The sequence below is a fragment of the Lampris incognitus genome, chromosome 2, assembly GCF_029633865.1.
Source record: "Lampris incognitus isolate fLamInc1 chromosome 2, fLamInc1.hap2, whole genome shotgun sequence".
NCBI lineage: Eukaryota > Metazoa > Chordata > Actinopteri > Lampriformes > Lampridae > Lampris > Lampris incognitus.
Window position 1 is genome coordinate 103,545,897 of NC_079212.1, and position 72,089 is coordinate 103,617,985.

Sequence of the window (72,089 nt, forward strand, 5' to 3'; positions counted from 1 at the left end):
GTAGTCAGAGAGACTGTGCTGTAACAAAAGGGTCTCAGGTTTGACTCCATCAGCTGCAGTTTGTCCTGTCAAAGTGTTCCTTGAGCAAGACACTGAGCCCTTCATGCCCCCCCTCATTTCAAGTTGCTCGTTTCACGTTGCTAAAAAGCCAACACGTTGATGTCTTGCTCATAGCCAAATAAATACTGACTGATGAACTGTAGTATGCAGTCAGTCAGTAAAGTGTGTTGGCGTTGTCTGTAATTTCAGCCTCACAATGTTGGTAATATGCAAAGAAATCGCAGCGTGAGTGGATGTTGTACTTTGTCTAATACATTTCCTTCCTCCTGAAGGGAAATAAGCTGGGCTGAGTTTTAAAGAAGATTAACTCCAGAATCAAGCCCCAGTAGAGACTGAGATATTGTTCAGTGTACCTTTGTGCTGAGCACTAGTTTAGCATGTTAGGTTGCATGCTAGTCTTTCAGCACGCTGTGTTTGTTCTTTGTTGCTTTTGATGCTATAAGCTACCAGGTATTATTGTAGCACACTAAAAGCTGAACACAGCGGTAAAACTGCTGCTAATAATCCAGTCATGTTTCTATGCCTGTGAAGCATTTAAAAGTCCCTATCATTGTCTTGTTTGTTGAGTCAAATGGGAGTCAAGCAATTATGAGAAAGAACGCCCTGAGTCAAAGTAAGAATCAGATTCAGATGCTGTTTTGCTTGCAAAGTGAGTTTTCATATGGCAGTAATTTGACTTGATGAGTTTTTTTACATAGCCGGTCAGACATAAAACAACATCTTAAAGGTACATTTAGTTTATATGATACACATAGGCTGCTAGAAACAGACAGTTAATATTCACTGTACGCCATAAAAGGATCTGAATTTTGTGAATATAAAATATTGGAAAATCAAAAACAAATTTATAAGAGACAGCATTACAAGTTTCTATTGTGAAAAGAAATACTATATGTATATATCCAAGAGATAGTGGGACACGTTTACAGAGAAATATCAGACAGTCCCATTCTTTACAATTTTGAGATGAGAAATACAACTACAGACCAACAAAAATACCAGAAAAAAAATCAAGATTTTCATCTGTCAAGTTGAGATCTCAGCATCCCATAGAGGCCAGGTTTGGACATCATCTGGGGCATGGGGGGGGGGGGGTTCTACTCACCAGCAGTATTAAATACACAACAGTTTTTAGTTGGGAATCGGAGGACACATGGTTTTACATGCCTATCCATCTACTAATGTGACGTCTGTCGGTTGTGACCCAAACAGCAGTCAGACAGCATGACAGCAGTGTTTGTAGGTTGTCGTTGTTATAGCTAGCACCCCACTTCTTTGTAAGACCGACTAGTGGGACACAGAGACAGATGGTGAACAGGTGAAAAGCCTCTGTCGGGAAACCTGATGAGGACTGTGATGTGACGACTGAAATGCTGGAGTTTACCAAGTCTGGCTGATCGTCTCATTCTGTCGAGCTCATCAGGTGTGGTGGTCTCTGCTATCATAGCTTTTATTAGGGTCACTAGGAAAACCCTGCGATTGCACTCTGTTGGGGGGCGGACATGGTGGAAACTCAGCAAGTTTTTTTTTTGTTTTTTGTTTTTTTAAGTTTAAAGTTTTTTTCCTTACTTGGTACATGTTCATCAAGCCGGACAGAATTGCAGTGTTCAGCTAAAACCACAGAATCAGAATCAAAGTCTTTTGATATTTGATTTTGAGTCACTTCAGGATGTTAACAAGAAAAAAAAACACGCACATTTTCAAAATGAAAGCTTTTCTGACATTTTTGAGTTCTCCCTTCTAGTGCGCGGTTTTGAAATTTGTTACAAACTGGAGGGCAGGGCCAAATCTTTTCAGACATACTTGCCACACAAAGGCCCATGTAAACTTTCAATTTTGATGAATATATTGCCTTTTTGTATACCAAGGACCCTTACCTACTCACATGACTCTAGCAGTACTTCAAAAGATAGAATAGAATAGAATGAATAATTTATTTCAGTGTGGCAGCATGGTGGTGCAGTGGTTAGCGCTGTTGCCTCACAGTAAGAAGGTCCTGGGTTCGAGCCCTGGGGTAGTCCAACCATGGGAGTCATCTCGGGTCGTCCTCTGTGTGGAGTTTGCATGTTCTCCCTGTGTCTGCGTGGGTTTCCTCCGGGGGCTCCGGTTTCCTCCCAAAGACATGTAGGTCAGGTGAATCAGCCATACTAAATTGTCCCTAGATATGAATGTGTGTGTGTATGTTGGCCCTGTGTGACAGTCTGGTGGCCTGTCCAGGGTGTCTCCCCGCCTGCTGCCCAATGACTGCTGGGATAGGCTCCAGCATCCCTGAGAGCAGGATAAGTGGTTCGGAAAATGGATGGATTAATTTCAGTCATACATTTGTGTTCATGTGTGACAGACAGAAAAAAAACCCATCATATATATTTACATCAGTCCATTTCACACAACACAATTCAATCAATCAATCAATCAATGACCGAAAAAGGAATAGGCTGAAGCCCAAGGCTTACTGTTGCCTATCCTATACAGTTCTTAAGTTAACCTATAATGTCAGAGTTAAAAAAGGAAGAAGAAAAGAAGAATTTATACTAAGTTGTAAGCCTTAATTATTTTACATTTTATATATTTTCTGAAACTCAACAGTGAGCTATACAATTTCAACTCATCATTAAGACCATTCCATAGCTTGAATCCCAAAACTGAAACACATCTGTATTTTACATTGGTTCTCACTTAACATGTTTCACAGATACACAACCCTCTTCAATTATAGTTCCCTTCTCTTAATTTTAAAAGTTGTTGGATACAAATAGGAAGGCTTTTATTTCTAGCTCGAAAAAGTATTTCCAATGTTTGTAAATACACAATATCTAAACATTTTAAAGTGCAGGACCGTATAAATAATGGATTAGTAGATTCCCAGTAACAAGCTTTATTTATTATTCTAATAGCTCTTTTCTGATATTTAATTATAGGGTCTATATTTGTTTTATAAACATTTCCTCAAACCTCAACACAGTATGACAGATATGGCATTATCAATGAAATACACAATATACACAAACACTTCCTATTCAGCAGATCCCTTGTTTTGAGAAGAATAGCAATAGATGTAGATAAGTTCCCTTTAATATATTCTATATGTGGCTTCCAGCAGAGCTTATGATCTATAATCAATCCCAAGAATGTTGTTTCAAATACTCTTTCAATTTCAACTCCCTTTCACTTCATTTTTATTTCACAATGAACCCTAAAACCACCAAACACCATACATTTTGTTTTATTTTCATTTAGTGATAACTCATTGATATCAAACCATTTTTTTAACATTCTCAATTCCCTTTCTACTGTTTTCAACAATTCTTTCATGTCCTCCCCAGAACAAAATAAATTTGTTTCATCAGCAAACGTAACACATTTCAACACATTAGATACCATAGAAATATCATTTAAATAAAGTATAAACAACTTAGAATAGAATAGAATAGATTAGAGACTGGGCTTGTTTCCATTGTAGTGAACTCACAGGCTTAATTATGGGGTCATTTCTGGACAGGGCCACACAGAATTCTCCTCCATCTCTCTCTCCATCCCACCCTCCGTCCCTCCCTCTCGTGTCAACAATCTTCATTATGAGGAGCATTCCTGTGCGCAGTCCCTGGGGGTAATAACCCTGTGTCTGGCAACTCATTACACCCTCAGTAGAGGGAGAAAGCACAGCTAATGTGACAGCTGCTATTGTTAGCAGAGCTACATGGGACCTCTCAGTCCAACATGGCTTCTGTTCTCCCAGTGCTCTACCTGCTGTTCACTTAACTATTTGGAAACTTAAACAGAAAGTGAGAGTTAACAGATTATAATGCTTCAGTGAAATTAAACACAAAACAAAAGGGGTGAAAAGTAGACAAAAGAAAAACTGAGGTATTAATGAATGATTTCTTCCTTTATTTTAGCCAATAAAAACCATAAAAACGACTGTCTCACAGCTGGCAAATGTATGTATATAATACACACGATTTAAGTGCATGAGAAATTATAAAGAAAAGCCACTGGGACCAAAACTATATGGGGTCTTTTGGACAGTTGGTTGGTCTTTGTTTTATCTATAGCGTACCCGCTGTTCACTTTTCTCGGTATGTCTGGAGTCTGGAATCTCACTGGGAACTAACAAGGGATGGCCATCTGCAAACATTTTTGTGATGGAATGAAAACTAAAGAGAATGAATGAGAGTGACATGCACAATATGAAAGACAAATGAATTGATTCTCCTTATTCTGGAGATTTATAGCCTTAGAGCCAGTGAATGTGAGATATATTCACCATCAAGGAAACATAATATCATTCCACTACCTGGTACCAATTATATACCATATATTTTTCGTTTTTTTTTTTTTTGGCCTTTCCCCCCCTTTTTCTCCCAATTGTACTTGGCCAATTACCCTATTTCCAAGCTGTCTCGGTTGCTGCTCCACCCCTTCTGCTGATCTGGGGAGAGCTGCAGACTACCACATGTCTCTTCCAATACATGTGGCGTTGCCGGCTGCTTCTTTTCACCTGACAGTGAGGAGTTTCACCAGGGGGACATAATTTGTGGGAGGATCACGCTATTCCCCAGTTCCCCCTCCCCCCTGAACAGGTGCCCCAACCAACCAGAGGAGGTGCTAGTGCAGCGACCAGTACACATACCCACATCTGGGTTCCCACCTGCAGACATGGCCAATTGTGTCTGTAGGGTTGCCCAACCAAGGCGGAGGTAACAAGGGGATTCGAACTGGCGATCCCCATGTTGGTAGGCAATGGAATAGACTGCTACGCGACCTGGATGCCCTTATACTATATATTCTTCTTTCGGCTATTACCCTGTTTCTCGTGGGTTGCCACAGCAGATTTTATAGTTTCAATCGGTACCCTGTGAGGGCACAGAACCAATGGTGGCAGTTGCTAACCCCTGCCTCGACCGATCTGGTATGGTCTTGTCAATCCGAATAATGATTTGGCAAAATTGTACATCAGATGTCCTTCCTGCCATAGCCACTAACCCTATGGACGGGGGCACAGATAAAGCACTAGACACCATCCCAGTATTCATGGGCTTGCACCCATGCCTGTCGCCAAAATTATATACTATAAACCGATCAGCCAAAACCACCTGCCTAGTATTGTGTAGGTACCCCTTGTGCCACCAAAAAAGCTCTGACCTGTCGAGGCATGGACTCCACAAGACATCTGAAGGTGTCCTCTGGTATCTGGCACCAAGACGTTAGCAGCAGATCCTTTAAGTCATGTAAACTGCAAGGTGGGGCCTCCATGGATCGGACTTGTTTTTCCAGCACATCCCACAGATGCTCGATCGGATTGAGATCTGGGGAATTTGGAGTCCAAGGCAACACCTTGAACTGTTTGTCATATTCCTCAAACCATTCCTGAACATGTTTTTACAGTGTGGCAATGCACATTATCCTGCTGAAAGAGGCCACTGACATCAGGGAATACCGTTGCCATGAAGGGATGCTACCTGGTCTGCAACAATATTAAGGTAGGTGGCACATTTCAAAGTAACATCCACATGAATGCCAGGACCCAAGTTTTCCCAGCAGAACATTGCCCAGAGCATCACACTCCCTCCGCCAGCTTGCCTTCTTCCCATGGTGCATCCTGGTGCCATCTCTTCCCAAGGTGAATGATGCACAAGCACTAGCCTTCCACATGATGTAAAAGAAAAAATGATTCATCAGACCAGGCCACCTTCTTCCATTGCTCCATGGTCCAGTTCTGATGCTCACATGCTCATTGTAAGCACTTTCGGTAGTGGACAGGGGTCATCATGGGAACTCTGACTGGTCTGCAGCTATGCAGCTCCATACGCAGTAAGCTGCAATGCCCTGTGTTGTGACACCGGTTTATCATACCCAGCATTAACTTTTTCAGCAATTTGAGCTACAGTAGCTCTTCTGTGGGATTGGACCAGACTGGCTAGCCTTCACTCTCCACACACATCAATGAGACTTGGGTACCCATGACCCTGTCACCGGTTCACCAATTGTCTTTCCTTGGACCACTTTGGTAGATACTGACCACTGCATACTGAGAACACCCCAGAAGTCTTGCCTTTGTGGAAATGCTGTGACCCAGCCGTCCAGCCATCACAATTTGGCCCTTGTCAAAGTCATTCAGATACTTACACTTGCCAATTTTTCCTGCTTCCAACATATCAACTTCAAGAAATGACTGTTCACTTGCTGCCTAATATATCCCAGCCCTTAACAGGTGCCATTGTAACAAGATCATCAATGTTATTCATTTACCTGTCAGTGGTTTTAATGTTTTGGCTGGTCACTGTATGTAAATTAGATATATACAAATTAATGATGTTGAATTTCAATTGCCGTTCTATTTGCTGTCTTCTATGTAATTTGCTCGGCTACCAGAAAGATTTCAATGGATTTTTTTCAAGAGTGGAACGAAACAAGGGAAAGGCAAAACCTGGACCAAATCACAGGCATCGTGTCCTGGGGTTTATCCTACTGGCTACTGTTTGAAACAGTGACAAACAGTCACAGAGATAGTTCGTTTTGGCTCTGGACTATTTCAACATCTGCTTAACTGTGTGTGTGTGTGTGTGTGTGTGTGTGTGTGCGTGTGTGTGTGTGTGTGTGTGTGTGTGCGTGCGTGCGTGCGTGCGTGCGTGCGAGAGAGAGCGAGAGAGAGAGATATAACAGAGGGTTTACAGAAATGACAAAGAAAGGGAAAATGTTCTACCACATTTCTCTAAAAGGAGAAAAATGTTGTCAGAGACAGAAAATAGTGCACATATAAGCAAATGTTTAAAGAAGGACTAAGAATTTCCCCAAATAGAGCAAGCTCTTCCCTTGTCTCCCATATGTGTCCCATCGCATTGGAAACTATCTCTGGCATGTCATTATTTATGTCTTGCTCTATTGTCTCCCTTTTAAAGATGGATGGTGTGTCTGAGGACGATAGCAATCTGTAGCCCAGCCGGAGGTGCTGCATGTCACAGTGAAGAGAGCTCAGTGAGAATGCATTAGCTGCATTATTTGCTGGCGTGTGTGAGAGCTCATGAAGGTTATACCCGTGTGCACATCCATGTTTCCTGTGGCACATCGCACGCTGTTGGCTTTAAATTACTGCTTTAACTGCTTTGACTTTTCAGCTTAAATGCAAAGTCACTTTTCAGAGCATGTATAGTACAGCTCCTCAGCTAGCTCTTTATTTAGTGACAACTACCAAATGGACACTCATGCAATAAAAAAACAAAACAAAACAAAAAACCTTAAAATGTCCTAAATCTTGTCTTAGAAGATGTGTACTTTTAGGCCTGAAATTGAACTTAGAGGTCTTAAGCACAGTAAAATAGATTATTGTAATTATGTTTGAGTCAAAAATATCTGTTTTTATGGGGTGAGATCAGTGTGAACCTGCATGTGTTCTGATGGGTTTACACCTGTTTTCATTGTCATGTTTATTTGCCTTGCAAACTTTGGCTAACCTTTACTCAAAGTTGATGAAGCTAGCAGACCCCATGTAGTGTCTGAACGTTTTCTGAGGGGCTTTATACTGTAACGTGCATGGATAAGTAGACACGCTGGCCGTTGACTGGTGGGTCTGACTCTTTAGTCGAGCGGTTAGCGATGTTTCCTGCGGTGCAGGCGATACGGGTTCCCTTCCCGGCCGCGGCAGTTTCCGTGGTTGCGTGCCCCCCTCGAATTCGCTACAATAATGTAAATGTTTTTATGGACGTGCTCAAAACGTCATCTGACTATGTAAACATGGCGGGCAGTCTTGTATCTGTGGTTTCTATCAAAACGTAAGGTTAAATGGAAACCATGCTTTATGTGAAATTTTGTTTGGTTTTTACAATTAGAATATTTGTTGTAACCCTTCGATGCCTTTGGTCAACCTGAAGTGTGAATCGCATGGAAATCCAAATGAAAGTGATGGATTTTTTTAAAATTATTTGTGTTATTGCGCGAAATCTTAAAATTAGTTGTATATTGTACTTATTTTCTTCCTCTTTCCACACAGCTCTTGCTGTAAACGTATTTCCTGCTTTTCTGTGACTGGCAACATTCTTATCCAATCAGGAGGCAGGAGCCAGGGTTACAGGGCTGGCGGTTGACCGAGACGACCGGAGAACCAGGAAGAGAGGCCCATCTAGACCAGAGTGTCACCATCCTCCACGCGAAGGTGGCTCAAAAGTCCTATGGCAATGAGAAACGGTATGACGATGATGATGACAACTCTCTTGGACAACAGCTCTCAAGTGCTTGCTCAAGACCAGGGACTAGTCGCTGGACACTTTTCTCAGGGTCACACAGTTCATCACAGAATGTCCCTAAGTTAGTCAGGTTGGTCTATAATTGGTCGGACAGCCAATTTGAATCTTGGTGTCTTATTGCCATGGAGACACACAATCCTTTGCCCAAGTGTAAATAAATGCTAGATGCTTTCCAACACGTTTGTTTTTGTAATGGCTGTCAAATCAGTTGAGTTAGTAAACATTTATGTAATTGATGCTCAAAAGTCGGGGGCGTTAAGTTTCACTTTGGAGTCTATGGAACACCGACTGCGTCTCATACAGACACGAACGTGTAGATCGATGCTTTGTCAACAGAGTCAAGAAATGACGACATGGGATGAAAATGTGTTGACCTATCTAAACTTTTTTTTTCTTAGAAATTTTAAACGAGATTTTAGCTGTGTCCGTTCTAAGTTTGAGGTTTAAGGGACTGGAAATATCTCACCCACAGATTCTTCTGTCCTCCTCCCTGTGTTTACATCAGCGGTCGAGGATGGAGGGTCAAGCAAGACCATCTCAAATGTAAGCATCTAAAAACAGACGTGTATTACAGCAGAAACAAATGCATTCTTTTCATTCGAGGTAAATCGAAAGCTCTCCGCCCTGACCTTCTAACCTCGTCTGCCTCCTTCCCGTCAGTCGGTCCTCGCAGCATCCATTATTCACATTTTCCCCTCCCTCTTGCTGTCTTCCTCTCTTCAGCAGCTGGTTATGGACAGTCGGTGTACCGTGTGTGTGGCTACATGTGTTTGGACTGCTCCAGTCAGTCCCAGGCAGACACGTTCAAATTGGTCTTTGACGATCAGCCAAACTATAAGGTAACAGCACAATGTGTGTGTGAGAGAGAGAGAGAGCAAGAGAGAGAGAGGGGGGGGGATTGTGTATGTTCAAGTCAACATCCCTCTACAACAAAGAGCTTTACGTGTCCAGTTTATACACGGGGCTGTCAGTAAAGCAGACACCAGAGGCTCAGGAAATAAGTTTAACATTGTTTTAAGTGATCTGGTAGCAGTTATGCTTTAGCATACAAGATTCACATAGCCATAAGAGGACCCTCAATAACTTTATTCTTTGATAAACAGCTTGAAACTGACTGTCAGTAAACAGAGAGGAGACCCCATTTTTTGCACCAATATACTCAATATATAACAATAAAAACCTCCTGGACAGAGCAGACACCAAAATGTACATGTACATGTAACAATTATGAGACAATCTCTACAGCCTTCCTCTGACTCATGCTGGCTTCTCATCAGATTTATAGTCCAGATGCCTGGCTGTTCACATCACTTCCTGTTAAAGCTCAGCTGATCCTACGTCAGGCAAAGCCATGCTGAAATGAGCTCTTCAGGGTGTTGTGTCTGCTCTACAGACCGAGACACAACTTACAGCTGTTTAGGACAGAGGGGTGTTGACTCGACAAACAACCATGTCTGACAGGCAAGCCACGCTGCTGCAAACACACTGTGTGCATCCGCCAGCCTGCTGTTTGCTGGTTGTCCATCGTGCCCGATGATGACCATCTTCTTCTATTTGTGGGTCCTTTGAGGACCCAGATAGCAGAAGATACCTGCGCAGAGATGGTTTTTAAAGTGGCATGGAGGGTGCGCTTCTCCCAACGCCACATGACTTGATTGTAGAGGAGATGGTTCCGATGGCAAGGGGGGTCCCTAGACGACCGGCACCTCCACACAACTGCAGGGGGCTGCCGGAAATCCAGTTTTTCGGAAACCGCCTCGAAGCGTGCCGCCACAGCTTGCTTTTCTGTTGGGGTAAGCTCCCTTAGCCTTATGTCTTCCAGACTCACCCACAAGGCAGCGGGGCAGTGGTTGATAGGTGCCAGGGCGTGTCCACCAGGGTGGGCCTGCACACCATATCTCTGGGGCCCACTGCTGCTCCGAGATCCCCTGCCAAGTTAGCCTGGGGCCGCAAGACCCCAGTTACCATGTGTGGCCACAGGGAGGCCTGGCAGGAGTCTTGGTGAAGGAGAGGCTATGTACTGGCAAGGGAAGGGTTACACGCTAGGATGCTTCCCTATTCGCCACAAAGGCTAGCCAGCGGCAGCAAGCTAAGGGCAGGAAGGACACAAGCGGGTTGGAAAAACACATGCACCTTCCCTCCAACTACACACTGCTGCACTAGACGCATCACAACACCCTGTGTGTATGTACACACAGCCTGCTGTTTATTTACCCACCGACACACAACACAATCTACAGGGGTAGTCAAGTAAACGCCCCCATCTTACATTCCTCTCAGCAGACAGCTAATAAAAATACAATCAAGTCTTGAACCATAAGAGTATTGTAGAATAAAGAAATAGAAAAATCAGCTGGGCAAAACTTTGTTTTTGTAATGATTTAAGGGAGAATGGCGGATAAGAACCCAGATGCACGACTCAAAGAGAGGCAAGTTTAGGCCAGAAAACTGTTTGCTTTGGTCAAAAGGCAGGCAGAGGTCAGAATACCAGGAAATCAGTTCAACAGGCGACCAAGACAGACAAGGGGCAAGCAGACGGGAAAACAGGTTCATACACAGTTCAGGTTACCGGGGAGTCTGTTAGAAACAGGTGACCAGAACCAACAGGGGGCAGACAGAAGAAACAGAGCCCAGAGATCAGACAACAGAGTCACACACAGGGAGGTCAAGCTGAGGGATCACAAAGATAATGCTGGATAGATAGGCAGCAAAACACACAGTTTTGCAGGAGACTAGTGATAAGCAGTGTGGACTGCTTGGTGGGAATGAGCTGCAGGTGAGGAGCTGGGAAACCAGGGGAGGGGAGGGTTGAGATAGCCAGGCTGCAAGGGGAGACAGGATCTGAAATGACAGAGAGATTAGTGATCTGGCAACAACCGGTGGTTCAGTAAAAAAAAAGGTTATGACTGAGGTCATGAAGTAGAATCAGGGATGGGCAATATGGTCCAAAAAGGGAAGGTGTGGGTGCAGATCTTTGTTCCAACCAAGCAGTTACACACCCGAGTCTACAAATCAAGATCCTTGGCAAAGACTATTGGTTGACTAATAGAATCAGGTGTATAACTACTTGGTTGGAACAAAGACCTGCACCCACACTGGCCCTTTCTGGATAATGTTGCCCATCCCTGATGGACTGGTAGATGAACTGGTAGACGACGGGTGCAACAGTGAAGCAAATGTACCATTAAAAGTTAGATTTGTTTGGGCGTCCGGGTGGCGTAGCGGTCGATTCTGTTGCATGCCAACACGGACCTCGCCGGTTCAAATCCCCGTGTTACTTCCCGCTTGGTCAGGCGCCCCTACAGACACAACTGGCCATGTCTGCGGGTGGGGAGCCAGATGTGGGTATGTGTCCTGGTCACTGCACTAGCGCCTCCTCTGGTCGGTCGAGGTGTCTGTTCGGGGGGAGGGGGAACTGGGGGGAATAGCGTGATCCTCCCATGTACTACGTCCCCCTGGTGAAACTCCTCACTGTCAGGTGAAAAGAAGTGGCTGGTGACTCCACATGTATCGGAAGTGGCATGTGATAGTCTGCAACCTTCCCCGGCTCGGCAGAGGGGGTGGAGCAGAGATCGGATGGCTCGGAAGAGTGGGGTAATTGGCCGGATACAATTGGGGAGAAAAAGGGGGAAAAATTCCAAAAAGAAAAAAAGTTAGACTTGTTCTTCATAGCATGCCGAAGGTTTTTTTTTTTTACCTCTTTCACTCTCTAATCTTTTGTTGTAAAGCCCTGAAAGATCTGAGTAGTTTTTTTTTTTTTCCAAAACATAGCTGTCTCTCATTCTCTATCTGCATGTCTTTTTCTCCCTGATTCGGTCTCTTCCACAGTTTGCTTGCGCCAAGTCGCTGTACATCTCTGACCAGGACAAGAGGAAACACTTCCGCCTGTTGCTCCGCCTCTTCCTGGGCAACGGCCAGGACATTGGCTCTTTCCAGAGCAAAATGATAAAAGTCATCTCCAAACCATCCCAGAAAAGGCAGTCTATGAAGAACGCCGACCGTGAGTAATTTAAAAAGAGTCGATGTGTGTCAGATTTTGAGTTGCAGCAAACCAACACAGAATATCCTTAGTTGACACACCTTTACACACTCATCATCATCATCATCATCATCATCAGTTCCGTCACCTATGGAGGTCGTAGGAGCACAACTGATGCCTCAACAACAGGTTGAGTCATCATTGTGTTTCAGTAGGGGGAGTACCTGGTGGTCCCTAGCTCCTCTCCAGGTATGGATGGCCGTTGGTTCACAGAGGAACTCATCCGCCCTTTGACAGGTTTTGTTTTTAGTCCTGCTGGGTGTCCACACGCCCTCCTCACAACAACCCAAGGGTTGAGGTGAGGGTGCCAGTTTAGTCGCCGACGGCCCAACGGTTGCAGTTTAACGTCATACCCAGGACGATTTTACACACTGGATGCTTTCTAAAAGGGTTATCTAGTATTTTGGAGAATAATTCCTTAACTGATACAGCATGTTGTTCTTCAAAATATATGGTATCAAAAACTTTTTTTTTTGTTTACACCTGAGATCACATCTCTCCCCAATGTGTAGCGCTGTAACCTCATAAGAGGAGCAGAATGGAAAGTCGGTGTTGAGACAAGCTGAGACCAGGAAGCTGAGAGGCATTGGGTCAAAGTGTATGCCTAAATTTTTTGGAATATGATATTTTGGGGAAGGTACTTTACACAGAAATGTAAGATATTTTGACCTGGCATGGTATGCTCCAAGGTTTCAGTGACAGTTGGATGCTATGTGTCATGACTTCCTATGATTTAGGTGAGCATGGAGCAGAGGGCCAGCCTCGGCCAGTCACCTGAACCCACTACAAATAAACACACACACACACACACACATACACACGCACGGAGAAAATGGAGAGATGAAGGATCAGTCTCCCGTGGTAACCTAAAACGATAAATGTCCTCTGACTTGCTGTGTCAGCTGTCAGCTCTCAATAATGTCTCTTTCTAGTGTGTCTGTGGTTATTTGTATTTGTGTCTGTGTATATGTGCAGGAATGTGAGGGTGGTTATCATTGTGGGTGTACATGTCTGTAGGTGCATGCATGGCTGAAATACTTTGTGTGTATTTATGCAAGTATGGGCGCACATGGAAATGTGTGACTGCAAATAGTGTGTGTGTGTGTGTGTGTGTGTGTGTGTGTGTGTGTGTGTGTGTGTGTGTGTGTGTGTGAGTGTGTGTGTGCTTAAGAGAGAGCATGAGAATGCGGGAGAGAGAAATTAAGAGTCATGTTATGTATGATTTAAGGTCTAGTCGATAGGAATTAATCTGTACATGTGACATATTAGTGGAGTAAATATATTGTGATTCCAATTGTATTATTTGGGTATCTTGACAGCCTGCAGAGGCATTGTGTGTGTGTGGGTGTGGGTGTGTGTGGGTGGGTGCGTGCGCATGATGTGCTTATTTTCAATGTGCAACCTATCTTTACAGTGGCTTTTTTCCCAGTGCCTCCCAGATCACATTTGAGTAAATGCTTTAAGATTAGTTCTCTGAAGATGGAAAGGGTGTCTCCAGGTGATAAATAGTTTCAGATTACCTCACCATATTGATTCATAGCCTTAAAAACCCTGAAACACCCATACCACTACACACATTACACACATTAGTACACAGCCTTCAGCATCTCAGGGCGAATCTCATCCACACCCGGCGCCTTGCCACCGAGGAGCTTCTTAACTACCTCACAGACCTCTGCCAGGGATATGGGCGGGGCTTCCCCCAAGTCCTCAGACTCTACCTCCTCCACTGAGGACCTATTAGCCGGGTTCAGGAGCTCCTCCTCAAAGTGTTCTTTCCAACGCCTGACAAGATCCCCAATCTGGGTCAACAGTTCCCCTCCCCGGCTGAACACACTGAGTCAAGCCCTGCTTCCCATTCATGAGTTGCCGGATGGTTTGCCAGAACTTCCTTAAGGCCAACTGAAAGTCTTCCTCCATCACCTCGCCGAATTCCTCCCACACCCGAGTTTTTGCTTCCGTGACCACTGAAGCCGTAGCCCTTCTGGCCTCCCGGTACCTGTCTGCTGCTTCAGGAGACCCCTAGACCAACCAAGCCCAAAAGGCCTCCTTCTTAAGCCTGACGGTTCCCCTCACCGCCGGTATCCACCAGCGGGTCCTTAGGTTGCCACCTCGACAGGCACCAATGTCCTTATGACCACAGCTCCTACCTGCTGCATCTGCAATAGAGGCTTTGAACATGGCCCACTCAGACTCCATGTCCCCAGCCTCCCTCGGGATACACGAGAACTTCATCTGGAGGTGGGAGTTGAAGACCTCATGGACAGGGGCCTCCACCAGATGTTCCCAGTTCACGCTCACTACACGTTTGGGTTTGCTAGGTATGTCTGGCAGCCTTCCCATCATTTGATCCAACTCACCACCAGGTGGTGATCAATTGACAGCTCTGCTCCTCTCTTCACCCAAGTGTCCAAAGCATACGACCACAGATCTGATGATACGATCACAAAGTCTATCATTGATATTTCGCCTAAGGTGTTCTGGTACCAAGTACACTTATGAACTACCTTATGTTCAAACATGGTGTTTGTTATGTTCAATCCATGACTCGCACAGAAGTCCAATAACAAGGGACTGCTCTGGTTCTGATCAGGGAGGCCGTTCCTCCCAATCACTCCTCTCCAGGTTTCTCCATCATTGCCCACATGAGCGTTGAAGTCCCCCAGCAGAACTATAGAGTCCCCAGGCTATCCAGGGCACCACCCAGAGACTCCAAGAAAGTTGGATACGCCAAACTGCTATTCGGTGCATAAGCACACATGACACTCAGAGCCTTTCCCCCAGCAACTCGCAGTCGTATAGAGGCGACCCTCTCATTCCACGGGGAGAACTCAAACATGGCAGTGCTCAGCCGGGGACTTGTGAGTATCCCCACAACCGCCCGGCACCTGTCACCTTGGCCAACTCTGGAAAAGTAAAGAGTCCAGCCCCTCGCCAGGAATTTGGTACCAGAGCACATGCTATGTGTGGAGGTGAGCCCAACTATATCTAGTTGGTACCGCTCTACCTCCCGCACCAGCTCAGGCTCCTTCCCTGCCAGAGAGGTGACATTCCATGTCCCGAGGACCAATCTGCGATCCTGGAAGTTGGCACACCCGGTCCCCGCCATTGCCTGCCGCTCGGCCTGCATTGCACCCTACCCCAATGCTCATCCATGCATGTGGTGGTCCCATGGTGTGGTGGCTCCATGTTGTTTTTTTAGGCTGGGCTCGACCGGACCACATGGGTCAAGGCCTGGCCACCAGACGCTCGCGGGGGGCTCCCTTCCCAGGCCTGGCTCCAGGAAAGGGCCCCAGTTTCCCTTTTCTGGGTGAGGTGCTGTAGCTCTGCTGGTATACTTTCATAGGCTTTCTTGGGAATCGCTCTTAGTCTGGCCCCTCCTCTGGGACCAAGTTGCCTTGGGAGACCCTACTGGGAGCTATTGCCCCTGGCAACACAGTTCCCAGGATCACCAGAAATCAGTCCAGTCACGCAGACTTATTCAGATAGGCCTAACAATTCTCTTCTATTTTTACATTCATTTATAGTAATCTGTTAAATTCGTTTCATATATTACTCTAAATGACACAAAATTGAGTTAAAAAAGAGACTAATTTAACTCAGTGAAAAACCGGGAATAGAGGGTGACCTATAATTGGAGTGTGATTTGGGATTGGTTGCCATCAATGCGTTTTGTTTTTTTGTTTTGTTTTGTTTTTTGTGCTTTACTGCCTGTTTTCAGAGTCCATCTCATCAGTGTCTACAGTTGCTTTGTTCACTTTACTCTCCGCTTGTGTCTTTGTTTGTGTCTTTTTTGTCTGATTTCAGTGTGCATCTCCTCGGGGTCCAGAGTGGCTCTGTTTAACCGCCTTCGCTCCCAGACAGTCAGCACTCGCTACCTGTCTGTGGAGAAGGGAGCCTTCATAGCCAGCGCTAGACAATGGACAGCGTTCTCTATCACCCTGGGTAAGAGCATTTTGTATGTGTCCAAGTGTAGTTTCTCTTTGTGTTCATGTGTGATGCTTGTATCTAACTGAAAGAAAAAAAACCTGTCCTAAGCATCAGTACATGTCTGATTTGATTTTTTTTTCACCCATTTTTTTCATCCTGACATCTCTATTGTTTGTGACTGACAAGTAAATGTGAAGGGGTAAATACTTAATTTGATACATTTTCTCACGACACTTCAACAGGACATGAAACTTGTAGGAATCAGATCTGTCTCTTGTCAGAACAGTGTTGCTCCATTCATTTACTTCCGTTTCCCACTCATAACAAGTTATTGTCATTAGATAATGTCATATTAAGTCATTTATTTTGAGAACGCATCCGATCAAATTTCTTCTGTGTAGACCTTAACGGCAAATAACAAGATTTTTTTCCCCCCTTTTTCTCCCCAATTGTGCTTGGTCAATTTCCCCACCCAGGGGGATGTAGCGTGGGGGGATCCCGCTATTCCCCCCAGTTTCCCCTCCCCCCGAACAGGCGCCCCGACCGACCAGAGGAGACGCTAGTGCAGTGACCAGGACACATACCCACATTCGGCTTCCCACCCACAGACACGGCCAATTGTGTCTGCAGGGACACCGACCAAGCCAGACATAACACAGAGATTCGAACCAGCGATCCCCATGTTGGTAGGCAACGGAATAGACCACTATGCTACCCGGATGCCCTAATAGCAGGATTTTAAAACTTCTTGCAACACCGCTGGCCTTGCAAGCCAGACCAATTGAGTGGTCTTTTGTACGGTTCAGTCTGGCATCCTTTTCGATTGCAAAAGGTACGCCCATTCAGAATGTGAACAGATTAACCATAACTTAATCTACTCATCTAATGGGCAGCATTTTGAGATGAGATGGAAAACTGAAAATCACAATGGCAGCAAGGGTGAATATTTGTTACCTGACAAATGTCGGTTTTGTCTGAGAAGTGGTGTCGTTGAACGACTCACATGATGAAGACATGCATGTGAAAGCACCTGTCAGTTGCGGTCATGGAAGTGGTTTCACTTTTTAAGAGGCACAACTCTATGTCTTCATTGTTGTTTAAAATACCGCTGCATTCCAGCCCAACAATGAAGCCCCCTTGGATCAGATTCCAAATCCCTGACTGGTGTGTCCACTTCCTTCAATGCTCTTTTTTTTCCCTTTTTTTTTTAATTGCTCTCAGTTAGTGGGAAGCCAGACTCACTCTTAATAAAGATGACTGTAATAAGCTTGTAAGACTGGTCCAGCTTGACAGGCTACAGTCCAAGATTATGTTTTCCCCCCAAATGCGTTAATATGTGTAAAAATGGATGCCAGGCACAATAAACCCCATCCCTTGCCCTCTTAAACTTTGACAACTACTTGTCGAAGCAATCCGCCATCAAAACAGTCCATGTCTCACTAGAGTAATGGATAGAAATACTACATCTGGGAAATAGAAAGCAAAATTTGTTGTGTCAATATGAAGTAAATAAAACCATTTTTTGAATAAGTTATGGTCAACAAATGATTTTAACCTTGAACCAATAACCTCCAAAATTTAATTCATGCCGTTGGCTGCAGCAGGTTTTCCTTAAAGTTCTTGACGGACAAAATAACAAGCAATACCAAAAGCAATACCATGATGTTCCTTCAGGCTGGGTAATTTGGGATTTCCCCCATTTTGCTGCAAATCTCATAGACATTGATATGACAAAAGCGGTCCAAACACAGGGTCAACACATTTCCGCGACCTCTGCATATGATAAGAGCATTTTTGCTCAAAGACCCTTCATCAATTGACGACCAGCGGCTGTCCAAATCATTAAACCTATGTTTTTCCAGTACCTAGTCTGCTTCTCCCACCACCGCCCACCCTGTATTAATACAGTTACTGTCTGAGCGGTAATCCGTTGCTTTTCCCACAGACATGTATGCATATTTAGAATCAGTGGGGAAGCCTGGCTAAAATCTATGTGGGTATTTATTTTACACCATGGCCAATGAACAGAGACCTCCCACTGTCAGAGCCCAAACCTCAGTCATCAGCCACACATCCATCCAGCTGCAGGTTCTCTCTGCTTTACCACATGCACGTACATACATTAAACACACGCACACATCAAACATACACATCAAACACGCACACACACACACACCTCTTCTATCTCTATTGATCTGTGGGTGGAAAGCCGTGGTGGGCTGAAGAAGTACGGTGCCTTGAAGCAGGACTGTGGTTAAACCTTTTTCTGTGGTAAAGAGAGTTTACCAACACTAATTAATCCTGGCTCACACTTACTTATGGACCACGACTGGACTTGGTGTGGATGAGTTCAGTAACGGCAGTACGTATATGTGTGTATGTGTTTGTCTCTGACAGAGGGTTTGAGTGGGTGTGTTGCTTGTCGGAGTGTTATACTTAATTCTATCTGTGTGTTTGTGTGTATGTATGTATCTAGTGGAGGAACCACGACCTGACCAAGGGGACTTTGTTCTGAGCGAAGGCTTCATCTGCTATGGCTGTGTGGTCCAGTTAGTCTGCACCTATTCTGCAGTGGCTCTTCCACCCATGGTAATGCACGCACACAGTAACACACCCAAAAAGCTAACAAATGCTCACACACTCATCAACATAAACACACACACACAAACTATTATCTATATATGCAGTTACACCCAGACAAGCTATTATCCACCGAACAGGAAAAATCAAGATGTGTATGTGCTTTATATATATGACAACATGGATATGAGCATACCATTTGTGCAGTACCTCATTTGTTTATGATATATATATAGAAAGATCCAGAATTTATATTTTCCTTGCATTATCTATTCCGCTTCTGGTGTGGGAAGATGGCAGCGCAAATTCACATTTGCCGCGGCCTCACGCAGCACTGGTGTGGGAAGATGGCGGCGCGAACTTACGTTTTGCAGCAGCCTCACCCAGTACCATCCATGCAGTGTCTTTGTCCATGTCTGCATCTAAATTTGTGTCTTCGTTTGATGGCTGGGAGAGCTTGGTCTGCTGTGTTCTATGGGCCCAGAGACCACGGCCCTGCCTGGGGCTGCGCCCGAAGAGGAAACACCAAGGGCGGTCTGACAGGATGCGGAAGCGGGGCAGGCTAGTCTATGCAGACCAGCAGTTCTGATAACACCGAGGGCGGTGTGGCGGCAGCCTCGCCTAGCGTTGACTGTGTTTTTGGTGTCATTGTGTGGAGTGTGGGGAGGTGTGTCGAAGGTGTCTGGCTGGGAAAGCTGGTGTTGAATCAGCTGGGAGACCTTGGTCTGCTGCATCCAGTGGGCCCAAGGACCACGACCCTGCCTGGAGCTGCACCTGAGGAGGAAACACCGAGGGTGGTCTGGCAGGACGCGGAAGCAGGGCAGGCGAGGTTAACTGCTAGCCTATGCAGACCGGCAGTTCTGACAGTCATCCTGGTGTTCACTCTCTTGGACAGTGACATTTTTCTTTGGATATGTTGGATATAGTATGTGTTTTTGTAGTTTTTGTTGTAGTTTGGATATGTGTTTTTGTCTTTGTGTTGCACTGTTGTGGGCAGGGGGAAACAATATTTCGTTTTATTCCATGTACGCAAATGCATGAAATGAAATGACAAATAAATGGTCCTGATTCCTGATCTATCTGTCTAGTTATCTAGCTAGCTAATGCCACTGAATTTAAAATACTAGATCTTACACACAAATCACAGAGATGTGCATACAGTGGGCATATGCTGTACATATCATATGCAACCTCATGATGGCAACACACACACACACACACTTACCAACACCTTAGTAACATGTGGTTGTTAAAGATACAATCCACAATTGATGCACACAGTGGTCCCAGTTGTGCCGTTGTTTTGGTCAGACTTTGTAAATGTTGTTTGCTTTATTACTTGTGACTGAGAAGGCCTGCCAATGTCACGTAGCTTTCACTTCCTTTTGATTCTTTCAGTTGCCTTCATTTCTTTCTTTAAGATAATTTTTTGGCCATTTTGTACTTTTATTAGATAGTGAAAGTATAGCGGCAGACAGGAAATGTGGGAGAGCGAGAGGGGTATGGCACAAAGATTTCCTTCTGGAGTTGAGCTTGCGACAGTTGTGACTGTGTGGTTATGAGCTGTGACCATTTAGCTACGAGGGTGCTCCAGTTGTCTCCATTTCTCAAATATATTCACATTGATGATCCAATGGTGAGATATGCCAGTTTTCTTGTAGTCAGTAGAGCGCTTGTGTTGTTGCAGAAGTCCGCACAGCGGCGCATACTATCACAGATTGCACCTTTAAGGGTCACTTTTTTAAGATGTTAATTCATCTTTTGGTTGTTCAGCACTTGTCAAACACAGTAGAATACTGTCTCTATGGCAACCATCGTCAAAGAGAATTTTTTTTATTCAAGAGTTTACACATTTTGTCGTTAATTCTTTCAACACATGGATGCTAAAGGGGCATTTCTCGTGCTTATGCTCCCCCACTACCCTTTATAGTAGTGGTTTTCAAACTTTTTTTCAGGGGACCCATATTTTCCCATTGATTATCAACACGACCCATATAACAATGACAGTAAAATACCACAGTAAACATCACTTACTTAATGTGAAGGGTGAGCCTGCCTATTCTACATGATCTGACTCCAATCTGGTTCGCAGGATGAGAGGGCAACACACATATCAGGTACAGCATTCAGTCGGTTCCTTTCCTTTGTCTTCATCTTAGTTAGAACAGAAAATCCAACTTTGCACATGTATGTCATTGTGAAAGGCAATAGCAACAAAATGCTCGCTTTACTCAGCATTGGATACTCATGGGAGAGGCCAATCTAGAATGAGGGTAACTTTTCTGTTTTGTGGCGCGTTTTCAGCATGCTGTCACAGGTCAGGTGCTGCAGCTCAGACTCCTCATTAGGAGTTAGATTTAGGTCAATCAGTGATTCTGGGTTTTCAAACTCAAAGGGATTTCTCACCCATCTCTTTTCTTTCAAAATGTTAAACTTCTCCTGCAGAAAGTAGTGAGCAAAATTTCTGATCAGTGCAGCTAAATGTGTCTGAATGAGGCGGGTCAGGAAGCAACCGTTTTTTTGGATACACCACTTTCTTCTATGCGCCTCATCATAGTGGGGCATGTGTAGATGCTGGCGCTTTTGAGTCACACTTGCCACAGTTTTAGTGACTTTTGGAAAGCTAATATTTGTTCACAGTGTCTGTAAAAGTCATCATCTCTTCCTTGTAGTTTTAGATTCAGTTCGTTTAGAATAGAAGAAATGTCAACAAGATAAGACAGGGTTAAAAGCCATTTTTCATCACTAAATGAATTAGCTAGAGGTGAATGTTTCTGAAGAAGGAAGTGCATTTCGTCCCTCAATTCATACACTCAGCCAACAACCCTACCTTTTGATAACCATCACATATCTGTATGGAACAGCAAATGCGAGTGCTCCACTCCCATTTCCGAACACATGGCCTCGAAAAGCCGACTATTGAGAGCACTGCCTTTAATGAAGTTCACGACTTTAATAACGTCTTTCAACACCACTTCAAGCTCAGGAAGGATTCATTTTGATGCCAGTGCTTCACGGTGAATAAAACAATGATTCCAAACAATTTTCTGTCCAGCTGCGTCCATAATCCTTCTGACAACTCCGCTGTTTTTGCCATTCATGTTGACTGCCCCATCGCTGGTAATGCCTTTGCAATTAGCCCAGTCCATTCCACACTTTGTTACCACGTAGGTATTTAACTCATTGAAAATGTGAGCACCTGTCATGCTGGTTGGTAATGTCAAGCAGCACAACAGATCCTCAACAAATTCACTTTGCGAGACATACTGAACATAAACCAACAAAATTGAACATGATGCAACGTCTGTACTTTCATCCAGCTCTATTGAGAAATCACCTACTGACTTTAATCGAGATATAAGCTGTTCTTTTAAATTCTTAACAATATCGCAAATTCGTTGAGACACTGTGTTATCACTCAGTGGGCTTTGTTTCAGTTTTTCAGCTGACTTCTCGTCTATAACTGTGCGAACCATGTCTACTGTTTATGGCAGTATTAATCTCTCTGTAAGCGTGTTAGACATTTTCTCTTTAGTGATGCGATATGAAACCATACAAGAAGCAAACTGTAATTTCTCATTGTATGTTACATTTCTGCTAAGTACCTGAGCTGAAGATTTAATTTCTTGAGCCTTCCTTTGAAAAAGGACTAAGGTTTATCCACCAGATCGCCATGATGAGTATGTAAATGACTTTCCAGTTCCAAGGGTTTCAAACTCTCATATGCCAGCTTTTTCCCACCTATAACACACATGGGTTTTGCATCCTGATCTGCGTTGGAACAGTTGAGAAAGCCAAACTTAAAAAAAAAAAATAGTGCTCCCAATTTCTGTTTTTTCTTCGCAGGCCCCAGAGTACCAGTACTCAGTTCATTGCCAATATCTGTGCTGCTTTGTCCTGCAGATGTTGTTGGCTCGGCAGGCTGGCTAATGTCAGCGGCTTCATTTCAATCCTGGGTCGTTGGCGTCTACGACCCACTTTTTCTTGTAAAAAAACAATCGATGGTGTTGCTTGTCCTTGGCCTGTTCATCTTTAGTTTAATTGGAGTAACACCAGTCTAAACTGGTAGCTAAACATCTTAGAATGGAGTCTCAATTTTGCTAGCTAGCATAAATGTAGAACATTGCAATGTGGAATCTGGCTGCATCAGAATAGGAAAAATATTGTACGTGATGACGTTTTGCATAGCTAAACATTAGGATAGATCGGGCATTGTGTTAAATTCTACAGCAAATAACAGCAATATGTCATTTCTAAAAATCCTGCATGTGACCCACGAATGGCCGAGATATCTAGAGAGCTTGATTGATTGCACGTACAGGGTGTACTGATGTGAGATATAATTTATATTAAAAAAAAATCTGTCTACCAAATCAAATTTGCCAACCCATTTTTACTATTCTGCGACCCATCCGAGGGTCGCGACCCAGGGTTTGAAAACCACTACTTTATAGGATGGGAAGTGAACAGGGCATTTCTCTCATGGGGGAAAGCAAAGTATCACATTATAACATGTTGCATGATTATTAACAGTGATATTTAGTTCCTTATCCAAAGATAGTATGTCTATTGCTGTTTTTTTTGTGCAGGACAACCATTTCACCACACATTGCTCCCTTAGAATATCTGTGTCACACAACTTTTAACTAGGGTGGGCCACGCTTTCTAATGGCACATTATCAAAAATAATGATTAGGTCTTTACTAGTCATGTATTCTTTTCCAATCCTCAGTCTTACAGAGCTATGTCCATAGAGGTATTACATAACTTCTAATCGTCAGGGTTCAGGTACTGTTTCACCTCCCTTCGTGTCTAAGGAAATTATATTCAGAAATCTATATGCAAGATGCCTGGTGATTTGCTGAGCAGACACTCTCCTCATTCTTCCTGAACTGCTGTCTAAACAGCCTTGGCTGAAGGCTTGGTGGTAGATGGGTAACATATACCCACGCAATATACCCTTGTTTTAGTTGAGGCCTATTGCTGTGGGGTTTGTTTGAAGAGAGAGGAAGGTGCTGATTTTTGTTCTGCTGAGTCATGGTTTCATTGTTTGGTTGTGGTTGGTGTTCAGGGATGGAGCAGGTGAGTAGTGAGTTGTGTAGGATGGTAGGTGGACCACCCGGTCACCATCCAGCTGTATAGAGATTAAAGTATGAAAATAATGTAAATACTCTGGTCTAGTCAGGGATGATCAAAACAGAGGCTCATCTGTTTGGCTGGGCTCATGGTTGGGAAAAGACCTTACGGGCTGGGAGCACTTGAAATAATGCATAAAGACTGAACTGTATGTTCTGCGCGCCCGTATAACTTGTTTTGCTGATGACTTGATTTTCGCCGATCCAGTAAAGATGTAGAAACGAGCAAACCCAGAAGTGCTCTCATTACAAGCTGGGTTCTCTAACAACTTCATATCATTATTTAATATAAATATCAACAACAATAATAATAATAACTGTAAGTAACTGAAATGAAAATAAATCCAATATACCAAAGTTTCAAGGAAAGCCCTAGATAGTGTATAGTAGTTAAATATAGCCTGGCACAGTTTCAAGACGTAGGTTTACCCACAGTGAGCTCTGAATGAAGCATCTGTAAAGTCTCTAAACTGAACACAAATGTAAATGTTGCTTCAGTGTTGACACAGAAACCAGGCTCTCTCCTTAGCATGATCAGTGTATTTTCTACTCTGTCAGAAAATATTTAGTCATTGAATACGGGGTATTTCTGTGGCTCAATACCCGAACTACATATCAAGAGAATTTATTACTTTTTTAAATCAAGAAATGGATAAACCATTACCTGACACGTGCCATGATATTGTCCCTCTCCAAATAAGAAGCCCCCTTGTCACATGTACAGTATATCTATCTGTCCTGTTTCTCATCAGTTAGCCTTGCCTCTCTTCAAACAGTCTAGTTTTTACATTCACACACAGTCAAGTCAATTTTATTTGTATAGCCCAATATCACAAATTACAAATTTGCCTTAATGGGCTTTACAGCAACACAGCAACCTGTCCTTAGACCCTCACACTGGATAAGGAACAATTCCCTAAAAAAAACTCTTTAACAAGGAGGAAAATAGGAAGAAACCTCAGTGAGAGCAACAGAGATCTCTCTCCCAAGACAGACAGACGTGTAATGGATTTTGTGTTTACACAATTTACAGAATACAGCATTGAAAGAGGATAAAAGAATTATAATGGAATTATAAAATATATGAAGGATATGATAAGTAGGATGCCAAGCAGTGTCCAGATGCCACCGGAACTGCCCAGGACCTGAGCCGTATGACCACCATCACCATGTAAACCTGACAGTAGGACAAACTACACATGCACACAGAGGAGACTCACATCACACCATTCACGTACAGGGGAGAAGAGACAAGAAAAATCATTAGTCGCACATCAGAGTGAGAGAAGGATACAGCATTGGAACAGGATAACAAAATTATATGGCTTTATAAGATATATAAAGAATGTGATGAGAAGGATGCCAAGCAGTGTCCAGGTGGAGACCACTATCACCATGGAAACATGGGAGGAGGACAGGCTACACATGCACACAGTGGAGACTCACATCACACCATTCACACACAGTTTTTTAGCTTTGTTAGTGTAGGTAGCTGTGCAATTCTAGAGAGCTGCTTTGACTGCATATCAAACAAATTCTGTCTCTGTCTCTCCCTATTGCACACATGCATGGTCCACTATTTCAGTTTCGTTTGTGTTTCTTTTACTGTATTTCTGGTAGTATACCTTGGAAGAAGAGTGTAAATGCTTGTTTAAAACATACATTTTCATATGATTGTTTTTGTTGTTTACATGAAAGCCTACTTTGTAGTCAGCCTACTAATGACTGAAAAAGAGAGACACCTCATTTGCAGCATCTATTCTAAAAAATGTAACTTAAAACTGCTAATTAATGAGTTTCATGGGTGCTAAATTCTTGATGCAAAGCATATTGTAAACAGCTTACCATAGTGTTAAATACAATAATCAAAAAGACCACACTTGGTCGTATTTCCATCCATCCATCCATTATCCGAGCCACTTATCCCAGTTGGGGTCGCGGGACGCTGGAGCCTATCCCAGCAGTCATTAGACAGCAGGCGGGGAGACACCCTGGGCAGGCCGCCAGTCCTTGGAGCAAAATTACACTTCACAGTTTGGGCATTTAGCAAATGCTCATATCTAGTAAGACTTACTGGAATTGCACCAGTGGAATATTTGTAAATTCATATATCCCCAAAATACCAAGCATCATGTAGCTTCTCACACACTCAACACATACCTGTTTCCCTTATGTTATATTTTCCCCTTTAGGTGATCCGTAAGGTCAACAAGCAACACGCCATCTTGGATGTGGATGAGCCGGTCTCTCAGCTCCACAAGTGTGCTTTCCAGTTCAGAGATAACCCACACGCCTTCCTCTGTCTCTCCAATGATACCATCATCCAGTACCAGGTAGCTATTCAGGACAACTGGAGTTACATTGCTACCCCTACATCTACTCCTAGACCTTAACATTGTTCACAATGTGTACCCTGTAAATTGTGCTGATGTACTGTCGTTTAGTACATCAAATGTTATCATGTGCTATATGCTGTATCTCACCATTAACCCTTTATCGCTTGCTCTGACCCCACCCCAGTCCTTATCCAGTGTAAGAGACAACAGCAGAGTTGTGCTGAATGATGGGTCCTGTTGGACCATCATCGGTGTGGAAGTGGTGGAATTCACTTTTAATCAGGGCCTGGCCAACATTCAGACACCTGTTAGTCCTGTGCCAGTTATTACTGGGCTAGAGGTGAGTTAGACAGAGAGGTAGGCAAGCATGTGCGCGCGCGCGCACACACACACACACACACACATTCAAAAAGACATTTCTAACATCTTAACTGGCATAATCACCATGTAAATTAACTCTTCTCTACAATCACCTTCTGGGTGTCTCATACAGACTTGTGTCTGGATGTTAACGGATATAACAGATGACAGGCAGTTTGTTTTCAGAGACAGGGAGATTCTCATGAGTCAAACACATAATAATCACAGGAATGCACAGCAGAGTGTGACTGGCATTCTCCATACTAACAGACCAGGTGTCTCTGACTGACAGCCAGCCCTGAAATCTTGTTCTAGGAGCCTCATCTTGGAAAAATGTGAGGTTTAACAAAGCAAAACAAAGTCTACTGATAGTAGTCATGCAATACAATAGTAATACAAAGAGCCATTTCAGTGCACTGCTTATTGTATATAGTATGTCACATAAGTAACACGCTGTTCTTCATTTGTGTTACTGCAGGTAAATGGTGGTGGACATGTAGCAATGCTTGAGATCAATGGAGAGAACTTCAGCCCTCATCTCAAAGTATTGTTTGGCAACAGCGAGGCTGAGACCATGTTCAAGTGAGTGGCAGAAAGAGGACAAAATGGCAATAGAGAGGAGAGGAGGGACGGGGGAGGGGACAAAATGTGCCATAATGCCGTGTTGGTGGCACAGTGGTGCAGTGGTTAGCACTGTCACCTCACAGCAACAAGGTCCTGGCTTCGAACCCCGGGGTTGTCCAACCTTGGTGGTCATCCCAGGTTGTCCTCTTGTGTTGAGTTTGCATGTTCTCCTGCATCTGCGGTGGGTTTTCTCTAGGTGCTCCGGTTTCCCCCACCATCAAAAAAGACATGTATGTTAGGGTTAATATTCCTGTCTGTGCCTCCTGACTGAGGCAATGGGAAAAGAATTGGATCTGGTCACCGGGAGCTACACGGCGGCTGCCCACTGCTCCTAGCTACACAGCTAGGATGGGTTAAATGCAGAGCCTAATTTCCCTATGGGGATCAATATAATATAGTGTAGCGAATTCGGGGGGCAAACTGGGAGACCGTCGCCACAGCCGGGATGCGAACCCGTATCTCCCACTCCGCAAGCGACAACGTTAACCAGTCGACTATAAGGTCCGACCTGTTAGTCAAGGCCCAACGTGTCTACTCATCCATGCACGTTACAATAGTATCTCAGAAAAAGAAGGTAGACAGGTACAAAAGTAGAGGAGATACAGTCAGATAACTTAATATGAAATGAGGGGAGATAGCATTAGATTAGATTCACAATCAGAATGACCGAGAAGGTGGGAAAGGGTCAACAGGAGATGAGATGAAAAGAGAGAGAGAGCAGGTGAACAGAAACAATAGAGATCGCTTATCAAAACCAAGCTATTTTATCATATAATGTATTCTCTCTCTGGTTGCAATAATTTGTCCATAAAGTTGTTTGCTTCATAAAAACTTGACCCAGAAGTCTAAATGGACAGGGTGTCTGGGTAGCATAGTGGTGTATTCCGTTGCCTCCCAACATGGGGATCCTGGTTTGAATCCCTGTGTTACCTCCGGCTTGGTTGGGCATCCCTACAGACACAATTGGCTGTGTCTGCGGGTGGGAAGCCGGATGTGGATATGTGTCCTGGTCGCTGCACTAGCACCTCCTCTGGTCGGTCGGGGCGCCTGTTCAGGGGGGAGGGAGGACTGGGGGGAATAGCATGATCCTCCCACACACCACATCCCCCTGGCAAAACTCCTCACTGTCAGGTGAAAAGAAGCGGCTGGAGACTCTACATGTATCAGAGGAGGCATGTGGTAGTCTGCAGCCCTCCCTGGATCGGCAGAAGGGGTGGAGCAGCCACCAGGAAGGTTTGGAAGAGTGGGGTAATTGGCCGGATACAACTGGGGAGAAAAAAAAGGGGGGGGTCTAAATGGACAGCAGAGACAAACACGGCACTGCCAATAAACTTACATTATTAGTTTCCTGCATGCACTCGTAGCTGTAATCACCTATGTAATTATGCCATTAGTGTACAAACCTGTCTTGTGGTCTGCTCATTGCTCCTTGCCTGGTCAACTTTTACAGTTTGTGGGGAGTAAATGGGCCTGTTGGCAAAACACTGTCAAACAAAGGAAACCCACTTTAAGGAGGAGGAAGACATTTTATTCACTTATTGTTACCTCATTTGAGAAATGGCACCATGATATTATAAAATAATATTGTTACAATAATGTTATATTTCCCAGACTTTTCAAATTAATTCTCACAGTTTAGGAAAAAACATTGCTCCTGGGATTGGAAACCCTCTTCTGTAAGCTGCCTGAGAAAAAATTGTTTTTAATTACCTAAGTTATATTGAATATATAACTTAGGTAATGAAAAACCATGCCAGGAAAATGCCCCCCACAACATAACAGAGTCCCCGAACCCCCTCACTGTAGGGGTCACTCAATCAGGTTTTTCCTTTCATTTGTCTCACACACACACACACATACCCACACACACACACACACATGTGTGTGTGTGTGTGTGTGTTTGTAATTTAGGTAATTTAGACTGAAGAGGGCACCTTACACGTCATGGATGATACATGATGTGTAAGGTGCCTTGTTTGACTTGTACTGTTGTGTTTATTTTAAGAAAGGGTTAGGACCAGAAAAGTTCTTTACTTCATCCTACGCCCTTTTCCAACATGGTCCAGTTATTACTTGTGTTGTTACAGAGAGTTCGAAAAATATGTTTGCTATTATTTCCATTTTTTCTTGTTTTCCTGCCTGTGTATTTTATTTTATTTTAGCATGTTCGAAATAAAATCAATCAAATCAAAATCAAAAATACATACGACCTGGTTGCTATATGATAACAAATACATGCTATAAGATTAAAAAAATGGTTCTATTATTCATTGGGATCAATCATTATGGACATCTAAATCCTCTAGCTGCCTTACAAAGACTGTTCGTCTATTCAATGCCTGCAAAACTATCAAGGAAGTTCTCCCTGATATGTCCATTTTATTTTTTCCATTTTGCAAATAGTTCTTTCTTTTGGTATTGTTAGTAACTTCACTGATATGAAAGGTATTACATTTATTTAAAGAAAGGACTGAAACATGCTTACGAAGTACATTGCTGTGTCAAAGCCTTTTCACGTGTTTTGTAGGTGGATTATACACCCTGTCATTAACAGCTTGCTAGGCTCAAGTCCTCACCTCGTTCACCATACTGCTGGTGTTGTATGAAAGCTGTGTGAAGCCCTCAAGCTGGAATGACTATGTATATGTGAGCTGAGAAGTGTCCATGAACCACAAACCAGCGGGTTGCATTCAAACACTACTTAAGAAAAACACTTACATTGGTGCTAATTAGGCAGTGAGCTTGCCTTGCAGAATACTACAACAGCAGTAGTATGCAACAACAGCAGTAGTATGCAACAACAGCAGTAGTATGCAACAGCAGCAGTTGTATAATGCAACAACGGCAGTAGTATTTAACAACAGCAGTAGTATGCAACAGTGGCAGTAGTATGCAACAGCAGCAGTAGTATGCAACAACAGCAGTAGTATGCATTAACAGCAGTAATATGCATTAACAGCAATAGTATGCAACAACAGCAGCAGTATGCAACAACGGCAGTAGTATGCAACAATGGCAGCAGTATGCAGCAACGGTAGTAGTATGCAAAAACGGTAGCAGTATGCAACAACGGCAGCAGTATGCAACAACAGCAGAAATATGCAACAACATCACTACTATGCAACAACAGCAGTAGTATGCAACAACAGCAGTAGTGTGCATTAACAGCAGTAGTGTGCATTAACAGCAGTAGTATGCATTAACAGCAGTAGTATGCAACAACAGCAGTAGTATGCAACAACGGTGATAGTATGCAACAACGGCAGTAGTATGCAACAGCGGCAGTAGTATGCAACAGCAGCAGTAGTATGCAACAACAGCAGATGTATGCAACAACAGCAGTAGTATGCATTAACAGCATTAATATGCATTAGCAGTAGTATGCAACAACGGCAATAGTATGCAACAATGGCAGCAGTATGCAGCAACGGTAGTAGTATGCAAAAACTGTAGCTGTATGCAACAACGGCAGCAGTATACAACAACAGCAGAAATATGCAACAACAGCAGTAGTATGCATTAACTGCAGTAGTGTGCAACAACGGCAGTAGTATGCAATGTAGAAAATTGATGCAGGTGAAGTTTATGGCTTCCAAGGTTTTCATAATCATACCCTTGGGTGGTAAACATTGGTCTTTTAGGGGGAATGTAGGATCTGAATACTGTATACTTAAAAAAATTCCACCCTAAAACTAACTTTATACTTTGTTTTAATACTCTTGAGCTGTTATTTATTGATTGGCAGCAAGCAGGAGTAATAGTGGTAATAATAGTAATAGTAAGGTTTAGATAAGATAGAGAGAAGAAAATCCTAGCTGAATGTTGTCATTTAGACAACCCTTGGATTTGCTTGATTTATAAATGAAAAAGACAACCAGCAGGAACTCCTTTTTGTGTGTTCTCAAATCTCAGTATAGATTGGGATTTAGATTTGCTTTTAACAAAACGGTTTTAACCTGAGTTGCTATATAAAGTCTACTTTGAGGCAGCATGGCTCAAGAGGTTGAGTGGGTTGTCTAGTAGTCGGAAGGTTGCTGGTTCAATCCCCGGCTCCTCCAGAGAGCATGTTGAAGTGACCTTGAGCAAGATACTGAACCCCTAACTGCTCCTGATGAGCAGGTTGGCGCCTTGCATGGCAGCCTCCGCCATCAGTGTATGAATGGGTGTGCGAATGGGTGAATGTGAGACATACACTGTAAAGCACTTTGAGTGGTCGGTAGACCAGAAAAGCACCATATTATTGCAGTCTATTTACTTATGTGCCCTAAATTGATTTAATGAGATCAAATATGTATATATATTTTTTAAATTTGGTTTTACTACTTTCCCTCGTCAGTGTTGCTCTTTCTTCTTTGTATGGCTGTTAAGTCTTGGCAAATCCAAACATTAAAAGTAATGATTTGTTCAGGAGTCCCACAGTTTAAGCGTCAACAGTGTAGCCTTTTAATGTGGAATAAGTTAAAGAGGACTTACATATATTTCATACATTTTTTGCAATTATATCATCACAACTAATATGATAGCACACATAAATTCTGTTTTTCAGGCACATTTTGCCTATTCGGCCTGTTTTCTATTATGATGGCTTTGTGCAGTTTGCTGGTACTGTAGGAGTACCAGGTGTGAAGCTGAACAAGGCAAGGGGAAAATTAAGTTTTAGAGATAAAATGGGACTGTTCAGACCTGTTTTCTTGGTTGGTTAGCCATAAAAGTTGGCTAGAATATGAATATTATTATGGTGTCGCTGCCGGAAAACATTGTGTAGACCAATGTGTTTCACTCAAATCATGTTCCATTTGACCCAAATTTCAAAGTAGTTATTTTGTGAATTGTTGAGGTATGTCAATAAAACTGAAACATGCTTTTAGCCTAGAATAGCTAGCAGTGACTCAGTAATAACTGAGGGATGTTTTAGCTAGAAGACCTATAAATCCCCGGTCTCGTCAGATCCGACTATGGCCGGACTCGATGAAGCAGCAATCATTGGCAACGCTGTCTTCGGGAGGGGGGCGGAGTTGGCTTGTGTTCGTCATGTGAATGCATCTCTGTGTGTGTCGGAAAAACAGTGGTTCGGCCTGGATTCGCCTTGTCACGAAAGTGGGGAGGCGCTTTCCTTCGAGACTGCCGGCCGGAGAGATGCAGTTGGCGAACGCATGCAATACGAGGGTGGGTGTTTGAATTAAAATAGGGATCAATTGGCCACTAAATTGGGAGAAAAAAGGGAAAAATCAGAAATAAATTAAAAAAAAAAAAAAGACCTATAAATTCAGCCAGGACATCCTATGCTGCAGATCAGATGATAATTATTTTTCTTTTTTTTTCCTTTTTTTAATATGGGTGTTAATTCAAGTAGTTATATATATATATATATATATATATATATATATATATATATATATATATATAGTACATATTGGTTATCACATTATTTTACTCTTTGTCATAATTTTGGAGATTTCGGATGCTAGATACAGCTTCACAACATCATCTTACAACATTTGCAGCTGAACATGAACCTTAAACTGCCATTTCAACAAAAGTAACAAAAGCAACAAAAAACAATTAGTGTCTAAGCTAGACTGTGTATATGATTTCCTATCACTTATGAAACTTCTCATTTGTGCTGGCCGCTGGCCAGGTAGTTTATCGATGGTTATTACTACCTATGAGAGATATAGACTGGTCATTCCTGCAAGTTGAACCAATGGCTCAGCAATGGAATTGGCCACTGATAATATTGGACATTTTGGGTAATGACTCTAACTTGCAATTTCATTTTCACTCCCAAATACATGGTCTTTGTAATTGGGTTGAAGTGGACTTGTTGAAACATGTCTGATATTTATGTTCTGTTTCCCCAGAAATGTTTAAAATAAGACCCAGGTTGTAAGAAAAAAAAGAAAAAAAAACCCTCTGAATTAAGCTTTAAATTTGATTAACGTGTCTGTGAATGTTCTCATTCATCCAGGTCATGGTTATCCAAAGGAGTTGAATCAAGTGCAACTGGACTTGGTATATGTATATCCGTGAAGACGTTTCGCCTCTCATCCAAGAGGCTTCCTCAGTTCATGCCTTTCTGACTAGACCAAGCTAGTCTCATTGGCTGGTGATGAGACTCAGACGAAAGGCACGAACTGAGGAAGCCTCTTGGATGAGAGGCGAAACGTCTTCACGGATATATACCAAGTACAGTTGCACTTGATTCAACTCCTTTGGAAAAGTTTGATTAACATCTTCATGGCATAACGAACACTTAGCTCCTTATACTCAACTAAATCAAAAAGGCTCAGCATCCCAAAAGAGTATACATTATGTTCTATTTTGACAAATCTGGTTCAATGTTTAGTCAGCAAAATTATTTTCTCATCAGTTTACAATCATAGAAAGTTGAATCAATTCATCAGAACATGTTTGTTGACAGAAACGTTTCATCACTCATCTAAGTGACCTCTTCAGTCTAAACTGACCGCATGTATCCCCACCCTTATAAACAATACAGTGTTATAACGACCAAAAACAATGATCAGTTTCATATTCAAATTGCTATGACCATTAACTAGAGTTACATTGCAATGTGTACTGCTACTTTCAAACACCAAAACATGCTGGGCCAGAAATTGGTCCACCCCAAGCATTGGGTCCCCCGGCACAAACAGAGCAATATAGTGTACACTGTTAACTGCCGGGAGGATTGCCGTGACTTGTACATCGGGGAAACTAAACAGACATTGGCCAAGAGGATGGCACAATACACGAGAGCTAACACATCAGGCCAGGACTCCGCAGTCTACACCCATCTGCAGGCCAGTCAGTGGCCACTCTTTCAAGGATGAGGATGCGCACATCCTTGATAGGGAGGAACTCTGGTTTAAATGGGGAGTAAATGAGGCCATCTATGTGAAGAGGGAATGACCATCCCTGAATTGAGGACTGGGGGTGGGGGGTGGGGGGGGGCTTAAATGTACATCTGTCGCCATCTTGCAATGCTGTGAGTACATCTGTCACCATCTTACAATGCTGTGATTGCAACTATTCCCAAATCCTCTGTGAATAGTACACGTGGCTATTGTAACACTAGCTAATGGTCATGGCAATTTGCATATGAAATTGATTGTTGGTTTTGGTCATTATGCCACTGTATTGTTTATAAGGGTGGGGATACCTGCAGTCAATTTAGACTGAAGAAGTCGCTTAGATGAGTAATGACATGTTTCTCTCTCAATAAAGGTTGTGTCCAGATGAACTAATTCAACTTTCTGTGATTTCCTTACCTGGATTATTGGGCTTGCATAAAGACAACAGTTTACAGCATGTACATGAAAAACCTTTAAATTATTCAATTTTATCCTCATAGTACACAATTCATCTAAGTATCCAGGAGAGGTTTAAATCTGTTAACTGGATATTAGTTTTCAGAAAACTAATTGGTGAAGAAGCCATCCAGATGGGTTCTTTAGTTCTGATGCCAGGTGGAGAAACCTCACCATTTATCCTTATGTTAGTGTCATGCCTCTTTTCAAATAGGACTGAGTGGGAACAGATGTTCAATTTCAATTTCAATTCAATTTATTGTCATCATAAACAATGTGCAGGCACATGTTAAAAACGAAATGAGGGCTGCGGCTTCGCAAAACAGTGCAAGACAGACATAGACAAACATAGCAAGCATAGTACAAGATATATACAGATGAAGACTAAAAGCTATAGATAAGTAAAAAAAAAAAAGAGCACGAGTATAAAGATATTTACAGACATTCAGTGTGTAGCCAGGTTCAGGTGGGTAACAGCTTTGGGAAAGAAGCTGTTTTTGAGCCTGGTAGTGCTGCCTCTGAGACTCTTGTAGTGCCACCCAGAGCGCAGGGGGAAGAACAGTCCATGGTTGGGGTGGGTGGGATCTCTGCTGATGCTAAGACCCCTTCGAAGGCAGCGTTTGTGAGAAATGTCTTTAATGGTTGGGAGCTGGGTACCGGTGATATGCTGGGCCGCCTTGACAACCTGCTACAGAGCTTTCTGGTCTACTGATGTGCAGTTGCCTCACCTCACTGAATGCAGCTGGTCAGGATGCTGTCTATGGTGCAGTGGCAGAAGTTAGAGAGAATTCTGGGAGATAGACGGGTGCTCCTCAGCCTCCTCAGGAAATGCAGGCATTGTTGGACCTTTTTCACAAGGGCCTGGGTGTTTGATGTCCAGGAAAGTTCCTCGCTGATGTGGACTCCAAGGAATTTAAAGCTGGAGACATGCTCCACTTCCACCCCATTGATGTGTATGGGGAAATGGCTGCAGCTTCTAGACCTCCTGAAGTCCACAATCAGCTCCTTCATCTTCTCCACATTAAAGACAAGATTGGTGGTGGTGCACCATGATGTGAGATGCTGAATCTCGTCCCTGTAGGCCGTCTTGTCATTGTTGGTGATACGGCCTATGACTGTAGTGTGATCTGCAAACTTAACTATTACATTTGAGGGGTGAGTTGGCAGGCAGTCGTGGGTAAAGATGGAGAAAAGGAGGGGGCTCAGAACACAGCCTTGAGGGGCACTTGTGCTGAGGGTCAGGGTGGAGGAGGTGTGGTCACCTAACCTAACAGACTGAGGTCTGTTGGTCAGGAAGTCGGGGGACCAGTTACAGAGGGAGGGGTTGAGGCCAAGGGAGAGAAGTTTGGTGGTTAGTTTGGCAGAGATGATAGTGTTGAAAACAGAACTGTAATCTATGAACAGCATCCGGATGTATGTGTTGTTAAGTTCAAGGTGGGTCAGAGTTAAGTGCAGGGCAGTGGCAATGGCATCCTCTGTAGACCTTTTGGGATGGTAGGCAAAATGATGTGGGTCAAATGTGGTGGGGATAGTGTTTTTGATGTTAGCCAGAATCAGTCTCTCAAAGCACTTCATGGCAATGGGGGTGAGTGCTATGGGTCGGTAGTCATTCAGACATGTGGGTGTAGATTTCTTGGGGACAGGAATGATAGAGATGGTCTTGCTGGGACTGTGGATTGGGACAATGAGAGTTAAATATAGTTGTGAAGACCTCAACCAGCTGGTCGGAGCATTCCCGGTGGACCCGACCCGGTATGCCGGATGGCATACCGGGTCCACTGCCACTCTGTGCAGTGATTCACTGACGTCTGCGATCAATAAAGTGAGCACCTGGTTTTCTTGATGGGTGGGGATTTTTGTGGCTAGGTCAGTATTGTCCTTGACGAAGCGGGCGTAGAAATTATTTAGCTCATCTGGGAGGGAGGCATCATGGACAGTGGGACTGCTATTGGAGCTTTTGTTGTCTGTGATAGACTGAATGCCTTGCCACATTCTCTGGGGATCGGAGTTATTGTGAAAGTGGTCCTCTATTCATAGGGAATAGTTATATTTGGCTGTTCTGATGCCCTTTTTGAGTTTGGATCTGACTGTGCTGTAGGCTTCGTAGTTACCTGACTTGAATGCTGCATCCCGGGCTTTCAACAGCTGCCAGACTTAACCGGTCATCCAGGGTTTCTGGTTTGGAAAGGTGTGGATTGATTTTTTTTTTTTTTTTTTGTGACACACTTGGTGCAAAAGTTAATGTAGGATGGCATGGCAGATGTCTGTTCATTAATGTCTAAATGGGAGCCATGGGTGGCTGAATGTGCAAAAATGTTCCAGTCTGTGTTGTCAAAACAGTCCCGGAGTTCAGAAACTGCTCCTTCTGGCCAGACAGGGATTGTCTTTATTGCTGGCTTGATCCATTTTATGAGGGGTTTGTAGGCTGGGACGAGAAACAGGCAGAGGTGGTCAGACTGCCCTAGGTGGGGGCAGGGGGTAGCCTTGTATAAGTCCTTGTATGAGTCAGGGCATTTGTTTAGATAGGGTTGTCCGAGTATAACATATTTAGCCTCTTTAACTCCTCAACTCTTCAAACCTTCCATCCTCCCTTTCTAGAATGTGTATGCATGCCCTGGTCCTCAAAACTGTGGGTTTTGAGGGCGTGTTGGGTCAGGGTGGTGTGTGGCCTGGGCAAGTGGGGCAAATCCTCATTGCTTGTGAAGGCAACATTGCTTTTGACCAATGCATCAAAATGTTGTCTATGCCTCATGCCGTGAAAACTAACATGCCTTTGAGAAGTCAAACCGGGTATAGAGCCCACTTGATGACTTATTCAATTTCCATTTCTGGGTGTATTTTAACTTACCTCGACAGGAAACGGTCTTCTCCCTGCAGGGGGAGTTATGAAATGTTCAGAAGAGTTGTTCTCATGCCTTTCAGACTCAGGTATCCCTACCACGGAAGCTCATGTGATGCATCTCTGAACAAAACACCTCCTCTGACGTCAGACTCTACCTCAGAGCCCACGCTGTGTGGCTGAGGTGTGAGTTGGGGTCTCTTGCCGAGAGTGGCTCACCGCGAGGTTCTGCAAATATTCCCCCCATCGCCAGCAGCTAGGTAGCACGAGGGAAGCAGTGTTTGTAAAAACACACTCGCCTACAATATGCTCTTTGTATGAGAAGCTGCTGCCAATTAGTGGCAGGAAAATGATCCCCCAGTGCTGGGCTTGGCCAGGAGAAGGCTAGAGGCCATAGCATGGGTTTGAATTGAATATGGTAAAACAACACCGTAAATGCTGTAAATGAGTATTAAAATGAAATGATTTCTTTCAGTGTTTTAGAACATAAAATAAGAATTATGGTATATTATTGTTTTGTTATGTTACAGATGCAACAAAACTTCATTATATGTCATACAGATTTTAACACTAAATAAACTTAGCATAAAGAAGGGTTGTTTAGATTAGTTGGTAACGTTACTCTAACAATGTATTTCCCTACTGAAGCTGGTTTAAAAAAATGCATTGCATTAAACAAGATAATTTCATTTAAATAATGCAGCCACACAAATTAGTGTTATCGTCTCCAATACTATGTGTAGCAAGTCACTTAAAAATGATGCCTATTTCAATTCAGTACTATTGAGTATTCAATGCTATGAAGTCTTTTACAAATGAAATTTTTTCCCCAAAGCATATTCTTTTTATTCCAGGTCCCCAAAATCCCTGATTTGCGTGGTCCCCGATGTCTCCGTCTTCAGCGAAGGCAGGTGCTGCCTCAGACGCATCATCACCGTCCCGCTCTCTCTAGTCCGACTGGACGGCCTCATCTACCGCACCTCCTTCGGTTTCACCTACACCCCTGAGCTCCAGCTGCCCCCACCCATCTGCACACTGGGGGGAGGAGGAGGAAGAGGTGGAGGACAGGGGAAAGGAGAAATGAAGGGAGGACAGGAGGAAGATGCTCTCTTAGACTCCATCCATCAGGAGTTCACCAGAGCCAATTTTCACCTCTTCATGCAGAGCTAGAAAGGCTGAAGCTGACTCTGATCCAGCATTCCCATTGTGGCGGTGGCAAAAGATGGGTGTTTGTTGTTTGTCTAAATGGGATTACAGGGGTAAACTCCAACAGCAGAGGAGTAAAACACTGCCTATCGTGTCCTCACATAGATCTTCTGCCTCCTACTAGAAAACAACATATTGAAACAGCTAGCAAAATGGATGTCATTTTTTTAGCACCTGCCCTCCTAGCTTACTTTCTTACTGAGAATGAAATGGTAAATATGCAAATGCTGTTTTCAAAATGTCTCAAAATGATCAGGCATTTAAAATGAAAGAAAAATTTGAAACCTAAGTTGTTGAATAGCCTTTCACAAGAGAGATTTTACTGTATTATAGTGTGCATGATATGGTCAGACCTTTTATTTGCCAATGAGAAAGCTTCTTGAGTTGTGTTGTGCCTGTTGCCAATGTGCTGGACTGTTTTTGGACCCCCCCCCCTTTTCTCCCCAATTGTATCTGGCCAATTACCCCACTCTTCCAAGCCTTCGAAGTTGCTGCTCCACCTCCTCTGCTGATCTGGGGGGGGGGCTGCAGACTACCACATGCTTCCTCCTATACATGTGGAGTCACCAGCCGCTTCTTTTCACCTGACTGAGGAGTTTCACCAGGGGGGACTTAGCACGTGGGAGGATCATGCTATTCACCCCAGTTCCCCCTTCCCTCCGAACAGACACCCCAACCGACAGAGGGGGCGCTAGTGCAGCGACCAGGACACATACCCACATCCGGCTTCCCACCAACAGACACAGCCAATTGTGTCTGTAGGGATGCCCGACCAAGCCGGGGACAACACGAGGATTTGAACCGTTGGTAGGCAACGGAATAGACCACTGCACTACCCGGACGCCCCTGAGCTGGACTGTTACTGCAGAATTGCAAAATAATGATTGACACCTTGATTCATCAATCAGTGCTTAGCATTTGTCATTACTTCTTCCGACAATATCCAATGAAGAGCAGCAGAGAATTGATGCAATGTATGAAGGGTAATACTATCCATTCCATCCATCATCCAAACCGCTCATCCTTACTCAGGGTCACGGGGATGCTGGAGCCTATCCCAGCAGTCATTGGGCGGGAGGTGAAGGGTAATACTAAATTATTAAAATGATGTGGCTCAATAACAGGAAAATTTTGAAAAAATATTGGTGAAAATTTAAATTCCCGCCATCCTGATCAACTGGAGATCTTTTTTTTTTAATTCATGCAAATTCCACTGTCATGAATGCCTTGAATTGATAGTCTTTGTGGAAGACCACTATTACAACCTCCTTTGACAGGCACCCACATTTGCGCAAGGTGAAGTTTGCTGAGTTTAGTTTTGTCTATCAATGTGACTCTGAAGCTATAATTGCTGAGCTCATCTTAAAGGTTGTATTTGGGGGGGGGGGGGGTTGTAGCAGCAACTAAGGGAAATTTTACAAACAATACTTTGTGATTTGGTTTGGATTTTGAATTAAGCCAAAAGATAAATGCAGCATATAGACCAGTATTGAAGCTGTCAGCACTAGATGACAGCAAAGAAATTATCTACACACCAAAATGGTGATCAGCTGGCAAGCACTGTTTGTTTTTGGACCAAGAACAAGTCATTTAGGATGCAAGTTAGGACAATGGATATCCACCCAGGTGTTCATTGGACAATATTCTGATATGCTAAGTAACAATGTGACTGTGAAGCTACAGTAGTGACATTTTGCCTTGTATGGATATATATTTACGTGGAAACTTGAATGGCAACAATGAAAATAAGTAGACAAACATGTGCGTGTGTGTGTGTGTGTGTGTGTGTGTGTGAGAGAGAGAGAGACAAATGAAAGGAAAAACCTAACTGAGTGACCCCTACAGTGAGGTGGTCCAGGAGCTCTGTTATGCTGTGGGGGGCATTTTCCTGGCATGGTTTGGGTTCACGTGTCCCCTTAGAGGGAAGGGTCACTGCAAATCAATACAAAGATATTCAGAGTGATCAGCTATATCCTATGATGAAACATTTCTATTCTGATGGGAGTGGTCTCTTCCAGGATGATAATGCCCCCATCCACAGGGTACGAGGGGTCACTGAATGGTTTGATGAGTATGAAAATTATGTAAATCACATGCTATGGCCTTCACAGTCACCAGATCTCAACCCAATTGAAGACCTATATGGGAGATTTTGGACGAACGTGTTAGACAGCGCTCTCCACCACCACCATCAAAACACCAAATGAGGGAATATAATTTGGAGGAATGGTGTTTCATCATCATCCAGTAGAGTTCAGAGACTTGTAGAATCTTTGACAAGGAGCATTGAAGTTGTTCTGGAGGCTCGGTGGCCCAATACCTTACTGAGAAACGTTATGTTAGTTTTTCCTTTCATTTGTCACTCGTCTCTCGTGTGTGTGTGTGTGTGTGTGTGTGTGTGTGTGTGTGTGTGTGTGTGTGTGTGTGTGTGTGTGTGTGTGTCCCACTCATCCTTATTTTGGATGATGTGTGTCTTCCCAAAGCTCGGGTCCTCTACCAGAGGCCTGGGAGTTTGAGGGTTCTGCGCAGTATCTTAGCTGTTCCTGGGATTGCACTCTTCTAGACAGAGACTTCAGACATTGTTCCGGTAATCTGCTGGAGCCACTCTCCCAGTTTGGGGGTCACAGCCCCTAGTGCTCCTATTACCACTGGGACTACTGTGGATTTCACCTTTCACATCCAATCTAGTTTTTCCTTCAGCCCTTGATATTTCTCTAGCTTCTCGTGCTCTTTTTCCCTGATGCTGCCATCACTTGGGATTGCTACATCGATCAATACAGCTGTCTTCTGTTCCTTGTCGACCACCACAATGTCTGGTTGGTTAGCCAGCACCTGCTTTTCAGTCTGGAACTTGAAGCCCCCAGCATCTTAGCTCTGCCATTCTCCACCACCTTTGTTGGTGTCTCCCATTTTGACTTTGGGACTTCCAGTCTGTATTCAGTACAGATGTTCCTGCACACTATCCCAGCCACTTGGTTATGCCTTTTCAGTGTATGCTTTCCCAGCTAGCGTTTTACACCCTGATACTAAGTGCTGGACTGTCTCAGGGGTGTCTTTGCACAGCCTGCATCTTGGGTCTTGTCTGGTGTGGTAGACCCCTGCCTCAACTGATCCTGTGCTGAGTGCCTATTGTTGTGCTGCTATGATCAGAGTCTCTGTGCTGTCCTTCAGTCCAGCCTTTTCTAGCCACTGGTAGGATTTCTCTGTCATCCAAGTCTTCTATCTGTCAATGGTACATCCCTTGGAGGGGCTTAGCCTTCTATAATACCTCCTCTTCTTCTTCCTTCATACTCTCTGTCTTCTGCTGCCTGAGGTGCTCACTCAGCAATTCGTCCTATGGGGCCTCTTTCTAGTGTACTCAGGGATGTTCCTTGTTTCATCCTGGATAGTGGCTCTGACAGTCACTAACCCTTGGCCCCCATCTTTTCGCTTATTGTACAGTCTCAGGCTGCTGGACTTCAGGTGCATCCCTGTGCATTGTTAAGATTTTTCGTGTCATGATATCTGTGGCCTGTACCTCCTCTTTTGGCCAGCTTATTATTCCAGCTGGGTATCTGATGACTGATGGGGCATATGTGTTGATGGCTTGGATCTTATTCTTCCCATTGAGCTTGCTCCTCATGACCTGCCTCACTCTCTGAAGGTATTTGGCTATAGCTTACCTCCTTGTTGCCTCCCTGTGGTTTCCATTTGCCTGTGAAATATCCAGGTACTTGTAACTGTCCTGTATGTCTGTTATCCTGCCAACTGGTAATTCAACCCCTTTAGTCCTCACCATGTTTCCTCTTTTTGCCACCATTCAACCACAATTGTCCAGTCCAAATGTCATCCCAATGTTGTCGCTGTAGATCCTGGTGAGATGGATCAATGAGTCAATGTCTCACTCATTCCTGGCATACAGCTTGATGTCATCCATATATAAGAGATGGCCGATGGTAACTACTCTTCTGAACCTGTATATATATCCACTCTTTGTGATGATCTGACTCAGGAGGTTCAGCCCATGCAGAATAGCAGTGGGGATAGTGGGGATGTCACCTTGGTATATGCCACATTTGATGGTTACCTGTGACTGTCCTTGAGTTGGCCTCTAGTGTTGTTTTCCACCCTCGCATTGAGTTTTTGATGAAGGCGATTAGTGTTTTGTTGCTTTTGTATAGTGCCAAGTCCTCCAGTAACCATGTGTGGGGTATCGAATCATAGGCTTTCTTGTAGTCAGCCCAGGCTGTGCTCAGTTTGGCCTGTCTGGTCTTCGAGGCTTGGTTGGTTGCGCTATAAACCAGTAGCTGATGCTTTGACCCTCTGGTTTTGTTCCCAATTCCTTTCTGAATTTCGCTCATGTATTGACTCGTGCCCATTCATCTTAGCTGCTATGATGCCTGACAGGACCTTCCATGTTGTGGAAAGGAAGGTTATCGGCTGGTAGTTTGAAGGTGTTTTACCCTTGTGGGGATCCGTTATGATCAGTATTCTCCCCTGTGTTAGCCAGTCAGGATGAGACTGATGTTAGCAGCAGTAGCGCCCCCAAGGGGTGGCCAGGGGTGGCCACGGCCACCCTGATACTATCTCTGGCCCCCCCGCTGGCCCCCCCAGCCACGAGTCGCATATGCAGAATATGCTTCTGATTATGCATAATATGCTTCTGTCTGATATTTTACATTAGGTGCTGTTGATTTAAATCAATATATAATTTTTTCTTAACTCTCATATTGACAGTTTTCAACTAGCCTATACAGTATACTACAACAGCATCATAGAATTCCCGAAATTCAGTCATGGCTTTTGGTTTTGGTGTGCCACCCCAAGATTTTCAGTGGCCCCATTTGGCCAACCCTATGAAAAATTTCTGGGGGCGCCACTGGTTAGCAGCTGGTTCATCTGTGTCGCCAGGCGTTTATGGAGTGCTGTTCGCTTCTTCAGCCAGTAGGTGTGAATTATGTCAGGGCCTGGTGCAGTCCAGCTCTTCTTGCTTGAGACTCGTCATTGGATATCAGCCACTGTGATGATAACTGGCTCTTGTTCTGGGATAATGCTGTGGTCTGCTCTTAGGTCCACCAGCCACTGGGCACTGGTGTTGTGAGATGCCTCCTTTTCTCATATATACCCTTCCAGTATTGTTTGGTCTCTGCTTTGGGTGTGTCTGATGTTGTTCCCTTGTTACTCTAAACTGGGAGTACACTTTGCATAGTTCTTTAAGGAACAGGCCATTTACTCTTTTGGATGGTGCTTCTCTAGTGTGTCTCTTAAGCCTGGCAACCAGAGCTGTGAACCTTTGTTTGGCAGTTTCCAGGGCCTCACTTATGGACATCTTACTTTACTTCTTCAACCAAGACCTGTCTTTCATCACATCTTTCTGCCCTCTGTTAACTGGATAACATCTCTGTGCTGCTTTGATCTTGGCTTACAGCCTTCTCTTCTGTGGTGGGTACTGTGGTCTTAATCCTGTACCCAAGCATCTCTAGGTTTATCGTTGCAGTGGCATATGCAAGCTTGTTGGTCTGTGTTATGGTGGCAGTCGAGATATTGTGTAAAGCTGTGTTGTGTTCACATCCGCAAGCGGGCTTTCTGTTTCTGTTTGTACTTTGTCATTGAGTTGTGGAAGCCGAGTGCAGGAGTTGACTGTCTTATATATATATATATAAAACAAATCTCCCTCTCACCTTTTTTTGGGTGGTGTGTGTTCCTCATGTTTGGGTCCTCTACCAGAGGCCTGGGAGTTTGAGGGTTCTGCGCAGTATCTTAGCTGTTCCTAGGACCACATTCTTCTCTTTTATATATATATATATATATATATATATATATATATATATATATATATATAAGCTAGATGCAGGGAAACAAAACTTTAATTCATAGCAGTACAAACCTGTTTCATGTGTCGTGCACTCATCAGCTGCCAAGTTGGCTATCTTAGATATCCAGCTTGGCAGCTGATGAGTGCACGATGCATGAAACAGGCTTGTACTGCTATGAACTGAAGAGGTTTTTTTTCCTTCATCTATCTTAATATTCCGCTCCTCATTTGTTGAGCACTTTCATCAACACCATTGACGGTTTAAAAAAAACACACTCTGTGTCTCTGTCTCTCTCTGTCTCTCTATCTATCTATATGTATATATATATATATATATATATATATATATATATATATACTATATGTGTGTGTGTGTGTGTGTGTGTGTGTGTACTGTGAATGAAACTGGAATGAAATAAGACCACGAGATAGAATACACCAACAGTCGAAATGGAGTTCATTTCATTCCCTCACATCTAGCTTCTCTTCTAAATAGATGCTCACATGGCAGTCAACAATTTATAAGAGAATACATACATTAACAATCATTTACATTAACCATTTTTAAGACCAGTTTATCCCTTTCGAAAACAGAGGCATCTTAAGCCAAGTTATCACCCTGTCAAGTCAATTATTGAATACAAAGATACCTGTGTGAATTTGTTACACCAGTGGGAATGAGGGACCTCAGCAGTGAGTCCCAAGTCTTTAACAAGGGACTCATTTATAGACCCGATGTATTCAATGGCACTGTGACTGACGATAAAATGTAAGCTGTGAATGGCCCAAAGAAAAAGTAGCGAGAGAGAGAGAGCAATGCAAAGAGAGAAGGAACCACAACGGAGGGGAACCTACTTGGGGCTTGAGCTCAGCGAGGGGGATGATTTTTTTTCCCCCTGCAGGATGGAGCTAAAGGCCTGTTGTAAAAGAAAGCAGGGCTTGAAATGCTGTCTGGTCTGTATTTGATGGGTTTTGAGAAAGTGCTTTGAAGTCGGTTTGCTCTTATTGGCTCTTACTGAAGAAGAGAAATCGTAAGCTGTGTTTGATTTATCATCGATTGTGTTGTCAGCGTGTGTGTGTATGTGAGAGAGAGAGAGAGAGAGAGAGAGAGAGAGAGAGAGAGAGAGAGAGAGAGAGAGAGAGAGAGAGAGAGAGAGAGAGAGAGAGAGAGAGAGAGAGAGAGAGAGAGAGAGAGAGAGAGAGAGAGAGATATGGAAAGAAAGCAGGAGGGTGAGAATTGTGCTTGTCACATTGGCTCAAATGTAACAGTGATAAAACAAATGGATGGATGTACTGTAACAGGGAGAGTTGAAAGAACTTCCTCAGAACTATTTTCACTTCCTTTGTTAGTGATGATTATTGTGTTTGGCTATTTTGGTTCATTTACACATCTTTAAAACATAATGCAGATTGATTAAGTGTGACACCAAAATAAATAAATAAAAGTGATGACTGTGTATGTAAGACAAAATGGCTTGATGGCTGAAATAGATGAAACCTGTGTTATATTCAGGGTACGTCAAATTTCACCTCATGTTTTGTTCCTTTCTCCTGTCATGAGGCTTTGATTCCTATTATGCTAATGCAATTATAAAATCCAAGTATCCAGTAGCATCGATATTGAATAAACTCAACCAACCTTGTTCTATATCATACAACTCTGCTTCATATGTTGTTTGATCATATAGCATCAGGTATTAAGCAAGTATTAAGTACCAACCTAATCCTAATCCAAATTTCAGTCGTAATTAAGATTCAAAACTGAAGCACGACCTGTTCAAAAAAAAAAAAGAAGGAATAATTTTGGGAAAAAAAGAAAGAAAGAAAGAAAACTTCTGTGTTCGAAGCTAGCGAAGCATGATCTAATAACCCAGGCATGAGGAGACCTCCCACTTTGCTCTATCACATCATGGTAAAGCCCAAAATCCAGGAGCCGGGCAGGCTTCCCATGCTCAGCTCTCATTCATAACTGCTTCTCATCTGAGAATGCTCATCAAGAGACACAAGACAAGATCACTTTCTGACAGAACAGGTTGTTTCCCTTAAAGTTTATCCGTATGATAACAAGATAGAGACAAAATCACATTATGGCAAGACCCCATCTCATATATCGACATCAGAGAGCCAGAGGATAAGGAGTGGTGAGAATCAAGAAACATCTGGTACGTTTTCTTACCTTCATAAAAAAGCAATCCATACTTCACTGTTAATATTTTTTTAACCCATTGCCAAAAATTATCGGTGTGAGAGAGGCACTTAAGATGTGGATCAGGCCCTTTTCCCTCAAGCACATGTATTTATACTCTTAAGGTTTTTGGCTGATGTTCCCATCCAGATAATGATGAGAGTTGGCGTTAATATCTAAATTCCAGAACTGACAGAATAAAAAAAGAGAGACATGCTGCCAGGGTCTAGGTGGTACTCGTGTACAGCAGTGATAACCTGATGGTATCCTCTGAGAGAACGCTCTGTGCCTTTTGCACCAGCTGTCCCACCAATCAGCAGGTCGGTATTAATCTGATGACCTGGGAGGACCTCAGCAACAATACTGTGCTTTGTTACAGGGCCCTGTAGCATGTTGGTGCTCTCTGTGTGTGTGTGTGTGTGTGTGTGTGTGTGTGTGTGTGTGTGTGTGTGTGTGTGTGTGTGTTTGTGTGTGTGTGTGTGTTCTTGTTCAGCCACATTTATCAGAATCAGAAAATCAACCAAACCAAAAAATAATTTTCCGCAGCCCACAGCAGTGCAACACAAAGACAAAAACTAAAAACTACAAGAACACATGTATCAAATTTTAAAAAAAAGTCACTGTCCAAGAGAACAAACACCAGGTTGAATGTTGGAACTGCCAGTCTGCATGGGCTAGCATTTAGCTTAGCTTACCCTGCTTCCACGTCCTTTCAGACTGCCATCGGTGTTTCCTCCTTGTCGCAGCTCCAGGCAGGGCCGTGGTCCCTGGGCCCACCAGATGCAGCAGACCAAGCCCTCCCAGCTGATCCAATGCCAGCTCTTCCAGCCAAACACCTTCGACACACCTCCCAGCACTCCACAAGACCACCAAAAACACAGTCAACCTCTAGGCGAGGCCGCCGCCAGACCGCCCTCGGTGTTATCGGAACTGCTGGTCTGCACAGGCTAGCAGTTAGCTTAGCCTGCCCTTCTTCCGTGTCCTGTCAGACCGCCCTCGGTGTTTTCTCTTTGGGCGCCGCTCCGGGCAGGGCCATGGTCCCTGGGTCCACAGGACGAGGCAGACCAAGCTCTCCCAGCCAATCCAGCACCAGCTCTCCCAGCCATCAAACGAAGATGTGGATAGACGTGGACAAAGACAGTGGTACTGGATGAGGCCACCACAAACGTAAGTTTGAGCCACCATCTTCCCATACTGGGTGAGGCAAATGCAAATTTGAATTTGTGCCACCATCTTCCCACATCGGAAACGGTGACCAATTTTAGTTTGGAGTTTGGAATATTGGTGACCAATATTGCAATTATCAGGACCAATTTGAGTTTTAACCACCAGAGTGAGGACATTTTTTTTTATGTGAGGACATTTTGGCTGGTTCTCACTTCTTCAAGAGTCTGTTTTAGGACTTGGGTTAAAATTAGAATCAAGATTAGGTTAAGGTTAGGGTTAGGGCTAGGCATCTGCTAATAGTATGCGTAGAGTTAGGGGGCTGGGGAAAGAATGTAGTCAATGAGGGTCCTAACAGGTATGAAAAAATGTGTGTGTGTGTGTGTGTGTGTGGAGTGTGAGTGGAGAAACTTGGTGTACCAAAAGCTATGCCGTCCGGAGCTTGGCTCCTGGTAGGGTTACCCAAGGTGGATAGGTCAAGGGGGAGATTTCAGACTAAGTGTGATCCAACAAAGAGCCAAGAAAGATCTCAGTGGTGGAACCGGTGGAAGATGTCTCCAGGTGACAATTGCAGTGAAGACGGATGAAGGCTGCTACAGAGTGTGATTCCCAATCATCTTGGCTCTCCATGCCATTGGACTCTGGCCACCCCCTGCCCAGGACCATGTGGTGGCTGCAGGTGCATCAGCCACTCCATGTAAAAAGCTGTCACGTGCAGGCATCCTCTCATTATGCGGCTCCAGGATCGGCCTCTACACCCACTTGAGGACCCATAGGGACCCAGAAGGAGGACAGTCATACTTGACCCCGAATGGCCGCCAATGTTTGTTTATACCAGCTTTAAAGTTTGCACGGTATGACTGTAGATGTCTATGAGCATGAGTTTGTGCGTTTGTATGGGCATCTCATCTTCTTTATTTTGTTGGTATTCTCAGTTTTGTTTACTCTTGGTTGCCTCATGAGAAGTCTAAAGGACTGATGACTGGTTCTACACTGAAGACTCCTGATGGTCCCTGTACCTCATCTTAAGAAACACTGTACCAAGTACCTTTTCTTCTGTTGTTTTTTAGTGTTTGTATCTACCTCACCACCTCACCTTACCCCTTTTACTGATCATCAGTCACTGTTTGTATGAACAGTGATTCTTTATTTTTTTCTCCCCAATTGTACGCGTCCAATTATCCACTCTTCTGAGCTTTTCCGGTCGCTGCTCCACCCCCTCTGCCAATCTGGGCAGGACCCCAGACTACCACATGCTTCCTCCGATACATGTAAAGTCACCAGCCGCCTCTTTTCACCTGACAGTGAGGAGTTTCACCAGGGGAACGTAGCGCTTGGGAGGATCACACTATTCCCCCCAGTATCCCCCCTCCCCTGAACAGGTGCCGACCAGAGGAGGCGCTAGTGCAGCGAACAGGACACATACCCACATCCGGCTCCCCATCCGCAGACACGGCCAATTGTGTCTGTAGGGATGCCCAACCAAGCCGGAGGTAACACGGGGATTCGAACCGGCGATGCCTGTGTTGGTAGGCAACGGAATAGACTGCTACGCTACCTGGACGCCCCCCATGATTCTTTAAGAGTATTCCTATCTAATCCAAGTGATGAGCCTTTTGTGCTTCGGATAAAGGCACATGTGGGAGGTCTTCGCTGTAGTTTGGTGTCTTATTAAATTACTGAAGAAATGTACAGGAAGCTGATTTGTCTCGTAACCCTGTGTTTAGCTGGTGGATCTGTATGGTACCCCTTGCAAATGTACTTCTCTAACTCTCGCCTAATACGTCTCAAATGAACCTTGACCCAGGTGGGCAGAGAGGTAAAGCTAGGCCTTCGAGGAACTGAACGCGACCCGCAGCCTTCCGTACCCTCCATACCTCATGTGTCTAATCGTCCGGAGGGAACAGAAAGGCATGTGTGTCTCTCTTTACCCTTCTCTGTCATCCCTTCCTCTCCTCTCCTCTTCCTCCTCCTTATCCTCATCATTAACAAGACAAACATGCGTAAGGAAAGAGGAAGAAACTCAAGACTCCGCCGTCTCCAGGCTCCTAATCTCTATCATGTGGGCCAAACTTCAAACTGAGAGATTCACGTGCCCAAAACACAGACATGCCCACCATACTCTGCCTCCGTCCTTCCATTCCTTCCTCCCTTCATCTCTCCAAGCCGCCTGAGGAATTGAGGAGCCACATGAAAGAACCCATTCTTGTGCTATGGAAACACACCTCCATTCTTCATTCACGGGCTCATTCCCTCCTCCGTCCCTCTCCCTCGCTCTGTGTTGTATAATCAATGAGCTAATTTCACTTTTAGAGACTATATTTCATGCCATGTGGCAGTAATAACTGTAAGTACTATGTGTACCGTGTGAGTGTATGTGCCCACCTGTAGACATATAGGAAAGTCAAGTTTATTTGTGTAGCCCTAAATCACGGTTACAACCGTAAAGGGCTTTACATCCACATTACACACTCCAAAAACCGTTAAATACAGTGAAGTAACCAAGCATGTCGCCCCGTACCCTCGAACCCTTATATGAAATTTTGGGCCTGGTATTTCAATACACCCTGTTTCAATGTTTGTGTGTATTTATGAGTAGGTGTGCACATGCGCTGAGTTGTTTGTTCTTTTGTATATGTGCATGTTTATATCCCCCTCACGAGTGTCTGTATGTGTACTGCACATGCATGCTCACGCGTTTTCATCCTTGCGTGAGTGTGTGCCTTTACATGCCAGACTGTGTGTGTGTGTGTGTGTGTGTAGGGCCTACAGTAAGTGGGGCCCCGGTCATTCTCCCTGTGGTACCCATATCCTTCACAGTGTGTTCAAGGGGCCCCGGTCTTGCAGGGCTCTTTGTGTGTATTACAGTTGGATAAAGAAGGCTACTGTCCAGCTGTGCCCTGCCTCACCGCAATCCCCCCTCTGTAACTCATCACCTCGACATCACCATGATGGACAGGAAGGAGAGAGAGAGAGAGAGAGAGAGAGAGAGAGATGGAGATGAGGCAAGGTGAGGCAGACAGACAAGAGAAGAGACATTAGGTAAGAAAGGAGTGGTAAAGAGGTAAAGGATAACAGGAGAGGAAAGGTTGAAGAGGAGGAGAGAATGGAAGAAAGAGACAGAGGAAGATCTTAGCAACAGAGAAGAGGAAAAAGAGAAGGAACATAAGGGCAAGTGGAGCCAGTCCACATCGACTCTTAGACCAGCCTGGGCTTCTACTCTCTAACTGTAGAGAGAGTGATAAGACACCATCTACTTCTCATCACGTCCTCAGAAGAAGAAGAGAGAGAAAAAAGGCCGAGGACTCCTCAATAGAGAGTCTCTTTGTATCTCACAGCTGCTTACTGCAGGTGGTGACATGGGCTGTCAATGAGGAATCCCACCATCAGAACAACGGGAGAAATAACAGGAGAATGCTAATAGTCGGCAGCTAATGGAGCATGGGAAAACATGAAGGGAATGCTAATTGTAGTTATGGAAATTACACGCAGATGGTTGTTTGGGACTGGAACACATCCCTGTAAATCTGAAGTGAGAACACTACCAGGACCACCTGCTCTCTCAATGAAATATCCTGACCAAGTGATGCCTATGTGTTGGCTCATTGATTTCTCCTATACTTACTGTCTCCTATCATTTCTCTGAGGGGAAAAAAAGAAGAATTTACTGGGTTTTTCATATATTTTCTTGATGAAATTGCACATGGTGCAAATTATCTTTTTACGCTGTGATTGGGGGACAGGATTGGCATTTTGCCCTTGTAGTCATGCTCAGCGTTTGTATATTATGAAACCCTTATGGCTGCACGCAGAATAAGAAGAAATGTGGAGTGCTTCACTAAAAACTAAACCATCCTGCAGCCTAAGATTTGTTAGATGTAAAAAAAAAAATTGCGGAAGTGAGTTCAAAAATGAAATACACGTGTACAAAACACATAACACTAAAAAAAATTATATATATTAGCTCTTCAATGAATAGTATTCACGAAATTCTCGTTTGATGGGACATGAGCTTATCACCAGCCAGTGATCTCCAATCATGTGCCCTCAGGGGGCTTGGAAGTATGCAGGTTTTTACACCAAACAATCACTGCACCATCTGATTTCACTAATTAGCACAACCTCAACCAAAGAAAGTGGAACAAATTAGTGAAGAAATCAGTTGGTGTAATATTTGGCTGGAATGAACACCTGCGTACACATGGCTAGTGGATCTCCACCCCAGTCCCCAGGACCCCCCCCCCCCCCCGGTGCTGCTGGTTTTCTATTCTGTCAAGTACATAGTAAATCTATGGGGGGGGGGGGTCCCGAGGACCAGAGAGGGAAAACCAACATTTTATGTACAGTACACCATAGTGAATAATCTCTGATCTAGATCATTTAGGTACATAGTACCTAATGATCTAGATAGCAAGACAAACACGCGTGAGGAAAGAGGAAGAAACGAGGCCTGTCGGGACAAAATTCTGTAAGTAAAATAATAAAGTGCATAATTGTGGCTACTACTTGCATTATTTTTGGATTTCTTTGGAGTTGGATTGATTTATGCATTAACTTTTTTTGATCGTTTTTACATTCTGGCTGTTAAACTGACCCGAGCACTTTGTAATGAGTACAATCACAGAATAGGCTCTCATTTTTCAATTGCTAAAATTAAGCAACTGGTAAGAATGTGTCACCATCATTAATCACACTGATTAGAGAAACCCTTTACACATGTAAATTCTCGGCTTTAATCCTGTGAATTTCTCTTCAATTCAACTTTCTTTTTTTTCTATCCAATCCATTGGTGTGGAGGTGCTGCGAGCTCATAATTAACCTTTCAACATCTGCCCTGCCTTTAAGACGCCGACTCCCCGCTAGTTTGAGGGTGCTGCTCTGTAAGGGACCCTGAACTCTGACCTCCCTGTGGAGGAGAGAGCCACAGAGTGACGTTGACTACAGGGTTTCATTAAGCACTGCGTTGTTATTGACCTAACTGTACCTTCAGTGTGCCTGCAACGCTTGGCCCCATGAGGGAAACACGTATTTTGTTCACATTATAAGTACATTACATCTCACATGGATGAACACGGGCAGTGGCGTGTTAACTCCTGGTCCCACAGCAGAAGCCTCTCTGTGTTCGTTTGCATCAAGTACTCTGGTTTTCCTCCGTAGGCCAAAAACGTGCATGACAGTAGGCCACAGCACATTTATAATACATTTTAGGTAAACTGAAGGCTCTAAATTGTCCATGGCGACTTTGTATCTTGGGCTTATTATGGATTGGTGAGCTGTCTAAGGTGTTTGGCTGCCATTACACCTATGCCAGTTAGGTCAGGCTCCAACCCCAATGTGACCTCTGAATCACATTTAAGCAGCTGAAGACAATAAATTAATGTATAAACCAAAGCAGGCTATATTTTATGTGCTGCATCTTATCACAATATCTTGAGCCATAGCTACTACAACTATTTCTGTGTGTTATACTAACTGAATCATAATCACCAATAATTACCCCCCACCCCCCACCCCCTTCCAGATGCTGTCAGCCCAGTCCAGGAGCCTTCAGTCCACACTGGTCAATGTCGCATACAGATAGATAGATGTACATTCTTCCTGTTTCACCTACCCATGTGGGACTGTCTCCAACATGACTCTGTGAATGTGTGTGTGTGTGTGTGTGTGTGTGTGTGTGTGTGTGTGTTTTGGTATTTGTTTGTCTTTTTTTATTTGTGGGTTATTTCTGAGTTTCTGTTATATAACAGGTAGCTAGCTATATACTGTCTGTGTGTGCGTGTGTGTGCTTGTGTGTGTGTGCGTGCGTGTGCGTGCGTGTGTGTGTGTGTGTGTGTAAGATCATGTAAGTGTGCACTTCAAAATACTGTGTGCCAGTCTAACATTTTGTGTCTGCAGTTTTGTATTTGTATGTGGGGGTCTGTTAGTATAACAAAATAATTATTTGTGCCAGAGGGTGTATCCAGCCAGTTTTATATTTCCGTGTGTGTGTGTGTGTGTGTGTGTGTGTGTGTGTGTGTGTGTGTGTGTGTGTGTGTGTGTGCACACGTGTGCATGCCCCGGTTTTTATGTGCAAGTGAATGTGTAACCTACATATTTTTGCATCAGAGGATGTTACCCCAGGTGCCCAGACAGTTATGGGTCGTGTGCGGAATGAGAGTTTGCAAGAGGAAAGAATTTACAAGCTTGAATAGACATGAAGCACCTTGTATCGTGGTGTGTGAAAAATGTTTTACGGGCTCACAGCAAATATCATCTATCATCATCAAACAGCCAGACATGTCTGAAGTAGCCTACATGTTGAAATCTATGCTCTGCCCGCCGACGCAGTGCCATGGTGTCTTACCTCGGTGTAAATTCTGCACAACACGGTAGCGTAATGCGCTGGCGTAACACGGTCACCTAGTTATTTTTGTGATGTGACCATACAGAACACACCCGCATGGTTGTAAAATATTTCCATGTTAGGTTTAGAAATACAATTGTGGAGGATGGAGTTGTGTTTTTCTTTATTTTCTAAAGTAATGGTGCATGGACTCCATGGATTAGTTTGAGTCTCACTGAGGTCTGGTGACCAAACCGTTTTTTGAGAACATAAACCAACAATACTGCTAAATCATTTACAGGAATCCAACATTTTAGTGCCTGGGTGAACTATGATGCTGCGGTGTACCATCCTGTCATGGACTTGTTTACAGAAGTCACATTTTCAGTCCGAAAGTGCGAGAGATCATCTGTCAACCAGATGTTTGAGAGACACTGAGTTTCATCGTACTTCCTTTTGAAGGCAGCTTTCTTATTCTTCTGCAGTCTTGGCCACGGCTGTCTCTGTGTTATCTTCATCGTTCAACCTTTTATCTCCTCTACCTCTTCTGAAGAAACTCTCAAGCGATGTTTTTTTTTACTCACGGTAGCTAGCTAGTAGCAACACGCACATCAAGTATGCAAGTGGGTGGTGACCAACGGATGACCTCGCGCGCGTTGCATTGCTCAAGTTCAACATCAGCATCCTCATCCTGTTGTGGGTCAAAGGGCATAGGTGCAGCACAGACAGACAGCACCAAGTTCAATGAAATTACCACAGATAGCCTATAGTCTTACATGTTTATTATTCAGGATTTTCTATCCATCCATCCATCCATTATCCTAGCTGCTCATCCCAATTGGGGTCGCAGGACTCTGGAGCCTATCCCAGCAGTCATTGGCCGGCAGGCCTGGAGACACCCTAGACAGGCCGCCAGGCCATCACAGGGCTGACACACACACACACACATTCACACCTAGGGACAATTTAGTATGGCCGATTCACCTGACCTACATGTCTTTGGACTGTGGGAGGAAACCGGAGCACTCAGAGGAAACCCACACAGACACGGCGAGAACATGCAAACTCCCGGGACGACCCCCAAGGTTTGACTACCCTGGGGTTTGAATTGCAGACCTTCTTGCTTGAGGTTGACCGTGCTAACCACTGCGCCACTGTGCCGCCCCAGGTTTTTTTTTAAATTTTATTTATTCATTTATTTTGCCGAATCGTATCGTTTCCTCACAGCCTGGTAGCAAATGCTTTATGGCCCAATGGTTGAGCACCGCTGTTTTAATGAATCGGTGCAGAGGTGAATCTGAGTGTGCAGTAGTTATCTTGTTGCCTAACCTGAACTTCAAATTTGGGGTTTGATTCTCTGTGGAGAATACACACAAGTGGTGTGTGTGTGTCACTTGCCCCCCTTGGTGTGTGAGAGCCACATTGGACAAAAATAAGCTTTACATCCAACAGCCAACCCCTAACATGTATGGCACAGGTCCCCTGGGAGGACACACATACATAAACACACGTGTGCGTACACACACGCGCGCGCACGCACACACACACACACACACACACACACACACACACACACACACACACACACACACACACACACACACACACACACACACACACACACACACACACACACGAGATTAGGCAAAAGTGGAGCCACATGCAGGGAAATGACCATGTAAGGAAACACCCAAACACACTCAACGGATCAAAATATACAAACACAAGCACACACCAGTAGGAAGTATGCTCAATGAATAACACAAACAATGATGAACAAGGACAAAAAAAACAACAAAAAAAATCTCCCCAAAAAACAGCAGGGAGAGTGCCCCAAATATCTGTCTGTCCAGCTGTCTAAGCTTGGCCTACTTGCCTGACCTCAGTTGTCGGTAATGAAAGTAACATCCCAGTGTTAAGCAGCAGTACCCACCAGCTCACACACACCTGTCAGCTAGTACACAACCGCTTCACTGCCCACTGTACTTGTACCTGACCAATAAACCTTTGAATAAAGTGCAAATTAGTAAGCATTTAAGGTCACCTTAAAATGTTGTTTCACCTGGTTGCCCTTAGCATTAATGCTAAAAATGTAATAATGTGTTGAATCCCAACAAGCAGATTGGGATTTTGCCCCCTCCCCTCCCCTTCCTCACGATGAAGAGTTGGCTACAAGGACATACGCCCGGAGCTGGTAAGGAAATCATTGTGTTCCTCAAGAGAGAGAGAGAAAAAAAAGATTGTTTGGATCAAATATGATTGGATAGAAATAAATAAAGGATTTGACTCTGTTTTACTTTTAGAAATCCAATAAGCCACAGGAAAAGAGACTGAACCAATAGTGAATGAGAAGAGCGGGATAACTTGACTTGAAAAGCTGATGATACAGAAAACTTTCGCAAAAATCCTCCGAAAATATTTGCTTTTTTTCCATTTTAATAATTTTAGATTTCAAGAATCAAGCCAAAACTCTACTCTAAATATACATCAACTGAACCAGCAGAAATCTCCATTACGCTTTATCCAAAGCAACAAGCAACCCAAAGTTACATGTACGAAGGTTAAGGATCCAAAGCCACGACAATATTATTGCGTCCATGGAAAAGTCATGTGAAAGCAAGGTGCAGGAAAAGAAGAGAATTAAAGCACGTGAGAGATGAGAGGATTTTCTCTCTTTTATTTGTTCATAAGTGGTACACTTAAACATAGCATTGGACTGAATCCCAGGCCTGCAGAGGTGAACTCTGGGCTGCAGAAAGCAAAGATTTACAGCTGCTTGAATTTCCCTGAACATGTGGGTTAAACTCCACCCCGGAGCCACAGGGGGATCACAAGTATATTATAGTAATTACTTGAACAACACAGAGGGCATCCTAATCCATCTATACAAAGGCAACAGAGTGAGGACGGCTAGGATTAGACCCAGTAGTGGTCAATATTAGGGTCAAAGGTTAGGAAATGAAGGTAAGTCGCAGGAATTCCCCAATAAGTATAGTTTTAAAAATGTGTGTGTGTGTGTGTGTGTGTGTGTGTGTGTGTGTGTGTGTGTGTGTGTGTGTGTGTGTGTGTGTGTGTGTGTGTGTGTATGTGTGTGTACAGGAGAGTATTGATTTTGAAACAGAAACTATTTCCTGCCTGGAAGCACTTACACCCAAACGGATTCTGGCCTATAGGATAGTGATAGCGCACACACACACACACACACACACATAGTCATGTGTATGGTGAAACACGTGTGAACACTTAACAGGCTAGTTTGGTTTCTGTGCTTTTTACAATGTGTCCTAGTACATAGGGCTAGACAAACTAGTGAACACCTTTTTTAAGCCTGTGCATGCAGTTTAAAGGTACGTTGAACGCAGAGGAGGTTTCTATAAGACAACAAGTGAAGCAGTGCTTCAACAAAAAACAAACAAAAAATAACACACATATCACATAAACATATTTTTTAGATGCCAACATTTCATTAGAATGACTATTTCCTCCGTGAATAAAAAAAAGTGTCACTTAAAAAAAATTTGTCGTGGGTATTGTGAAACACAGCGCCCTCCTCAGGTGACATGGGGGAGTGTTCTGCTTCACTAACAGTGTAAGTGAATTTAAGTTGAAATAGTATCTTGATTGGACAGTTATGGTTTATGACGCATTTCAATGCCCACCCAGTGAAGTGCTTCACCTAGTCTTTCCTCGACCTGAAAATGATTGACACCCGTCTAACCAATCAGAGAACAATTCAGTCTTTACGATCCTACATTGACTTGTTCTCCAATCTTCATCATACCTTTTGGTATTCGAAGCGCGGTGAAAGATAAGAAAGATAAGAAAAATAAATTAGCATAACATAAATTAGTGATTACTGTTGTAGTTTTTTGGTGGATCTTGTATATATATTGTAAATATAATAATTAATAAATCTGTTCAGAGCTTTATTGTTCATCTTTACATTTGCATGTTTGATCTTGACCTCGTGTAGTAGCCCTGTACCATGGCGGGCTAACGTTATTTGTTCTAACTAGCTTAGCCAGCTCCTGTCCTGTCTTTCGCAGTTTTTGCAAAGAAGAATTATGATGGTGTGTGAGTGCAGGAATGAGGAGACGGAGAGATCGAGTCAAGTCAATTCCGTTTACTCGCCACACATAACAACACCGGTACAGCGCAATCCCTCGTGGCAACCAGCTAACCGCTAGGCTGCTGCAAACATGGCTCCCCGGAAACCCCAAGCAGTGCCTACGTCAGCACTCTAAACCGTCTGCCTTAAAGGAGCAGCAGCCCCTGGTGAATCTACCCTCAAATGTGTATCACCACAACGGAAGCAAACATCGTGGACTGGATCTTACGGGAATCTTTTCACACGTCTTCCTATGAGGAATAACTAGGAGTGAAGGCAAATGGGCGACCAAAGCCCCCATCAAGCTGGTGCGGAGAGTGGGCTCGGTAAGTCGGAGTTTTAAGTGTTTTAGGTATGACAAGGTGGATTGGCTAACGGGGAGTGTGCTAACAAACCGCTTGTATTGCCGGCCTTGCGTGATGTTTATCTGTTAAGCTTCATGAAAAATCAAAGGAGCATGTCAGTGCAGCCTTGCAACTAAGTCTGTTGGGAAATGTGAGAATTGATTCTGATTCTGATACTCTGATTGATGAAGGCAGTCGTCTCTAGTTGGCAAAGCATAACGACATGGTCCGGAAAAACCGTGACATTCTGAAAAGGTTGATTGATTCGGTGTCATTATTGGGTCGCCAGGAGCAGCATTTAGGCAATACACTTAAGCTGATGAGAGTGAAAAGTCCGATGATTAAGGAAACTACAGAGAGACGGTAGAAGTGTTTTCTCACTACGATGACTTTCTGGCTGCTCATTTGAAATCAGTGAGAGATGTTCTAAAAATATAATAGGGGTGTTGGTTGGGTGGTTGCCTCACCGAAAACGTTGGTCAGCCGCCGCCACTGGTTGAACGCTACTTTAGCTCAGTTGCTGGTAGACATGCTAAACTAGGCTAAACTCGACGTTAGCGGCTCCTCTCACGTGACGGGAAATAACCCTCCGAAGCCGATCATCACTCGTTAGCCTAGCGTTAGCAATTTTCCAAACTTAAAATTTTCACAAGTGCGAGCAAAATCCCCAAAATTATTTTATAACTTTGAACTACTTTTCTATAAGGAAAGGCAAGTTTATTTATAAAGCACAATTCATACGCAAAGACAATTCAAAGTGCTTTACATAAAGGCATACAAAGTCCTTAATTATGAGATACAGAACAAGATAACGAGATTAAATGACAAAGAATGTTAAAATAATGAGGTAACGAATTGCTTGGAAAAAAAGGGGGGGGCGTCCAGATGGCGTAGCGGTCTATTCCGTTGCTTACTAACACGGCGGTACGAATCCCGGTGTTACCTCCGGCTTGGTCGGGCGTCCCTACAGATACGATTGGCCGTGTCTGCGGGTGGGAAGCCGGATGTGGGTCTGTATCCTGGTCGCTGCACTAGCGCCTCCTCTGGTTGGTCGGGGAGCCTGTTCGGAGGAGGGGGGACTGGGGGAATAGCGTGACCCTCCCACGCGCTATGTCCCCCTGACGAAACTCAGGGGGACATAGCGGCTGGCGACTCCACAAGAAGCAGCTGGCGACTCCACATCTATCGGAGGAGACGTGCTAGACTGCAGCCCTCCCCGAATCAGCAGAGGGGGTGGAGCAGCAACGGGGACGACTCGGAAGAGTGGGGTAATTGGCTGGATACAATTGGGGAGAAAAAGGGAGGTGGGTCCCAGGGTGGATCCCTCCCCGGGTCCCACCCCACCACCCCCCCAAAAAATTAAAGAATAAAATGCTAATCAAATGGAGAGGTAATGCTCATATCTGTCGAGTTACAAAAAGTAGTAACCAAATAGCCTAGTTTTGTAAAAGTAAAATATAAAAGCAAACTATAAATCATAGAAAACGTCCTGAAGATCACAAACTATGTGCTATCACAGAGTGTATTTATATTCAGGGCTGATAAAATAGTAAATATAATATGATAGTATAATAATAAAAAGATAATAATAGGTCATTTGGGGAAAAAAAAGAAAGCAGGTGTGATCTGATGTTTGACATTTTCAGGCCGGAGAGTTGAACGGTCGGCCTGCGGAGAGAATTGTGACACAGATATGATTTGTAATTGGCTATTATTACTGCCATTATCTTTAGCAGGTTTCTGTACAATTAATGATATGAATGGTCGGAGAATATGTTTGAAACGCAATAGATTTGAAAAGGAGGAAATAGGTCGAACCTAGGAGAGAATCTGGGGCGCTTTGCCAGTGGTTAGAGAGGCTACGATTAGGAGGATGGCTGGTGAAAAGAAAAAAAAGCATGTATGTGTGTCTGTGTCTGTGTGTGTTGGGGGGGGGGGCTTGGAAAGGAAGGGCTGAACTGGGAGGCCTGGATGAAGGGGGAGTGGGTAAAGTGGTGGTCATCAGAGCAGGAGGGCTGCAGGGGGAAGGAAGGGGAGCTGGGCCTGCCAGGAGGTGCCTGTGTGGAGGGTAGGGTCCTCCACCAGTGTAGACCCAACTGAGCCTGGGAGTGTCTATACACGGACTGTGCGCCTTGGAAAAAAGTTTCATGGGATCGAAAAGACCGAAAGAAAGACAGAAAGAAAGACGGAATGAAAGATCATTTGATTAATTGACATCATGTTGTGTTATGTGTATTGTGGTTACAACATGTAAATTGTGTAGTTGCTGTGATTGGCTGTGGTGTAATTGTCGCTCATCACGGTTTCCAGTTCCGGGGTTGAGTTTCGTTTGCATGGGCCTCTGTAGTGTCATGAAACATTAATATGACACAAATGAATAGATTAAGATGATAAGTGAGCAGCATAAAGAAGTGAAGACAGCGTGCAAGAGGTGAGCTAACAACTCATGTGTAGCGGCGTTGATAAACGAGTTATAAGATGGACACATTTATGTGTGTGTCGATCGAACCATAGTCACGTTGCTGAGGCTGTTGAGAGCTGGGTAAATAAAACCAACGCAGCTCATGAATCTCACGTATTCAAAACTCCCAGTTTTGGCTCTGGGAGAAAGTTGGAGGTGGTCTTTAGGTCAGCGAGATGCCAGACTCATTAAAAACCTTTATTTGTTTACAGCCTCAAATATTTAAACTGGTAGCAGAGGTGTACATGATTTACCTGGTGGTCAGAGACTTAAACCGCTTCAAAAGTGGACACATCTTAGGTGAGGAAAGATACCTGAGTTGGCCTTTATTCAGCATGTGTTGGACTTTCATTTGGTTAGGGGGGGAAAAAAAGAAGAAGCTTGGAGTATAAAGATGTATTTTAAGGCCTGGGAGGGGAAAAAAGCATCACAAAAAGAGCAGGAAAACCAAAACCAGACAGAGGCCACAATCTTGCTTCAGAATCTCATAATGCATTCAACAAAAAGTTGCACAAAAACATATTAAAGTCCACACAAAATGTTCAACTATGCACACCAGTTAAAAAAAAAGGAAATACCTTTGTGTTTTTTAGGCTCACGCTGATAGGAAACGATACTGTGGTTGTTTTTGAGAGAAAAGCTGATTTAAAGTGACGGGAGCCGGTATCCCGGTGATGCTGATTGAGCTGCATAGAGCCATGATATGATCTGCATACATACATCCATGATATGACCTGCATACATAGATCCAGGATATGAGATGAATACCTAGATCCATGATATGACTTGCATTCATAGATCCATGATATGACCTGCATACATAGATCCATGATATGAGATGAATACTTAGATCCATGATATGACTTGCATACATAGATCCATGATATGACCTGTATACATACATCCATGATATGACCTACATACATAGATCCATGATCTGAGATGCATACATAGATCCATGATATGACCTGCATACATAGATCCATGATATGAGATGCATACATAGATCCATGATTTGAGATGCATACATAGATCCATGATATGACCTGCATAAAATAGATCCCTGATATGACCTACATACATAGATCCATGACATGACATGCATACATATAGATCCATGATATGACATGTATACATAGATCCCTGATATGACATGCATGCATATAGATCCATGATATGACATGCATACATAGCACCATGATATGACATGCATACATAGATCCATGCTGTGAGAGAGAAGCACAGGTTACTCATGTATGTTGAGCCTGGGCGAGCGGAGAGCCACACCCACCCTGTCTGGTTTCGGGCCCTCATTGTGTTTCTATCTCAGTGGTGGCAGGCAAGTCCATGAATACTGGGATGGCATCCAGTGCTTTACCTGTGCCCCCATCCATAGGGTTTAGTGGTTGTGTCAGGAAAGGCATCTGATGTAAAATTTTGCCAAATCAGTATGCGGCTTGACAAGACCATACCAGATCAGTCAAGGCTCCATACCAGATCGGTCGAGGCCCGGATTAACAATGGCCGCCATTGGTGTGGTGGCCTCACAGGGTACTGATGGAAACTATAAAATTCACTGTGGCGACCTCTGAGAAACAGGGAAAAAGCTGAAAGAGGGAGAAGAAGAAGAAAATTGTATTTTTATCTCAGTCACATGGTGATGAATCTCCCTGTTACGGCCTTGTCTTCCTTCACTATCTTTATCGACTTGTGTACTGCTGCTGTGCGACAACCAAGTTACATTTCACGTACTCCAAAATGGCTGAGAGGGTTATTGCATTGTGACATCCACAATAGCTCGCTGGAAAAAAGAAAAACGATGGAGGTGCATTCCCCGTGCCAATCCCGGACAATATGACCCCCTGTGGTCATATGTCCTCCCACCGACCCCGTATTGGCACGCCCACCGGAAGCGCTATTCCTCTTTCCATCTCCAACTAAATGAGATCGGTCGATGGCTGTTTCTCTCTCGCTGGGACTAAGAGTAAAACTGCAAATACGCAAGTAATCTAGTGATATACTGGTATATTAGATACTAACTTATAGTTAGCTTACCTTTTATCGCCAAGATGTTCGTTAATCCGGTCGATGTGGCCGGATTCTACGCTTGGTGCGGGTGTGTTAAACCGGCGACGCTCCAATGGGACCCCCATCCGGACTGTGTCTCCCATATCCCGCATGTTCACTACACGGGCTACTTGAGGGATGTAGACCGTAATGAGATCGACTGCAATTTCTGTAAAACCATCAGAGGATCGGGGCGCCAAAGGTGGGCTGCCCTGTACCGTCAAAGATGGGGACTTGCAGATCCCTTCGCACCTGCTAACGAGGCGGCTAGCATGGTGCTACCTAGCTATAGCCATGGGGCGGAGGCTAGCAACGTCCCTCCGATGCTTCCTAGCTACAGTCACGGGACGGCGGCTAGCATTAGCATCCCTCCGGAGCCAGAGGCTATCCCACCATCCGGGGTAGTTAGAGAGGACTGGACCAATGAGATCCTATCTCTCCCTGGTGAATCCGTGGCATGTTATTCGGCGGGTGCGGAACCCGAGGATTCACTGCCTGAGGAAGTAGACGATCAGGGCGTGGAAGACGACCAGCCAAGTTCGTCTCAACCAAACAAAGATGGCGACGCCATGCAACGTGGGTCCGAAACATTCCTCGCCAGTTTCCGCGATCTGCTCGCGCGAGCGGTCAAGTCTGCCGACATCGTTACCCAGCCGGGCAATCCTCAAGATCCGGTGGTAGCCGATTTTCCACGAATGGCAGAGAGGGTCAGGGACTCCACTCTACCACCTTATCCTCACATCGAACGAGCGTTTAAGCGGGCGGAGGCGGATCCGCTACTTAAATCGTCCTCAAAGTTCAGTCAGAAGGGGGTTGACGTCTTAGCAGTCGAGGTTAGGAACCTGAACTACAAAGACTGGAAAATTCCGCAACCAGAGAGGGACGTTTTATCGTTCAACCCTAACACCAAGGTGGGGTCTCGCGATACTCCCAAACACCCTTCGCATTGGGGCCAACAGGTGGATCGTTACGCGTGTGATGCATGGCACGCCAGTACACGCGCAGCTGGACTCGTCTCAACGGCTGGGATGATAACGGCGTACATGCGCAAGCTCTGCAGCCTATCAAACGTCGATCAAAGCAAAGCCGCCATCGCTACAGCAGGTATCGACGGGGCCGAGTTCGGTGACGTAGTGGCCAGCGAAGCAGGTTGTGAGTACATCTTGGAAATGGAACGCATAGCTGACTCCCTGGGATCACTGCTGTATTCCATCGCACTAGAGTGCGGTTCTAGCGCAGCTGCCTCCACCCTTTCGCGCAGACGTCTCTGGCTAGAGACAGCCGGGGTAAAAGAGGAATTCTGCAAGGAGTGGATGGCCCACTCCTGCGCAGGGAACCAGGGCCTGTTTGGAACGACCCCAGACATTATCAGCAAATACAAGGCCGCCACGGCCGAGCGCGAAACCTTGCACAAGGAGCTTCTCCCGATGATGAAGAACCCGCCTACCCCTAAGCCCGCGGTGGGCAAAGGGCAGGGGGACAAGCCTGCGCGCAAGCAGAAATGGAGAGAGACTTATCCAAAAAGAGGTGGTAAAGCGGGGCGCGGGCGTGGACAGGGCTCACGTCCAAACTCCCAGTCTTCCACAGAACCAGCGGCCAAGGCGGCCAAGCCGGACAGCACAGACATTTCCAAGAAGGGAGCTGCCAAGTGACGTGTTTCGGCAGGATGTTACGACCCACACCAACAGACTGATTCCAGAGCCGTCTCCGGCGATATAGACGCTTGTTCAGGGGACACAGCGTGCGCAGGGCTAAACACTGCGCCTTTTATTTTGGTTTCTGATGCACAGTCTACTTGTTCTATTCCAAAGGTTGTGAATGTGAAAATGTTGGTGATGATGGTGATTGCGTATTAAAAGGTTTGAAATGCAAGTCTGATTGTCTGTCTGAATCTTTAGGTAAAGATGATGATAACAATGTAATAACATCCCTGCTGGAAATATTGGATAATAATGGCATGAGCGCAAATGAGCCCCTGGGAGGGGACTATGATGCGACAATGTTTAGTCTCTCTGATGGGTCAAATGGTAATTTGGAAAGGTTCAAAACGCCAATTCCCCCATCTGGGTCTCCTTTACAAGGACGAAGCCCCCCATGGATGCAGGGCATGGCGGGCGGGGCTTCCCCAGACCCTTTACGCGCAACTTACGCGCGCTACCTGAACAGCAAGGTACAGGAGGCAACGAGACCTCTGTCACGCATGTTACACAGGTGGAAGGAATTGGTCCCGTCGGCTTCTGTTTTGGATCAGATAGCCCACGGACACCAAATCCTTTTCGAGAACGGTATTGTACCCCCGTACTTGGGAATAGTGCATACGGAACCGGGGTCGGTGGCCGAAGCACAAATCCTAGACAACGAACTCACAGAGTTACTCTCAAAAGGGGCAATCACGGTGGTTCCTCCCCTAGAAAGAGAAGACGGGTTTTACAGCCGTTACTTTCTGGTCCCGAAGAAGGATGGGGGCATGCGCCCAATCCTAGATTTGAAACCCTTCAACAAGTATGTAGAGAAGGTCAGTTTCAAAATGCTATGCACACCGGTTCTGCTGTCAATGGTGACACAGTCCGATTGGCTAACTTCGGTCGACCTAAAAGATGCTTTCTATCATTGTCCGATTGCAGAAAGACACAGAAAGTATCTTCGGTTCTGTTACCGGGGTCAGTGTTACCAGTACACATGCCTCCCGTTCGGATATCGCCTCTCTCCTCTGACATTCACAAGGTGTGTGAAAGCAGCGCTCGGAGTGTTGATGCGCAAAGGTATGCGCTTGGCATGGTTCCTAGACGACCTGTAGGTGTTGGCCCGGTCGCCGGAACAAGCAATACTCCATACTCAGGAGTTGATGGAATTCATGGAGTACATGGATTTCACTATCAACATAAAGAAGAGCGCGCCATGGCCTTCGTGCCAGGCAACGTATCTGGGTCTGAGTTTGGATACGGTATCCATGCGCGCAACCCTTACGCAAGAGAGATGGCATTCCACCAGGACCACGTTAGCACATTTCGTCCCGGGGACATATGCCACTTATCGGATGATCAGGAGGCTGCTGGGTATTCTGGCATCGGCTCACCAAGTTGTTCCTTTAGGTCTGTTGTTCATGAGGAGACTGCAATTGTGGTTCGCAGTTCACTTCTTGAAATACGGCAACGAACGCCGGTACAACAACCATCTTATCCTGGTCCCGCGCGTGGTAGCGCAGGACCTAGACCACTGGAACAGAGCCTGCGTGGACATGTCTGGGGTCCCTATGGGCCCCAGGGGACCCGAGGTAACGATTTAGGATGCGGATGCGTCCCTCTCGGGATGGGGGGCCATCCTTGGCTACAAAACAGCGCGAGGAGTGTGGCCGTCTGGGGAGAAGGTCCACATCAATGCGTGCGAGACGGAGACGATTTGGCTGGCTATCCAGCATTTCGCTCAGGATCTCGTAGGCCGTCACATACTGATAATGACAGACAGCATGACGGCCAAGGCCTACATCAACCGCCAAGGCGGTATGAAGTCCAAGCGTTGCAGAGAGTTGGCCATGCAAATTTGGATTTGGGTCAACAGCAACGCGCTATCAATCAGGGCGCTTCATGTTCCTGGGATGGACAATGAAGCAGCGGACATCCTCTCGAGAGGCGGCCCGCATGCGGACAATTGGAGCCTCAACCCAGCCATAGTGGCTATGATCTGGGAGAGGTTCGGGGTAGCTCAAGTGGATCTGTTCGCATCGAAACTCAATTACAAGTGCCCTCGTTGGTACTCGATGCTCCCGTCCGACCTAGCGCCGTTGGGGGTCAACGCGCTTGGACTAGATCCATGGCCCAAGGAGATGCTTTACGCATTCCCCCCGTGCAGGTGCCTCCTAGACCTGGTGGTCAAGTTCGAGCGCACAGGGGGTCGGTTAGTTCTCGTGGCCCCGTACGAACCGAGCACCCCGTGGTTTCCGCGAATAGTGCCCTGGATAGTAGGCGAGTGGTTCGACGTCCCGGAGTGGGCGGACGCGCTCACGCAAGCAGGAGGGCTGCTACGGGAGGGCCCCTGGATAGGAGGCTCCCGATTAGCGGCGTGGATACTTACAAAGCCAGGCTCTTAGCTATGGGACTTAGTGCGCAAGTGATTCGTGTCATCTTAGCAGCGCGTAAAGACTCCACGTATTCCAGGTACCAGGGGTACTGGAATCGATTTGACCAATTTTGCGCTGAACGCGACATGGACCCTTTGTCAGTAGGGATTGGCCCTATACTGACATTTGTGAGGTCTGTAGGAGTGATATACTATGGTCTTTCTCCTCGGTCAAAGTCTGTGTATCGGCTCTCACGTTCTTCCGGGGGAAGATCGAGGGTAGCACGGTTTTCACGCACCCGCTCATGACGCAGTACCTGTTGGGTGCTAAGAAGCTCTCAGCTAAGGAGCTTACGAGAGCTGAAACTTGGGATGCTTCCCTTGTTCTGCGCGCACTAGAGAAAGATCCCTTTGAACCCATGTCTACGGCAGACATGCGTTATGTCTCGGCTAACCTGGCTGTGCTCTTGGCACTTACCACTGCAGCGAGGGGTTGTGAGCTCACTGCACTCACCATCAAGGGGATGGTGTTTTCTGGTGATCTGATGGTCACGCTCTTTACAGACCCCAGCTTCGTGCCCAAAACTGTGTCTGTCCTGACGCGTAGGGCCCCGGTGGTGATACACGCGTTTCATCCGTCACCGGTGACTAGGGGTGAGAAACGCTTGCACCTCTCGTGTCCTGTACAGGCTTTACGCATTTACATGCGGTGCACAGCAGATATTCGTAGGTCTGACAGGCTGCTGTTGACCTACAGAGTGAGCAAACCAGGTTATGCCCTTTCCACCCAGAGGCTAGCACACTGGCTGGTGGATGGTATTACGGAGGCGTATACCAAAGCGGGTAAAACAGCTCCTAAGCTGAAGGCGCATTCTACCCGAGGGACTGCTACGTCGATAGCTGTGTTGTCAGGTATCGACTGGGAGGTCATCCGCCAGGTGGCGGTTTGGAGTGGTGAGACCACTTTCTTACGGCATTATTACCGGCACGTTAAGGTGCGGTCGGTTGCCGACGCTGTTCTGGAGCAGGCCTCTTAGGATGCTCTCATCAGAACGCGTACTCCTTCCCACCAGGGGTTTGAAGGGTTCATTGGACGGCTAGGGAACGGAGGCACGAATCCTGTCATTGTTCAATGCAATAACCCTCTCAGCCATTTTGGAGTACGTGAAACGTAGTAGTTATATGAACAATGACAAAATGGCTGAGAATAGAGCCGTTCTCCTCCTACCCGGGCCACAGGTGTGGTGCTCATTTAGTTGGAGATGGTTCGACTTACAAAGAGGAATAGCGCTTCCGGTGGGCGTGCCAATACGGGGTCGGTGGGAGGACATATGACCACAGGGGGTCATATTGTCCGGGATTGGCACGGGGAATGCACCTCCATCGTTTTTCTTTTTTCCAGCGAGCTATTGTGGATGATGTCACAATGCAATAACCCTCTCAGCCATTTTGTCGTTGTTCATATAACTAGGGTTCGCTTCGCGAACCCAAAGTTACATTCTAGAGTTAACCTTACAAAAAAGAAAAAAGAAAAACAGAATCTTGTCTTATTTTCTATTCTCCTCTTCTCTATTCTGCTCTACTCTACTCTAAATGATACAGCCCACTATCCTTCCATCTAAATCACTGTTATCTATCTATCTATCTATCTATCTATCTATCTATCTGTCTATCTGTCTATCTGTCTGTCTGTCTGTCTGTCTGTCTACCCATCCTTCCTCCCTTCTGTTTTTCCAGAAAGTCTCATTTGACTTTGTTCTCATCAGACAGCAGTTAAAGTATGCAGTGTACATCGTAACAACATTACCCTTGTGGGAATGTAAAGGGCATATGTCTTTGGTGCTGCCTCTGAAATAGAGACCTTTAAACAACTTCCTATGACACTTACAATGAACTGCATAGATGTGGGGACCAGGAAACTCCCTGCAACCTTCATAAAGTAGAGGATGGTTAAGTCTGCCAAAAAAAATATCGTTATACTATCTTACTAACATATTGCTAAGAAGTTACCAAGGAACCCCCTGGAAAATAAGAACTATATTTTTATTTGACTATGACTCATTTAAATGTGAACATTCCCAGTTAGAAAGTGTACACCAGTGACTATTTCAGTCTATACATTTTAGCTGTTTTATTCAGTACTAAATAAGCAGCAAAAACATACATCTAATTCAGTGGACACATTATTATTATGAACTAGGAGCACGCGCTCTATTGCACCTGACTTGTAAAGATACGATAAGCCCTGCTGGAGGCGACCATCGCACTAGAATGAGACTCCTCGCTTGCCTTCATCTTGGACAGTTTAGAAGGCTTCCAAAACAGCCGATGAAATACTAGCAGTGGGTGGGCTGTGTCCGCGAGGAGCGCAGGGAAATGAAGTATGGCTTAATGTGTCTGTTATCAGAACTGACGTGAGACGCTGTGAGGTGAACCTTGTGTCCTCGACCCACCTCCAACTCAATCTACACACACTCTCTCTTACCCGCGTACAAGTCATATTCATTCTCTGTCACGCACAAACATTCTTTTTCTTTCTCATACACACACATTTTCACACACCTCCCTCTTTCATGCATGCGCACACACAAACACAAGCATGCACGCACACACACACACACACACACACACACACACACACACGCACACAAGCTCTGAATATAGTCTCTTCTCTCTACTGACACACACACACACACACGCACACACACACGCACACATACACAACCCCCCCACACACACATAAGCTCTGTATATACACACTCTCTCTACTGACACACACACACACACACACACACACACACGCACACAAGCTCTGAATATAGTCTCTTCTCTCTACTGACACACACACACACACACGCACACACACACGCACACATACACAACCCCCCCACACACACATAAGCTCTGTATATACACACTCTCTCTACTGACACACACACACACACACACACACATGCACAACCCCCCCCCACACACACACTCACACACATAAGCTCTGCATATACACACTCTCTCTACTGACACACACACACACACACACACACACACACACACACAAGCTCTGCATATAAACACTGGACAGGATGTTGTGTTGCTGTTAAGCCCATTGAGGCTAATTTGTGATATTGGGCTATACAAATAAAATTGACTTGACACTGTCTCTCTCTTTACTGAGACACACACACACACACACACACACACACACACACACACACACACACACACACACACACACACACACACAAGCTCTGCATATACACGGTCTCTCTCACTTTCTACTGACACACACACACACACCCAGACACACACACAAGCTCTGCATATACACACTGTCTCTAGTCTCTACTGACACACACACACGCAAACACACACACACACACACACACTGCATATACACACTCTCTCTCACTTTCTACTGACACAAACACACACACACACACAAGCTCTGCATATACACACTGTCTCTAGTCTCTACTCACACACACACACGCAAACACACACGCGCACACACACTCTGCATATACACACTCTCTCTCACTTTCTACTGACACACACACACACACACACAAGCTCTGCATATACACACTGTCTCTCTCTACGGACACACACACACATACACACACATACACAAGCTCTCAGCTGGAGTTGACTTGGCTCACATGACCACCTGAGTGCTGCTCTCCCTGACCGAGCTAAAGGGCCAACAAATTTCGACAACTTGCTTCTCATCTGGTGAGTGTGCACGTGTCTGTGCACGTGGATCTGTGTTTGAGATGATGAGTCTCCTCGCTTGTGTTATTTTATAGGACACCAAAGCCTGCTGACACGTTCCTTTTTCTTTCTTTCTCTCTTTCTTTGCTGCGTTTTCAAATGTAACTATTCAAAACCTTCTCGCCCAGTGTCTGTACCTTTAAACACTGTCCATTATCAGCGGCCACCCAGGCAGCCGCCATACAAACATATTAGAGTTTAAAAATGGATTATTATTCTGACCCCCAGTCAGCTGTGATGCCAGTTTAGTAGAAAAGGTCACAGTCATCTGGTGAGGGAGGCAGGAGAGGATGAAAAGCTTCTCATTGTCAGAGGGAATGAACGGTGAGTTGTTTTAATCGAGAGAGAGGGCATTTTGCACGGGAAAAAAAAAGATGGTAAGGTCGGGGGGTAGGGGAGACCGACAGAGAGAGCAACAGGTTGATGGAGGTTGCTTCCATCACAAATTTTAAGCGAAGGTTTGAAAAGTCGATAAAAGAAAATGTGAATTACTACGCGTTTCCATCAAGTCAGTGTTTTCTAAAAAAAAAAAAACTTCCTGTGGCCAAGGTACAGCAGCACTACGGGCGGTTATGATGGAGAGAGATGTTGGGAGGCTGAGCGTGATGGAGAAACGAGAATAAAAAATACAAAGAGAGAGAGAGAGAGAGGGGAAAAATCTGACAGTGAGCGAGAGGCGCAGTCTGAAAATGTGAAGTTGTGAGAAGGGGATAAAGGCGTGGGTGTTCAGAAAGAGAAAGAGAAAGCGACAGAGGTCAGGAGAAGAGAGAAAAGGCTCATTGTGAGCCATTCGTTTGCTAACTGCTTACAGTTCAGTGTATACGGTAGAGGCAGAGACAGGACGGAGCGGTGTGGGGAGAGCAGTCTCTCTTTCTCCTTCTATAAATTGAGGCATGCGTGTCTCTGGAGCGGGAGTTTGTTTTCTTTGGCCATGCCGCTGCTCTGGGTGCAGATATGGCTTGAAGGGCTCAGAGACGGGGCTGCTGACAGTGCAACGAGTGGTCTGGAGGATGTTATGCAACCTATGCGTGTGTACACAGACACACACACACACACTTGCACGCATATGCATGGATGTGAGGTGATACACGTGTGCACACAGAACCTGTGTCATCATGCTAAAAAAATGAAGTCTTTATCCACTGCTGCCAAGAGAAA

The 72,089-nt window shown here is 44.6% G+C and overlaps 1 protein-coding gene across 1 annotated transcript; it reads left to right on the forward strand.

The window, feature by feature from the left end:
- Nucleotides 1-7,791: 7,791 nt before the first annotated feature.
- On the forward strand, nucleotides 7,792-38,623 carry rbpjl (recombination signal binding protein for immunoglobulin kappa J region-like). Its single transcript, XM_056300988.1, has 11 exons — nucleotides 7,792-7,829; nucleotides 8,107-8,241; nucleotides 8,773-8,843; nucleotides 9,024-9,139; nucleotides 12,129-12,300; nucleotides 16,147-16,284; nucleotides 18,746-18,858; nucleotides 26,177-26,317; nucleotides 26,505-26,660; nucleotides 27,159-27,262; nucleotides 38,308-38,623. The coding sequence occupies exons 1-11, from the start codon at nucleotides 7,792-7,794 to the stop codon at nucleotides 38,621-38,623; spliced, it is 1,500 nt and encodes a 499-aa protein (XP_056156963.1).
- Nucleotides 38,624-72,089: the final 33,466 nt, after the last annotated feature.

Coding starts and splice junctions, on each gene's coding strand:
- rbpjl (XM_056300988.1), top strand. CDS start 7,792: ATGGCGGGCAGTCTTGTATCTGTGGTTTCTATCAAAAC. Junction 8,242..8,772: donor TCCTATGGCAATGAGAAACG/GTATGACGATGA, acceptor TCTCACCCACAG/ATTCTTCTGTCCTCCTCCCT. Junction 26,661..27,158: donor CAGTTATTACTGGGCTAGAG/GTGAGTTAGACA, acceptor GTGTTACTGCAG/GTAAATGGTGGTGGACATGT.